General features: G+C 45.2%; 1 pseudogene; it reads left to right on the top strand.

Moving 5' to 3' along the window:
- The first annotated feature begins 51,447 nt into the window (after positions 1–51,447).
- Positions 51,448–51,566, top strand: LOC134947107 (5S ribosomal RNA; annotated as a pseudogene).
- The last annotated feature ends 20,523 nt before the right edge of the window (positions 51,567–72,089 follow it).

The raw sequence follows: 72,089 nt of genomic DNA, 5'->3' as shown, positions 1-72,089 counted from the left end.
TGCCTACAATTTCCCAAAAAATTGTTCGATTGTCAGGCTGACCCCCCAAAAAATCTCACAGTGTGTACCTAGCTTAACACTGCTCCTCAACTCTCTGGGGTGAATTCAAGTGTTGTGCACGCCAGCGGGCACTAGATGGTCAAGTGTTGCTCCATTTTGGCACACATATCTTCACCGCCACCTTTACTGTTATGTTGTTCCGTCATTTTGACGAGCTGGCAACTAGTACAGGTTATAAATGTCCTCAATTCAACCTTGTACAATATAGTAACTTCCATTTTTAATAAGTTTCTTTTTACATTTATTCAGCCGTGTAAAGCATTAATTAGGCGGTGTATGTCAGCCACACTTTTACATTTTTTTTTTGCTGTAAGGACCATTTTTCCTAGTAATTCTTATGTTTTATTCAACTCATTTAGCCGGTATTTTACCATTCATACAACATTAGATATAAAGATTGCTTTCTTAAAACATGTTCCTTTACGGGGTTTAGTGCCCCGCATTAAATCCTAAAGTGTAAAAGGCTAACAGGAACTCCCTGGGGTAAATTTACTAAGATGGGAGTTCTATTTAAGATGGGATGTTGCCCATAGCAACCAATCAGATTCCAGGTATTATCTTCTAGAAGCTGCTAGAAAAATGAGAAGAAGAATCTGATTGGTTGCTATGGGCAACATCCCATCTTAAATAGAACTCACATCTTAGTAAATTTACCCCCCTGTTTTAATGTTATAGTCTGCACAATACATTTTCAATGGTAAAATACCTGGTAAATGAGTTGAATTAAACAAGAAGTACTTGTAAACGAAGGGTATGTACTGTAAAGCCAAAATGTGAAATGTGCGTTTAATGGGCCCTACACACTTAGCGATCACACTGAAAGATATGAATGATCTCGTTCATTAATGAACGAGATATCGTTCATATCCTTCAGTGTGTAGGCACCAACAATGAACGTTCATCGTTGGTGCCGGCTCGTGCCACGCTCGTTCATCTTTGGTGCCGGCTCGTTTATGCATGCAGGCCAATATGGACAATCTCGTCCGTATTAGCGTGCAGGACTATGGGGCCAGGTGACGGGGGGAGTGAAGAAACGTCACTCCCCACATCACCCCCCGCTCCGCCAGGGGACCCATCGGCAGTCCGTGCACCTTGGCGGAAAATGTCCAGTGTGTAGAGCCCTTAAGATAACCTGCTTAAAGCTGAATAAATGTAAAAAGAAACATAATAAAAGGAAGTTGTTATCCATATGTGGTAGATATAATTTGTCAGATATAAAAGCAAAATCAGAATGTATTAATATGCCAAAAGTGATTTGAGCATGGTGTGTTGATATATCACCAATACGGTCTTAAATAGTAATTAAAGCATGGGTGTGGTTCATAGGGTCGACCAGACTAAGGTCGATAGTGTCTAGGTCAACTACTATTGGTCGATATTGACTAAGTCAACATACAAAATACTGTAGGTTGACACATTCATTAGGTCGACATGAACAAGGTCAACATGACAAAAGGTAAACATGATTATTATTTTTGAATCTGCGTTTTCTTCGTAGAGTGACCGGAAACCCCAGTTAGTGCATCCTTGTTTATGCTAATGAAGGACGAGACATGATCGCTCTGACCTTCATTAACATCGCTGCAGAGTGTACAGGCAATCTGGGTTGACGGGATTTTTTTCTGATATCGGAACGAATTCCCGTCGTCCAGTATGTACCCAGTTTCAGGCTGGGTACAGGCTCGAAAGATCTATCGTTCATTTGAACAACAAACACTGTATCGATAAGGTATCTAAATGAAAGGTCAACAAGCAATAGGTTAACATGACAATGCTCGACACCAGGGGCAGATTTATGGGTTGTGTGCCGCTAGGCACAACAGTATTGGCTACCCCTGCCATCCAATTTTATTATTTTTATTGTTTGATTATAAGCCCTCATTTTGGCGATTGGTAGTTTAGTATAATATAACCTAATAATAAAACAAGCCATGAGCTATGACATTTTATTTATATTTTATTTATGTACAGTATACATACAGTAATGACTAAGTAGGACAGTTTACGGGGCAGTCTGCCCATGTCCTACCCATTCACACACAACTCAAGATGGTGTATAGTACATTAGAGTGGAAATATTTTGTGGGCGTTGGATATGTAATGCCAGCATTCAGTATGCCGGCGGTCAGAATACCAGCAGCAGCTTCCTGACGGTGGTAATCCCAACAGAGGAAAGGTTAGTATACTTACCTTTCCCCAATGCCCCCCTAACCCTCCCTACCTGCAGCCTAACCCTACCCCACCCCAGTGGTGCCTAAACCTAACCTCCCCTTCCCGCAGCTTAAACCTATCCCTTCTGCAGCTTAAACTCCCATTTCCACGTTGACAACTTGGTGTCGACCCATTGATCCATAACCATCGGTAACGGGCCCGGGGGGGGTGTACAGCCAAAATGTGTGTGAACAAAATCACTCACATACATATGCAGGCACTGCAGCATAACTGATGCTGATATATCTAAAAGATACAGTGCATCCGGAAAGTATTCACAGCGCTTCACTTTTTCCACATTTTATTATGTTACAGCCTTATTCCATAATGGAATACATTCATTTTCCCCTCAAAATTCTACACACAATACCCCATAAAGACAACGTGAAAAATGTTTGTTTTTTTAGATTTTTGCAAATTTATTAAAAATAAAAAACGAAGAAATCACATGTACATAAGTATTCACAACCTTTGCTCAATACTTTGTTGATGCACCTTTGGCAGCAATTACAGCCTCAAGTCTTTTTGAATATGATGCCACAAGCTTGGCACACCTATCTTTGGGCCGTTTCACCAATTCCTCTTTGCAGCACCTCTCAAGCTCCATCAGGTTGGATGGGAAGCGTCTGTGCACAGTCATTTTCAGATCTCTCCACAGATGTTCAATCGGATGCAAGTCTGGGCTCTGGTTGGGCCACTCACAGAGTTGTCCTGCAGCCACTCCTTTGATATATTTGCTGTGTGCTTAGGGCCGTTGTCCTGCTGAAAGATGAGCTGTTGCCCCAGTCTGAGGTCAAGAGCGCTCTGGAGCAGGTTTTCATCCAGAATGTCTCTGTACATTGCTGCATTCATCTTTCCCTCTATCCTGACTAGTCTCCCAGTTCCTGCTGCTGAAAAACATCCCCACAGCATGATGCTGCCACCACCATGCTTCACTGTAGGGATGGTATTGGCCTGGTGATGAGTGGTACCTGGTTTTGTCCAAACATGACGCCTAGTATTCTCGCCAAAGAGTTAAATCTTTGTCTCATCAGACCAGAGAATTTTGTTTCTCATGGTCTGAGAGTCCTTCAAGTGCAGTTTGGCAAACTCCAGGCGGCCGCGATGTGCTTTTTTTTTTACTAAGGATTGGCTTCCATCTGGCCACTCTACCATACAGGCATGATTGATGGATTGCTGCAGAGATGGTTGTCCTTCTGGAAGCAGTGGCGGAACTGTGGGAGGCAGTGGAGTCGGCTGCCGCCAGGCTCCTGCCCTCAAGGGGGCACCTGTCCTCCATTGCCTCCCACTGCCCAACAATCCATCGCCGCTGCACCGTATCTGGATGGAGGAGCTTTGCTAGTGTTGTGACACGGCTGCAGCAGCTGCCTCCTCGTATCCACAGAGATGAGCTGGCAGCTGGCTGCAGCTAGGGGGAGCTCCAGTGCACAGCTGATCACAGGCACTTCCAAAAGAGCTGGCCGTCTGAAGCTCTCTCTTCCCCCATCCTGCTGCTAGCCGCAGGTAGGTACTGGCACCACCTGCCTCAAGCTGCTGCACTGTGTATGTGTGGTGTGTGTGGTGTATGTGTTCGTGTGGGGGGTGATTACTGGGGGAATCTTGTTAGGGTCTCCTGCCCTGTGCTGCCACGTCGTCATGGCAACCGGGAGACAAGTGCTAGCGGAGTAACCTGAGCGCAGCTGATACTCCGGTTCGGGTCTTTTGCTGTGCAGTGGTTATAGGCTCTGTGCACGGCAGGGGATCCGGTGCTGGTTTTTGTGCTCACAGTCTGTGAGGTCTGAGTGGGGCGTGGACAGCACCTGCTTTATAAGGCCTCTTCTCAGGGTAAGCAGATGCTGCTGAATCTTTGTTGGTTAGTCAGTTCATGAAAGTTAGCCAGTACTGTGTAGCTTTGTATTTGTTTGTTGCTTACTGCAAATAGGCCTGGGGATTTGGTATTACACTCTGCCAATCCAAACCTAGCAGTAAGACTGGAGTCAGTCGTTTAGCTTGCTGGGGTTCTGTTACTACTCTGTGAACTTAGCAAGTTTGTGGCTGTATTCTAAGACTTGCCTGTCTAATCCTGTCTCACTGTGCTAGGTGTCAGGGGTCAGTTTAGTGGCAGTAAGCTGAACCTGTGCACTGCAAGTGAGAATTAGGATTGTGGAGACTCTCCTTGTGTCTATCATTCCATCTCTGACCAAGGAGTTTACTGCCACACCCGTTGGTAACCCTTTAGGGTTTTGCTGTTGCCCTTAGCAACAGCATTTCGGGTTCTCTACGTATTAAAACACAACATCTTGCTTTTCCCATCTGAGCAGTTCTAATACAAGGGAGATACCCAGTTCCTTAGCCTCTGGGCTTCTCTGTTCACTTTGTGTGTATTTTGTTACCCTATCACCTTCTGTGTACGTTATGTCATATTCCCCAGTCTGTCTGTGAGTCCATTTGTTTTGCATAACAGTTCAAACACCAGTACATTCCTGCAGGCACTGGAGTGCATAACAGTTCTGACACCAGTACTTTCCTGCAGGCACTGGTGTGCATAACAAATCTTTAATAAATATTGGCAGCACTGACTGTGTTTATGTGTGTTAATGTTTTTTAAGGGAGGTGTGTGTGTCTGTGTTTTTTAACGAAAGTTGTGTGTTTAAGTGAAAGAGACATGTGTGTAATTGTGTGTGTGTGTGTGTGTGTGTGTAATTAAATGAGGTGTGGTGTGTGTAATTGTGTGTGTAGTTGAAAGAGGCATGTGTGTGTCTAAGTGAAAGAGGCATGTGTGTGTAACTGTGTGTGTAATTGAAAGGTGAGTGTGTGTGTGTGTGTGTGTGTGTGTGTGTGTACTTGAAAGAGGCATGTAAGTGAAAGAGGCGTGTGTGTGTAATTGAATGAGGCGTGGTGTGTGTGTAATTGAAAGAGGCATATGTGTGTGTAATTGTGTGTGCATAATTAAAAAGGTGTGTGTGTGTGTGTGTGTGTGTGATTGTGTGTGTGTGATTGAAAGATGCACGTTTGTGTGTGTAATTGTCAGTGTGTAATTGAAAGGAGGCGTGTGTGTAAGTGAAAGGCATGTGTGTAAGTGAAAGAGGCGTGTGTGTGAGTGAAAGAGGCATGTGTGTATGGGTTCACGTGAGAGGCATGTGAGTGTAAGTAAAAGAGACATGCGTGTGTGTAAGTGAAAGAGGCGTGTGTTTAAGTGAAAGAGGTATGTGTATCTATACTACTATTGTGAAAGTACTATTGTGAGTACGCTGCTACTGTTCACCCCGAGTACCAGATATCTACATATGGCGTATATATATATATATATATGTATATATATATATATATACACACTCTCTCCTTCAATTAATGCCCAGGTGCCTCCTAATAGGTCTGTGGGACCTTGTAGATAAATCAATGAAGAAGTGGCACTCATGGGACTTGATTGATAAAAATAAGACTTAGGACACGGTGGTCTCAGATGAAAGATCTTTCATCTGAGACTGCCGTGTCCTGAGTCTTTTTTTTTTATCAATCAAGTCCTGTGAGTGCCACTTCTTCATTGATATATATATATATATATATATATAAATCACCAAGGCAGCCGGCACTCCCCTTGCTTACATATCATCTGCTCCGGTGCCCTCCCTAGGAAAAACTTCCAATTGCAGATAGGAGAACAGGCGGTACTCTGTTCAAACGATTTTCTTTATTAGAGTGTCATCCAACAATTGTTTCGGGCCTCCGCCCGTCATCAGGGATGTACAACACAGTGAAGACAAACAATTTATACCCTCACAGGACCTTCCCCACATAGATAATGAAATTGACTCACCTCACCTGCGCTCCTGCCCTCCGATCCGAACGCCACGCTGGCCGCCGCTATCACAAACTGTGCAGCTGCTTCCGTGTAGCGGGCGACGTCATCGGAAGACGCCCGCAGGGAGGAACAAGTCAAAACACGGATAGGTTACCTAGGTGACAACAAAACAAACACAGATTCATACACATAAGGCATCATATATGTGATCTAAAAAAGGCATAGACATCTTGATGCAGCCTAAATGCATGTGCATACATAATACGAAAAACATATATAAATATAAAAAAAAAAAATGTACATAAAAGACAAACAATGGGACACTCTAGAAAATAAATCTAATGCTAGCAATGCTGTGCGACTGTTGGGCACAATGGCGGGCCATAGGTTGGTCACTAGAACCCGACTCTAGAGCAGCTCTAATTGCAGACCTGTGGTTGGCCATTCTTTCTTTGAATTGACATTCTGTCTTGCCCACATAGTGAAGACCACATGGGCAAGACAGAACGTACACCACAAACCGTGAGGTACATGTGAGTGGAAAATTAATAGTGCATTTTTTACCTGATCTAGGATGACAAATAAAATCTCCCACCAACATAGAGCGGCAGGAACACATCCCATACACCTAAAGCATCCAGGTTTACGTGACAGGAAATGTGGCACAGATTTTACTTTCATTAATTCCGTCACATCAACTTTGACCAGGAAATCTTTAAAATTTTTACCCCTGGAATATGCTGGCATAATACGGGTGTTATAAAGACCAGGGAGGTCCTTATCGGTATTTACAATGGGCCAGATTTTCTTGATTTCCTTGTTAGTTTTTAAACTCACCTCCGTGTATCTATTGACCCAAGGTATCCTTTGCTGGTCATCACCAACAGAGACTTTGCCCTTAAGCCATAATATTGCCGTATAATATTGCCGTATTATGCCAGCATATTCCAAATGCACATGCATTTAGGCTGCATCAAGATGTCTATGCCTTTTTTAGATCACATATATGATGCCTTATGTGTATGAATATGTGTTTGTTTTGTTGTCACCTAGGTAACCTATCCGTGTTTTGACTTGTTGCTCCCTGCGGGCGCCTTCCGATGACGTCGCCCGCTACACGGAAGCAGCTGCACAGTTTGTGATAGCGGCGGCCAGCGTGGCGTTCGTATCGGAGGGCAGGAGCGCAGGTGAGGTGAGTCAATTTCATTATCTATGTGGGGAAGGTCCTGTGAGGGTATAAATTGTTTGTCTTCACTGTGTTGTACATCCCTGACGACGGACGAAGGCCCGAAACAATTGTTGGATGACACTCTAATAAAGAAAATCGTTTGAACAGAGTACCGCCTGTTCTCCTATCTATCTATCTATCTATCTATCTATCTATCTATATATATATATATATATATATATATATATGTGTAGAAGGGGGGCACCAACATTTTATCATGCCTCCGGGCGACTGGGGCGAACTTACGCCACTGTCTGGAAGGTTCTCCTCTCTCCACGGAGGAATGCTGTAGCTCTGACAGAGTGACCATCGGGTTCTTGGTCACCTCCCTGACTAGGGCCCTTCTTCCCCGATCACTCAGTTTAGACTTTTTTTTTATGTACCCTTCACCAGATTTGTACCTCGAGACAATCCTGTCTCAGAGATATACAGACAATTCCTTTGACTTCATGCTTGGTTTGTGCTCAGACATGCACTGTCAAGTGTGGGACCTTATATACACAGGTGTGTGCCTTTCCAAATCATGTCCAATCAACTGAATTTACCACAGGTAGACTCCAATTAAGCTGTAGGAACATCTCAAGGATGATCAGTGGAAACAGGATGCACCTGAGCTCAATTTTGAGCTTCACGGTAAAGGCTGTGAATACGTATGTACATGTGATTTCTTAGTTTTTTTTTTTTAATAAATTAGCAAAAATCACAAACTTTTTTCACGTTGTCATTATGGGGTATTGTGTGTAGAATTTTGAGGAAAAAAATAATTTATTCCGTTTTGGAATAAGGCTATAGCATAACAAAATGTGGAAAAAGTGAAGCTCTGTGAATGCTGTCCGGATGCACTGTACTTTGGTGCATCTGTGTAAAAAGCCTGCATAGACCACCAACACTGATATAAAAACTGGAAAGGTAAATTTAATGCCCACCCAGCTGTGACGTCTGTCCCAACGGGATGCCGTCAAAATACTGACAAAAGACTAACAGCTGGATCCTGATGTGCAGAATTCCAACAGGGGTTAGGGTTAGGCTGAGGGAGGGGTAGGTTAGGGTTAGGCTGTGGGTGGGTGAGGTCTGTGTTAGGCTGCTGGACAGCTGGAGGGGGGGGGGGTAGGATTAGGTTAAAAGTACTCCCCGTGATGTGTTGAGATTCTTCCTGTTGGGATCCCGACATATCAAGCAGCTGATTGTTATGTGCAGGGCCGTTTCTTGGGGCAGGCGAGCAGTGCAACCGCACTGGGCGCCCGCCGCGGCACTAACTGTGGCTCCCTGCTTCCCCCTCCTATTTCTCCCCGAGTAACCCGCTCGGGGGGGGCGGAGTTTCACGGAATGACGCGGTTGCGTCATTACGTCACGACGCAACCCCGTCACTCCGCGAAACTCCCCCCTCCCACGAGCGGAGTACAGAGGGGGATCCAAGTTAGGAAGAGGGAAAGACCGGCGCGAGGAGCGACTGGTGAGGCGGGCCGAAGAGCGGTAATCGCCTCTGTAAGTATTCTCTCTCAATGTGTAAAATGGGGACACCTGCCGCAATGTGTGAAATGGGGACTCTTGCCTGCCGTAGTGTGAGGATTTAATGTATCAAGGGCATTGCTGTGTGTGGCATAATATGGTGCAGGGGGCATTGCTGTGTGGGGCTTAATATGGTAGAATTTTATTTCCTGTGGTGGTCGTGATCTGTTGGAGCAGGGTCAAAAACTGGATTGTGAGGTAGTCTTTTCAGACGAGGCCATGCCCATTTAAATGAGGCCACACCCATTTAGATGAGGCCACGCCCCCTTGCCGGGTGCACACACAAGTTGTTGTTTTTTTATCTAGGTGTGTGTGTGGGGGGGGGGCACATTTTTTTATGTCATGGGGGCGCATTTTTAAATCTCGCACTGGGAGCCAAATTGTCTAGAAACAGCCCTGGTTATATGTGTATAGTTTACTTAATTGGTCACTGTGCCGGTGGGTCAGTGGGGAAAAAAAGTGTGTACCAAGCCTAAGAAAAGAGTATGAGGGACTGTGACATATAATGACTTATGGTAGACTTTCTTCCATGTCCTGTAATGTAAAAATATTTTAATGTCTTTGTAGATCAATTCATATGTACAGTAATACTTCTGCTAGTTTCATCTCGGCAACCGAGGACTCATAAACGTTTTCAATTTGCTGTTTTATTTTCAAAGATGCCGGGCACTGAGGATTGCTTTTACACAGGAGAATTTGCTGCAACCCCATGGAAACAATGATACCGTGACTTACTTTTGTACTCATATCCATCTGATGGACAAGTCTGTAACACTGTTATTTACCCAGCTGTTCTTTACATGATTCACATTAACCCAATGTATAACTACAAAAGGACAGCTGTTCTTTATGCTGCTATCCAATGTGTTTACCTTTACTAGGTGCTGAAGGGAGTACAACAATAGACTACTACTTAATTATAATGAATTATGGTACAGTGCTGCCTCTTTATATTACTCTCCATAAATTCCCAGTGCTAAATATACTGGTTTGCATCCTTACGGCAGGAGTTACTGGTTATCAGATTAGTGTCCACAGCTTTATAAAATACATTTTCATTCTTTTTACAAATTGTTTTTAATGGGATTTGGAGAATTGTTATTAACCACAATGTTATTATTATTATTATTATTATTATTATTATACTTTTTTTTTTATTGAACAGCATGAAAAATCAACACCCTTCCCTCTCTCTCTCTCTCTCTTGCTCCTCCCCCTTTCTCTCTCTGACACTGTCTCCCTGATTCCCTCTCTCTCTCTCTCCGCCCTCTCATACCTTGCTCTCTTTCTCGCTGACACCCTTTCTCTCTCTCTCGCTCTCTCTCTCTCTCATTCCCTCTTTTTTTCACAAAACCTGTTCTCTCTCTCTCTCTCTCTCTCTCTCTCTCTCTCTCTCTCCCTTCTCTCTCTCTCTCTCCCCCTGACAGTCTCTTTGTCTCTCACTCCATTGTGTGACAACGGCATGGCAAGGGGTGGGAGGGGCTTTCAGGATTGAATTTTTACAAAGTTCTAGTTACGCCCCTGCCAGTAGTCCCTGGATCTGCTGAAACTGACCCTCCCTGCTGCTGTATTTAGTGCTGGAAATGAGCCCACTGTCAGGAGATCATGATATTGCCCTTGAGCTATTGGCGTTTTTAAAATGGTGCATTTGAGCCCCTGGGTCCAGTGGGGCTATTCACAAATTCTTTTGAATGTCCTTAAGTCCTATATCAAACTTCTTAGAAGGTGGAGATCGGAGTAGCTTTTGGGTATTTTTCAGATTTATTTAACCCTCATACCAGAGTACACCCAAACAGATACATACCAATTAGTGTAATAATAGATAAAACTTTTTTTAATCTAAAAACAAAAATCAGATCTTACATCACACATATAACATATTCCTCTTGACCATAATGGGCCTGGTGGTAAAAGAAGAACTCGCTGTCACCCCAGCCGGGGAGAGCTCACAGACAGCTTATTCACGCCACTTGGGTCAAGTTGATGTCATCCAACGCATTTTGTCAATCGTGACTTCCTTAGGCATGTTTCTTAAATGTGCGTGAGGATCTCCTCTAGCAATGAACTTAAAAACCACTAGTTGAGTGAATCATTAATAGATATTCGAACCTCATAACCCTGGGAACCACATTCACAATTTTATAGCTCTTCAATTAGAGATGTGAACAGTGCATGTGATCCCTATGCAGGTCAGGTCACATCCTCCAAGATGCATAGCCAAAGTGCGTATTATCTTCATATTGGTTGATCTGCAGATATATCTCTAGGTGTGTACCCAGACTTAGGGCTATTTTACACTGGCGGTTTTCACTGGGCGGCAAAAAGCTGCCCAGTTTTTGGCTGTGTACTTTTTGTAATGAAGTATTGCAGCAGACAGCAGCTTTCAGACGGCATGGTCACGGCATGGTTGCCGTGTTACAACTGTCAATATCCACTGAGATAGACGGCTGCCATCCCGCTGCTGCTGCTACTGCTGTGGTGGCTGCTGCACATGCCCAGGTCCTTCAACATGGCACAAAGCCATTCTGTGTGAAAGGCTCTGAATCATGGGCAAAAAACAGGTGGCTTTTTGCCACCCAGTGAAAACCGGGCAGTGTAAAATAGCCCTTACACATAGTGTAAGAGCCGGGGGCGGTGCAGGGCCGCTGCCTGACAGCCTAGCAGCCGGCAGCACTGAAAATGTCATGGAACAAAAAACAATAAAAGAAATACTGGGAATACAGTGATGGTAGGGAACCATCTCTATCGATGGCGGGGAACCATCTAATCATATGCCATCGATGGTAAAAGCATTTGGCCATAGACACGTGATGGTTTTGAAACATTGATGGTCGATGACTATCCCTATTCAACAGCACAGCATGTGTTAATGACTGCCTAGAGTAGTATAGGAGGCAGTGCGTGGCCCATCCAGATAACTTGCTATCAGACCATCCACCCGTGGCACCCTCCGCTGACCTCATCCCCTCACATGAAATGGTTCAGATGGAAAGAATACAGAGAAGAGCAAGGACGTTCCTCCAATTATAGTATGGCCCTGGACCGTAGCATTTTACATTCACCTGACCTTGATTTTAGATGTGTCATACTGTGCGATTAGATACACTGTTGTGTGTTCTTGTTGGGTAATGTGATATATGGCAATGTATATTCCCCCATATCCTGTTTTCCCCCTTTATTATTTTCTGTACCCCCCTTCTATATGCATCTTTAAATCTAATAAAAGCTATTGTGCAAACAAACAAACAAAAAAGTTTGGAGAGAGTAAAACTGGAGAGATAATTACCAACAAATCAGCTACTGCCATTTTTCAAACACAGCCTGTAAAATGACAGTTAGGAGCTGATCAGTTGGTAAGTTGGGGGAGATGTACTAAGCAGTGAAAAGAGAGGAGACATGAACCAGTGGAGAAGTTGGCCATGGCAACCAATCAGCTGCTCTGCATAACTTTATAGTATGCAAATTATAAATGTTACTTCAATGCTGATTGGTTGCCTCTTTTTACTGCTTAGTACATCTCCCCCTTTATCTTTTTCCAATCTTTGATAAATCTCCACCTAATTTTTTTCCTTACTGTCAATAACTGTATTACCAGCTGGCAACCCTCCCTTACATACAGTCCTTGCTAACCTCTTGTTACTGTACAGTTGTACTTCTATTATAATGAATATGACAAGGAGGTACATATATTTTGGCTTATATAGCTTTGGCGTGTTGTATAGCACTGAACAAAGCAAGCTGCATAGAGATATTTTTAGAGTATACAAATTTGTGTATACCAATGCATTAGGAAATGGTTTTGAATTTCTTCCTAAAGGCAGGTGAGAGCGGAGCCCATCAGCAGCTTCCAGGACACTCCTACAGGGCTGGACAGATACAGGTGTGAAATGTACATGATATGTTTCGTCTTTCTGCAACCTGTTCTTGCTATTCCACAATTAACCCTCTCCCATGAGACATAGGTATCAAGTATTCCCGAGGACTCCTTGGATTTCTACTGGAAACAAGGTAAGTTAACATAACAAAACTGTATGCACAGAAGTTTTCAATACAGCGTTGATTGTTATTAATGGCATGTTTGCATTACATGATTTGCTGTTATGCTTTGCATGTACAAAACATAGCAAACACCTTTTCTAATCTGCTTTAACTACCCAAATCCTAGATTGTGCACACACACAGCTTGGAAATGATTTGATAGATACAATTTATACCAGTGATTCCCAAACTCAGTCCTCAAGGTGCCCTAACAATCCAGAGTTTAAGGATAGCAATCTTTAAGGGTATCCGGTCTCTAGGTCGACCACACTTAGATCAACACTGTCTATGTTGACCACTGTTGGTCAACAGTGAGTAGGTCGACATGTTCAAGGTCGACATAACAAAAGGTCAACATGAGTTTTAAAAAAATAATAATTTTTTATCATACGATTCATGTGGACTACAATTGGGAACGGTAACCTTGCCCAAAGCATGACGTGCGAAGCGAGTCATGCGAGGGGACACTGTGCACTAATTGGGGATCCTGGTCACTGTACGGAGAAAATGACACCCAAAAAAGTGAAAAAACTCATGTCGACCTAGTACATGTGGACCTAGAGTCCCTTTCGCCCTAGAAACCATGTCGACCAATAGTGGTCGACCTAGACACTGTCGACCTAAGTGTGGTCGACCTTGCATACTACAAACTCCCTTAAGCATAGGTGACTTAATTAGTACCTCAGTCAGTTTGATTATACCATCTGTTCACAAGCATGGACATTCATGTTTATACCTTTATTCATGATCTTACATTGGTGGTTCAGGTCTCACAGTTTAAAGACCGAAACACAAGTCTGGTTTCAGGTTTTATGGATTACCCAGATTATTATAGTTTTTGTCTTCATAATTGCAATACAATTAAAATTGATTATATTCATCTGATTGTATCTGTCAGCAATTTGTCTCCAAATGTTGAGAGCAAAATTGCACATATCCAATGAGAGTGTCATGAACCAAAACAACCTGATTACAGTTGAAATTAATCACATTAATTACTAATGTTCCATTTCATAACCTTCCACACATGCCTAATTAAGGGCCTTAAACCAGCATCAATTTCTAAAGCTGGGCATACACTATGCAATTATCTGGCAGATTATCTGCCAGATCTCACTTGTTGGAATTAAAATTTGGTAATGGGTGTCAGCAAATGGCAATCGACCATTTGCTCCAAAACAGTAAAAAACGGACAAAACCTGTTGTTCATGCAAATTGGTTAAAGCCGTGAATTTTTCAGTGTTTGGGAGCAAATGGTTGTCATTTGCTCTCATTCATCGCCAGATTTGTATTCCAACCAGCCAGATCTGGCAGGTAATCTGCCAGATAATTGTATAATGTATGCCCAGACTATCTACAGGTAGTTGGAAGTAATTGAATTCAATCAGATTCAATCCAATTTTTATTGTTTAGTATGGAACGTTACAATGTTGGCCCATTTGGAAAGGTTGCCCAACTGAAATATTACTTTGTCTTGGGAGTCTAATGCTAACACAGTAATCTGCCCTCTTTCAGGAGGAGATGTATCAAACCTTGGAGAGATAAATTAAAACCCAATCAGCATATAATTAATTTTTCAGGCTGTTTGAAAAATGTCAGGAGCTGCTTTATTGATACTTTATCTCTCTCAATTTTATTTCTCTCTGGCTATCCAAATCTGTTAAGCCATTGTTAGTATTTCCATCATGGATAGTATATGGTGGTTATCAGTTGCGCCGATTAGGTGTGGGGGGCTACTCTTTCCCCAGACCTGGGCCTGTTGGAGGGGCCCGAGGGGGTTCCTGACCCCACTGAACCCTGCCCCCCTTCTTAATTGTACAGCGACACCTGGGCTGGAGAGAGAGAGAACTGGCTGCTGCTCACTGTGTGCTGCTCTAGGGAGAGGCAGCTGCAAAAGCAGTGTCCTCTCTCTTCCTGTTTGGTTGCACCAAGCTTCCTGCTCAGCCACTGTCTCTGCCACCCATCAGTCTGAGAAGTTCAGATTATTTATAATAAATATTTAGAATGCCAGCGTTAATATATGCTGCGGATGCAAGGAGCATCTTATTACCATATTCCATAAAAGTGCGCTGTACGTCGCAAACACTACATCCCTTAAGAGAAAACAAGCAATCGCACACAGTGGCTGAGGTCCAATGCTCAGAGATGTATATATTTGATATTAAAAGGATATGCATACAACATAACACATGTACAATATATATATATATGGTTCTAATATATATAAATATAGTTACAGAGTTACAACTACACAGGAAACAGTTGTAGTTACAAATGAATCCATTACAGCCAGCATACTTCACCCTATTTGCTCAATGCACAGTCCGCTCCATCTTTGAATCTGCCCCAACAGCAATGAAAAACAAAACAGCAAAACAGAACTTCTTGGGTGAGTGGAAATACCTATATACTGCGTATTGGGGGAAGTACATGTCTGGGACTGAGTCTTCTGTTATTGGTCCAGGGGAGGGAAATCTCTCATTCATGATGTGTTATTGGTCAGTTCATATGCAAGCAACGTCCAGCCTTGAAGAGGTGTTAGCCACTAGTTTTTCAGGAAGTTCTTTGTCCACTTCAGAATTGTGGCTTCATATTCCTACATTTAGTCATAACTCCCCTGCACTGCACATGGTTTTGCCCAACTGCTAAAAAATTTCCTGCTGCGATCAACTTGGAATTACCCCCAATATCCGCATTATCGGCCTCCCAGTGTCTGCTAAATATGCAGATCTGATGCCGCTGGTTTCTGAGTGGCTTCCACAGGAATTGGGATGTGTTTCGGATGGTTCTACGTTGTTGGTGGAGAGGGTACATCGAGTGGGCCCTGACAGGCAAATCTCTAGAGATCGCCCTCACCCAGTAATTTTGAGGATCCTAAATTATGCCGATAAAGTGCGTCTGATGGAGGCTTATCGTAAATGTATGGATCTTTGCTACCAAGGTGCAAAGCTGCTACTGTTCCAGGACTTTTCCTATTTGGTGGCTATTAGACGACGTGAATTCGCCCTAGCCTGTAAAAAATTGTTTGAATTAGGATGCCGTTTTTCACTTCAGTACCCTGCAAAACTTTGTGTCTTTCATAAAGGCAAACCCCATTTTCTTGAATCGCCACAAGCGGCCAAGAATTTTGTGGACTCACTCTCATTGGGATCCTCGACATTCAGATCGGATAAGGACTGACGCTATGTAGGGATATTTGCATTATTGTCTTTCTCCCTCTTTTTCATTCAGGTCCTTGAAGTTATTATGTATCTTCATTGCCGCTACTTCATGCTTTTTACTGTCTGTCACTATGTGGCCGACTGAGAGCTCTTGTTCTACAGTTTGTGGGTCTAATTACTTATTGTAAGCACTGCTACTGTTTAGGAGCACACACAATGTTTTATATGTCCATTCCACCGCTGTTCTACTGACATTGTTATGTTATTTTATGTTCTACTTGTATTCCCCCTGTCCCTTCTCCCCTGGTCCTACTGTTCATGTTATCAATTTTGGCAGTCTTATAGATTGCCCTCTTGGGTTCGGAAAAGTTATAAGATATTTTGTAACTTGATTACCTGTTTTTTTTTTGTTTTTCATGAGTGGCTTTTATATGCAGGTATGGCACAACACTCTAGGTATTTACTTGTTTGCTCCCACCCGCTCACTGGGATGGGCTGGACTCATCTGTTTCCTAATATTTTGATGACTCTCTGGCCTAGAGTGGGCGTAGGATAATATGGCCCATACGTCTGATAGCTCTACTAGGAATCAATCTTCTTTCAAATGTATTTCCTGGAATGTAGAGGGACTCAATTCCCCTATCAAGAGACGCAAGGTATTAACATATTGGAAGCGTCTCAAGCCTGACATTGTGTTTCTACAAGAGATCCACTGGGATGTGAAAGACCAGAATGTACTCAGGGGACCGTGGGTGGGTGAATTTAAAACTGCTTCATTTACTGCCAAGCATAGAGGGGTACTGATCTTATTTAGAAAACACTTGCACTACACACTTAAAGACACGTGGTCTGATCCAGAAGGCCATTTTCTTTTTTATTAAACTTTCTCTTTTGGGTTCCCTGTATACACTGGCTCCCACAGTCCCTAGGTCTTATTGCTCTTTCTGATCATTCGCCAGTTTGGGTTACTCTTTCTGTTAAAGACCCTTTGACAACTTCTTATAACTGGAGATTTCCTGCCTACCTAGCTAAATCTACAGATTTCCGCAATCACCTAGTAGTTGCGTTTTGCAATTATGAACAGGATAATGCGGGCCACCTTGACGATATTCATTTGTTTTGGGCAGCGGCAAAACCGGTGATTAGAGGTCAGATAATGGAATATGTGGCCAGAAAATGGAAACGGCTCTCAAAAGTGATTGAAGAGTATAGTAAATTGCTGACAATGGCGTATGATGCGATGTTGAGGTCGGACTCTGCTGCCTCTCGTCAACATTACCTAACTGCTAAACATTCTTATGATGCTTTATATACCGAACAAGCCCAATTTGCCCATGATATTTAACGTAGCAAATATTACTATGGGTGCAATAAATCGGGGAGACTGCTTGCTAACTTGGTTCGTTCCCACACCACTTCTTACAAATCAACCCCCTCAATGGACCCTCGGTTACAGATTCATCTATTATTTCTGATCAATTTAGAGATTATCAGTCACTATATGAGTCTCCGCCTGATTGTCTATCTGGGGGCACCCAATTCATTTCTAGGACGGATTTACCTACCATGACGGATGACGAGAGGGATTTTTTGCGCTAATCGGATAATAGTAAATATGAAATAGTACTTCCCTCACAAAACCTCTGTCGTAGGATATACCATGTATTTCGGACAAATTGGATCCATATGTGGGGAAAAAAATTCAAATATAGTGTAGTATGTTCAAAACAACACAATTTTAATACAATAAACTAACAATTGCCAATAAAACCAATGTACATATATTGCTGCAAACAAATGGTGGTAGATGGAAAATTACCAGAGGATGGTAAAATGGAGGCTTTAAATAATGCCTTTAAACTCTGGTTTGCTGGTAAGTATTTCTGCAAAAACAAATATCTTGAAATGAAGTGAAGGTGGAGGTTTACCAGATTTATATGAAGTGAGTGCCTTGAAGATGTTGCCCAGGGTAACCAACACAACTGACATGCAGTGAATTAAGGCTGGTGCACATTTTGCCTCTAAAGACTCAGAAAAACGTATTTCTCTATGGACGCTGACAGTAAGCATCTTACTCCTTGCATATTCGGATGCCCAGATCTCTGCCAAGGAAGGACTTTGTAGCAAAGTTAACATAAAGATACAGAAGTGACTGCGTCCAACTCCATAGTATTAACTAAAAACAAAAAAAAGTTCCTGTCATGCAGCCTTGAGGAAGGGAGAGATCCCGAAACGCGTCGGACCTGTATGACAGGATAACCACTGCTGAAGGAAGATTTACCAGATGGACGGATTGTTGTGAACTTTGGAGAAAGGTTCCGGAGCCGGTATCTCCCCTGGGCAACATCTTAAAGGCACTCACTTCATATAGATCTGGTAAACCTCCACCTTCACTTCATTTCAAGATATTTGTTTTTGCAGAAATACTTACCAGCAAACCAGAGTTTAAAGGCACTATTTAAAGCCTCCATTTTACCATCCTCTGGTAATTTTCCATCTACCACCATTTGTTTGCAGCAATATATGTACATTGGTTTTATTGGCAATTGTTAGTTTATTGTATTAAAATTTTGTTGTTTTGAACATACTACACTATATTTGAGTTTTTTTCCCCACATATGGATCCAATTTGTCTGAAATACATGGTATATCCTACGACAGAGGTTTTGTGAGGGAAGTACTATTTCATATTTACTATTATCCGATTAGCGCACAACTTCTGGTCTAATTTTATTTGTTTACGCTCTTATTGTGGTATTGGGGATACCTTTTTGACCAGTTGGTCTGCAGCTCACTTCAGTTGGTGCCACGATTCTTCTCTATCATACACTCCGAGAGGGATTTTTCGACTGCCCAGTGACTAACACAGAACTTTCCTTTTTGATCAAATCGCTGGTCAAAGGTAAATCCCCAGCCCCAGATGGTTTTGGCGCTGTGTATTAGCAAGTCCTGCTAGACAACTTACTGCCCCATTTGATTACCTTATTTAATTCTCTGCTTTCTGGTGAACAGCCCCCTTCACAATTCACTGAAGCCATAGTTTTCCTGAAACCTGGCAAGGATCCTACTCAGGTCCAATCTTACAGGCCCATTTCTTTGTTAAATCAAGACTTGAAATTCTTTACTAAATTATTGGCACAACGAATGCAGAGTTTTCTCCCTCGACTATTGCACCCTGCTCAAAATGGTTTTGTAAAAGGCAGGACTTCGGTCCATAACGTACGTATGCTAATAGCGGTGATGCATCACTATTGCCAACTCGGTAACACGGATGCCATCATTGCTAGTTGCAACGCTGATAAGGCTTTTGATAGAGTTTCCTGGTCCCATATTTCACGTCTACTACAAGCCCAACAGTTTGGCCTGAAATTTACTGGTATATTTAATATGTTATATTCCTGTCCAGTAGCCCTCTTGACTATTAATGGGTTAAATTCTGCACCTTTTACACTGTCCCGGGGTACCCGTCAAGGTTGCCCCCTCTCCCCACTATTATTCAACCTGGCACTTGATCCCTAGATTCGCATATTTTTTAAAGATACAATGTTGCAGGGTATTATTTTAGGCGACATGGAGGTGAAAGTATCGGCCTTCGCTGATTATTTACTTCTATATCCTAGTAACCCGAAACAGGCACTCCCTTCCCTGCAAAGTATTTTGGCTGATTTCCACCATGTGTCTGGCTTTCTTATTAATTTTCATAAATCGGAAGCCTTGGCGCTACATGCTGCAGCTAAACTGGGATGGGGTTCCTCTTTTCCTTTTCTATGGGCTCAGGATCACTTGTCATATTTAGGTCTGAAATTTCCTAGTGAAGTCACCAAAATATATACTGCCAATTACTCTCACTTCATACCCCAAATGTTGAAAGATTTTGAAAGGTGAAAACACCTACCGCTATCATATATCACTTTTGAAATTACAACAGCCATTGTTGTTGGGAGGCATTAATCTTCCTAACATACAAGATTATGCGATAGCATCTAATTTGCGGTATGCTCTGGACTGGGTGGGCGAAGCCTCAAACTTTGTTAATCTAGATATTGAACGGGGCTTTCTTACTGATAGTTCCCTGCCTTCCATTTTACACACTCCGTCACCTACTTTACCTGTTGAGGTTAAGATTAATCCACTACTATATAACCCTTGCGTAGCCTGGCGTATTTCCCGTTAATGCATGGGTTTGTCCTATACTTGCACTATTTTTTCACCATTTCTATATAATCGTGATTTCCAAAAAGGTAACCCACACATGATATTTAGGACTTGGCATCTCCATGGTCTTTGTTTGACATATTTCCTCGATGATGGTCTTTCCTCCACCCACACCCTGGCAAGGCTTAAGGAACTACACTGCTCAAAAAAAATAAAGGGAACAGTTAAACAACACATCCTAGATCTGAATGAATGAAATATTCTTATTAAATACTTTGTTCTTTACATAGTTGAATGTGCTGACGACAAAATCACACAAAAATTATCAATGGAAATCAGATTTATTAACCCATGGAGGTCTGGATTTGGAGTCACTCAAAATTAAAGTGGAAAAACACACTACAGGCTGATCCAACTTTGATGTAATGTACTTAAAACAAGTCAAAATGAGGCTCAGTAGTGTGTGTGGCCTCCACGTGCCTGTATGACCTCCCTACAACGCCTGGGCATGCTCCTGATGAGGTGGCGGATGGTCTCGTGTGGGACCTCCTCCCAGACCTGGACTAAAGCATCCGCCAACTCCTGGACAGTCTGTGGTGCAACGTGGCGTTGGTGGATGGAGCGAGACATGATGTCCCAGATGTGCTCAATTGGATTCAGGTCTGGGGAACAGGTGGGCCAGTCCATAGCATCAATGCCTTCATCTTGCATGAACTGCTGACACACTACAGCCACATGAGGTCTAGCATTGTCTTGCATTAGGAGGAACCCAGGGCCAACCGAACCAGCATATGGTCTCACAAGGGGTCTGAGGATCTCATCTCGGTACCTAATGGCAGTCAGGCTACCTCTGGCGAGCACATGGAGGGCTGTGCGGCCCCCCAAAGAATTACCACCCCACACCATTACTGACCCACTGCCCAACCGGTCATGCTGGAGGATGTTGCAGGCAGCAGAACATTCTCCTTGGCATCTTCAGACTCTGTCACGTCTGTCACATGTGCTCAGTGAGAACCTGCTTTCATCTGTGAAGAGCACAGGGCGCCAGTGGCGAATTTGCCAATCTTGGTGTTCTCTGGCAAATGCTAAACGTCCTGCACAGTGTTGGGCTGTAAGCACTGCCCCCACCAGTGGACGTCGGGACCTCATACCACCCTCATAGAGTCTGTTTCTGATCGTTTGAGTAGACACATGCACATTTGTGGCTTGCTGGAGGTCATTTTGCAGGGCTCTGGCAGTGCTCCTCCTGTTCCTCCTTGCACAAAGGCAGAGGTAGCGGTCCTGCTGCTGGGTTGTTGCCCTCCTACGGCCTCCTCCACATCTCCTGAGGTACTGGCCTGTCTCCTGGTAGCGCCTCCATGCTCTGGACACTACGCTAACAGACACAGCAAACCTTCTTGCCACAGCTCGCATTGATGTGCCATCCTGGATGAGCTGCACTACCTGAGCCACTTGTGTGGATTGTAGACGCCGTCTCATGCTACCACTAGAGTGAAAACACCGCCAGCTTTCAAAAGTGACCAAAACATCAGCCAGAAAGCATAGGAGCTGAGAAGTGGTCTGTGGTCACCACCTGCAGAACAACTCCTTTATTGGGGGTGTCTTGCTAATTGCCTATAATTTCCACCTGTTGTCTATTCCATTTGCACAACAGCATGTGAAATTGTCAATCAGTGTTGCTTCCTAAGTGTTCCCTTTATTTTTTTGAGCAGTGTATTTCCTAATGTACAGATCTCCATATTTGCCTATTTCCAGGCCTGTAGTTTTGTGATGAAACTGTTGACTCACCTGAAACATTCAAACCATTCTACTGAATTTGATGTTTTAGTTAAGACCCGCATAGGTACCCCCTTCCCTACTTCTTTATTATATGAACAGGTTAGAAAAAAACATTGACCTTACCACCCTGTCCACGGGCATGGCCAAATGCAGGGACTCCTCCCCGATATTCCCTTGCAAACTATAGTCAAGGCTTCGGCTACCTTGAACAAACAGCTACTCTCCTCTTCATTTGCTGAAATGCAATATAAGATTCTGCATCGGGCATACTACACCCCAAAGCTTAAGTTTGTTACAGGAGTGGCAGATAACTCTAATTATTTCAAGTGCCACTGCCCTGAGGCTGATATTCTTCACTGTTTATGGTCTTGTTCAATTGTTCATTTTTTATGGACAAATGTTTAATCCTATGTGAATGATACTCTTAATATCCCTTTTACTGTCACGATGCCATGGGCATTGTGGAACTATTATACCCATCCCCCTATTACTCACCTCTCTAAAGGGACCAAGCTACGGCTTGCCAAAATAGCAGCGGTTGCTAAAAAAAAACTATTTTATCCCAATGGATCCAATCTTCTCCTGTCTCCCTTTTGCTCATGCTACCTAGACTGGCACATTTACAGGATGGAATGGATAGACTGTTCTCTAGATTTAGAATCTAGATCATAGAATTCTTTGACATCTGGCTGCCTTATGTGCTTACTCAATCTATTGAGGATAAAGAATTTCTTCGTGGTATAGTTTGTCTTACCTCCCGGTACAACATGGCTACTCTAGAGAGAGGCTCTCCTCCTTTTTAGATAATGGGATCCAACCCCAAAATTATGAAGCCCTTTAAGTGGCTAACCCCTCCTCCTCATATACAATTATTGTCTGTTAAATGTCAGTATTATTAATATGATGTTACCTCTCTATGATTCCTCATATTATTTTTGTTTCCCTTTTCTCCTGTGGAGCTTTATGACTTGCCACTGTTAGTCTGCCTACCTGTATGTGACACTGTGTTACTTTTCCTTGTATTTTTCAATAAACATATTTGGGGGAAAAAACGAACTATTGTCCGGCTTTTTGCTGTCCGGTCAAAACCGGCGTGCGTGAAACAGGCCTTACAATCCCTTTAAACCGGGATACTCATGAATTATACAGATTCTGTGGCTGGCTGGCTGACTTCAAGCCTGAATTTCACCTGGTTTTAATCAGCCACAGAACTTGTGTAATTCATGTGTGTCCCGGATAGTATGGTAAGCCTATATATTGTGAGTGACAGGCCGGATTCCAAAAACAGTGATAGTGTATTGCAAGATCTTTAATTAATTAATTAATTAATTAATTTAATTTTCTTCTGTGCTATAACCTAAGCCTTTGTTTAGGTATTGTGAGGCTCATTTATCAACGAGTGATAAAACTCATTGTGAATGATAAAACTTGTTGCGTATGATAAATGGTACCCCAGCCAATCAGCTCTCAACTGTAATTTTTCAAACACATGACAGGAGGTGGCTGGAGCACCATTTATCATATCCAATGAGTTTTATGTTTAATAGACCCCTCATGAAGGGAAAAAAAGTTCTACAAATGAACAACTACAATTTTTTTGTTACAGAAATTTTTCTTAGCCTGATATGTGTTTTCATGGTAGGGTCACCAATATAGTATTAGCATAACCCAATGGATCCAAACTGTGTGTCATGGCACCCTGGTGTGCTTCAGGGCACTTGCAGGGATAGGGCACTTGGACCAGGGCGGGTTGGTGGTCCAGGACCAATTCAAATTATTTATGGTCAATGTGACAGGCAAAACCAGTGCTGGTGGCTGTCAATCATAAACTACAGTGCATCCAGAAAGTATTCACAGTGCTTCACTTTTTCCACATTTTGTTATATTACAGCCTTATCTCAATATTTAATAAGTTAATTTCTTCCCTCAAAATTCTATATACAATACCCCAGGGCAACGTGAAAAAAGTTTTTATTTTTATTTTTGCAAAGTTATTACAATAAAAAAATTAAGAAATCACATGTACATAAGTATTCACAGCCTTTGCTCAATACTTTGTTGATGCACCTTTGGCAGCAATTACAGCCTCAAGTGTTTTTGAATATGAAGCCACAAGCTTGGCACATCTATCTTTGGGCAGTTTCGCCAATTCCTCTTTGCAGCACCTCTCAAGCTCCATCAGGTTGGATAGGAAGTGTTGGTGCACAGCCATTTTCAGATCTCTCCAGAGATGTTCAATCGGATTCAAGTTTGGGCTCTGGCTGGGCCACTCAAGGACATTCACAAAGTTGTCCTGAAGCCACTCCATTGATATCTTGGCTTTGTGCTTAGGGTCGTTGTCCTGCTGAAAGATGAGTCGTTGGCCCAGGTGAGGTCAAGAGCACTCTGGTGCAGGTTTTCATCCAGGATGTCTCTGTACATTGCTGCATTGATCTTTCCCTCTATCCTGACTAGTCTCCCAGTTTCTGCAGCTGAAAAACATCCACACAGCATGATGCTGCCACCACCATGCTTCACTGTAGTGATGGTATTGGCCTGGTGATGAGCGGTGCTGGGTTTCCTCCAAACATACCTCTGGCGTTCACGCCAAAGAGTTAAATCTTTCTCTCATCTGACTAGACAATTTTGTTTCTCATGGTCTGAGAGTCCTTCAGGTGCATTTTGGCAAACTCCAGGTGTGCTGACATGTCCTTTTTTTACTAAGGAGTGGCTTCCATCTGGCCACTCTGCAATACAGGCCTGATTGGTGGATTGCTGCAGACATGATTGTCCTTCTGGAAGGTTTTCCACAGAGGAATGCTGTAGCTCTGAAAGAATGACTATTAGGTTCTTCGTCACCTACCTGACTATGGCCCTTCTCCCCCAATCACTCAGTTTAGACAGCCGGCCAGCAATAGGAAGAGTCCTGGTGGTTCCGAACTTCTTCCTTTTATGGATTATGGAGGCCACTGTGCTCATTGGGACCTTCAAAGCAGCAGATATTTTTTTGTACCCTTCCCCAGATTTGTGCCTCGAGACAATCCTGTCTCAGAGGTCTACAGACAATTCCTTTTACTTCATGCTTGGTTTGTGCTCAGACATGCACTGTCAAGTGTGGGACTTTATAGACAGGTGTGTGCCTTTCCAAATCATGTCCAATCAACTGAATTTACCACGGGTGGACTCCAATTAAGCTGTAGGAACATCTCAAGGATGATCAGTGGAAACAGGATGCACCGGAGCTCAATTTTGAGCTTCATGGCAAAGGCTGTGAATACTTATGTACATGTGATTTCTTAGTTTTTTATTTTTAATAAATTTGCAGAAATCTCAAAAAAATCTTTTTGCACGTTGTCATTATGGGGTATTGTGTGTAGACTTTTGAGGGAAAAATACATTTATTCCATTTTGGAATAAGGCTGTAACATAACAAATTGTGGAAAAAGTGAAGCGCTGTGAATGCTTTCCCGATGCACTGTATGTGGACAAACAGAACTGAATCCTGTCCCTCACCATATAAATTACCCTAAGGATGACATATAAACACAAGTTACTTAATGTGAAATTTTCTGAATTTCACAGTAAAAAAACATTTGGACTAGGAGCGCTGTGTAAATAATTCAGATACTCTAGGGGGCCGTGATTCAAAAAAGTTTAGGAACCATTGGCATAACAATGACCCACTGGAGCTGATGCATTGCAATGAGGCCCGGCGCAGTGAAGGTGCCCACAGTTGCTGCCATATTAATGAGTCACACTGACTCATTTACATGCTGCCATAATCAGCTGCGTGTCCCGCCACCAGTGCCAAACTCGGTAACGTTGTGCTGCTAAGCTGCTGCTGTCCATGTCAGCAGCACAGTGCAGCAGTAACTTCAGGCTTGCAGCTCGCCTGGAGAGGGAGGAGGGGCTGCACTCCTCTTTTCTCTTAGCTACTCCCCTTTCCTACATTTCCCCTCCTACCTCTCTGTTTCTGGGAGGGAGGGAAGGAGGAGCGTGGCAGTTACAGCCATTTCTCTCTGCAGCAGCAGCCCCCCCTGGAAGCCATATGACTACGCTGCCAGCATAGGCGTGTGATCAGCAGCACTGTACAGTCACCAGCTGGAGAGACCTGGCTGCGTTGGCCCTCCCTTCTCCGACGCCTGGATGTAAGTGAGCTGCCACCTGTCCCCCTCCTCCCTGTAGGCATTGGACCCCCATGTTTGTGGCACCAGAGCTGTGTGCCCCTGCTATCGGAGGCTGTGTGCACATGCTCGGGGGGCTGTGTGCCTTTGTTGTGTGTGCCCCTGCTGTGGGAGTCTGTGTGCCCATGCAGTGTGTGTTGCACCATCCCCAGCTGGTGGCTGGCATGTTGTGGTCACTTCCATTCAGTCTGCTTTCATGTACCTTCATTCAGTACCTTCTGTGCCCCAGTGCCTGCAGCAGGGTGAGATTAGTGGGTGCATTCATGTGTGGTCACCCTCTCCCTATCACCCTCTGCCACTCATCTCCCACAGTCTCTCCCCCTCGCCCTGTCACTAACTGCCTCTCCCTATCACAGTCTGCCTCTCCCCCATCACTTTCTACCTCGCCCTTGTCACTCTCTGTCTCTACCCATAACCCTCTCCACAGCACTCCCTGTCATCCACTGCTTCTCCCTGTCACCCACTCCGCGTCAACCACTGCCACTCCTCATCCCACACAGCTTCTCTCCATCACTCTACCTCTGCCTGTCACCAACTGCCCCTTCCTGTCACCCTCTCCTTGTACCCCACAGCCTCTCTCCGTCACTCTCTACCTCGCCCTGTCATCCTCTACCCATTACACTTAGCTCTCCCCATCACCTTTTGCCATTACCAGTCCCAAATGCTGTCTTCCTGTCATTCACTTTGCGACAAATTCCTCAGTGTGACCGCCTTCGCAGTTCAATTCCTGCATTTGCACACTGTAGCTCCAACGCATACACAGTAAAACCGATTTGCGTTCCTAAGCTGCTTTGTGACCACATCTGAATTAGGCTTTCTGGAGGTAAATTCTCACCCCCAGCTTCACAAAGGCTGTAAACAAGGAGAAGGCTACTCTCTGACAGTGCTGGGCTTACTGATTAGCTCAGCAGTGTCTATAAGCATGGAAGAGGATTGTCAGAGATGGATCATATCAGTGTGAATCTTTACGGAGAGGGAGAGACAGAGATCACCACTGACTAGTCCCTCTTTTCAAGCTGGGCAATGGGCCATAGGCAATTTAAAACACAGCAGAGAGAAATTAATAAATGAAGATACACACTATAGTAGGGGAGTAGTAAGAATATAATCTTTTGTCTTATTGGCCACTTACTGAAAAATACAGCAAAAAAACAAACAAACTATATTAACAATCAGTATATACTAATTCAACTAAGTAAAATTCAGGCTAATAAAGGGAAAGTATGCTTTAATAATGGAGTGTGTATAGTTCTATTCATAGACTTAACATGTCTGCATTTTTCCTCTCTACTGTAGTATGTCCCTGGTTATAAGCCCCATCTTATCAGAACGCCACTCTGCAGAAGAGAGCTCAGCGGGCTTGAGATACATACCTCGAAGAAGTCCTACAGAGCCAGCTGTTATGGAGAAGAGTAAATGGTCTTACTACCACAGACCCCTCACTCTACTGGTGTTTGGGGGGATTGTGTTTCTTGTGGGAATACTTTACACCATCTTTTATTTTACCAAGTATGTGGATGTGCCTTATGCTTTGGGACCAGTCTTCCTTTCCATTGGACTGATATTTTTGGTAACTGGCCTTGTGTGGTTACCTATTGTCACTGAGTCCATCAGACGTAAAGGTCTGCTTAGAAGAATGACTGCAGATGGGATCTCAAAGGCTTGATGTGGATCCTGGTAAAGGTCCTCATCACAGATGTCACTAGGTGGCCCAGCTGCCTATGCTTCTTTCCATGTACAGAACATGGGTTTTGCTTTGAGGGCAAGCCATTATTATAGTTTAATAAATGAATAATATTTGATCTCTAAATACAGTCATATTTAATGGTTGTCAGATCTATATTTCTATAATAATCTGATGTGATTCACTCATAATAATGTACATATAATGACACTGAATTGTTATTGCTGAGTGATTGCCTAACGAGGATATCAAACTAAAGCTTTAATTGAAACAAATCATCAGTGGCCGCTGGATGGAGAAAAGCGAGACACATTTAAACATGTGTGATCCCATTTATAATGCAACTTCTACTTTACAAAGCCTTTCATACTTTGTAACATCATTAGAATAAACTCTACCTCAGTGCACTGTATACCTACATCTGTAATAAATCCAAATTAAATCAGTGTGGTCAAAGCCTACAACAATCACAAAGCAATGTCCCAATAATAGATTGAGTAGATGACTACCAGGACAAATGAAATGCAAAGATAACTGGCAAAGCTGGATCCATGTGCCCAAAGCAGAGGTTCTCAAACATGGTCCTCAAAGCACCCCAACGGCCCAGGTTTTAAGTGGGTGTGGTATAATAGATAGACAGTGTCTAGTTAAACAGTCAATATATAGACACCATATGTTAGACAGACATTAGGTCGACATGGTCAAAATATCAACAGGGTCAAAAGGTCAACAGGGTTAAAGGTCGACATGAAAATGGTCGACATATAAAAGGTAGACACAATGTTTTTTGCATTTTTATGGTTTGTGTGGATAGTTTTGTCATCTGGGATACCCAATTGTAGAAAGGCCTTCACTCACCATGCTTCGGGCTCGCCACAAGGTTTATAACCAACTCTATGCCGACATGGAAGGAGAAGGTAAGAAATAGTCCAAAAACATGTTAAATAAAAAAAAAAACACATTTGTCTATCTTTTTATGTCAACCATTTTCATGTCGACCTTTTGACCCTGTCTACCGTTTTCATGTCGACCTTTTGACCCTGTCGACCTAATGTCTGTCTAACATACTGTATGGTGTCTATCTGTTGACTGTCTAACTAGACACTGTCTATCAACCGGATACCGTTTTAAGTATATCCATAGCTCAGCACAGAGGGTTAAATCAAATTGACTGAGGTGCTAATCAAGTCCCCTGTGGTGAAGCAGGCAAATGCTTAAAATCATTGGTGTGCCTTGAGAACCACGTCTGAAAACTTCTGGCCTAAATGAATCATAAGTCCCTGTATGTAGGGTCTTACAAGCATCACTATATTTAAAGAACTGCATCTAAATATATATAAAACCCCAATGGGTTTACAAGCTCACTCCTAGCAATCACCTGTTCCCATAACTTTTATTGGTCAGAACTCCCTCCGCAGCCTATTTGTGATAGTTAAAATGAGTGGAAGTTGGGGGAATGGCCTTAATGCTGCCAAGAGTAGCCGTACATCAGTGGGTCTCCTGCCTGTACACCACTTTGCACCACATTACCGGCCCCATTTGCCCGGCATAATCCCCTCCATCCTCATCGCTTACCTCCATAACCCACCCTGAGGACCTGCCTGACTGGCATTTCAGCACCGCTCTGCAGCCTGAGGCCTCCGTCAGGACATGGCCTTCCAGTCCTCCTGCAGCCGGGGCCTTGAGTCTGGAAGGCGCTCGCTGCGGACTACCGGAGTGGGAGCCGCGAATGGGACTCCTGATGCCCGCACGGCCCCCCGCTGCACTCTATATCGATACCGCTGGCCTCTGCAGCTCCCGCCACCCCTGATGCTACCCAGACCAGGGGCTTACCTGCCCTGGAGAGCACGGGGTACCCGTCCATTCCTGCGGCCTGTGAGACAGCGGCCATTGTGGATGTCCCCCTCTGACTCTGGTTTCTGAGCTGCTCCCTGGCCTTGGAGGAGTCCTGGTCACTGGCTGTACCATGGCCGGGCCTCCCCTTCCCTGTGTGCTCCCTGCATTGCCCCAGGAGAGGGGTGAGTAAACTCAGAAGCTGCAAAATATTATATTTCTGCAGCTGTATTCCACAGGGAACAACATCGGGTGTAGAGTTGGATCTTGATCTGAGGCACCAACAGGCTAAAGCTATCCCAGGATGCACTGCCCCGCCTCCTCTATAGCTCCACCTCCAGGCACTGGAGCTCAGTTTGTAAGTTGATGCCTGCAGTGCAGGTCAACTAACAGGGGGGCTGCGCTAGGCAGCCCTGAAAAGAGCTTTTTTAGATTTCAAGGGCCGCAGCACTTTCTATGTCATCCTGACATACTGTGCTGCGGCTCCATCACCTTCCTCAGCAGCGCTGCATACTCCCGCGGCCTGGTTCCCGGGTACTTGCAGCGGAGACGCACCGGTTTTTAGGCACACTGCCGCTCTCCTGGATCGCGTGGCTGCACCTCTGGGAGGAGGTAATAGGGTCCCCCAGGTGCTACCCAGAGGTAATAGGGTCCCCCAGGTTGGACCAGCCGGGAAATCGCGGTCCGGTCGCGGTCTAAGGAGACAGACCACAATGCTGGCGTGGACACTGTGGCCATGCAGGGACCCCACTATATCCACCAGAGCAAGGGAGCACAGGTCAGATACCTATATATCCATTTTAATAAGGCTCCATAGTACCAGGTGGTGAGGACCAGCATAGGGGGATAAGGTGCTTGACATGTAGCCCCTCCTCCAGCTCCGGGTGCCATCTACTGCTGGTGTTCCCGCTCTGGAGCTGCCTTACACTCTCCCTCACTCCCTGACTGAGACGCTGAGCGCCATTTTCTAAAATAGATGTGACTGGTCTCTGGGACTGTAGGGCAAGGTCTCCTTTGTAAACCCGCCTGTACATCAGCGCCGTGGTCTTACAAACACTTAAGTATACTACATATCACTATTAAGACAGCGTTAGTTAAGAACAAGTGTACCTGTGCCAGATATATACATCTGGTCTCAGACCGCGCATTGTTTTATATATATATATATATACATACATACATACACACACACACACACACACACATATACACTGCTCAAAAAAATAAAGGGTACACTTAAACAACACAATGTAACTCCAAGTCAATCACACTTCTGTGAAATCAAACTGTCCACTTAGGAAGCAACACTGATTGACAATCAATTTCACATGCTGTTGTGCAAATGGAATAGACGACAGGTGGAAATTATAGGCAATTAGCAGGACACCCCCAATAAAGGAGTTGTTCTGCAGGTGGTGACCACAGACCACTTCTCAGCTCCTATGCTTTCTGGCTGATGTTTTGGTCACGTTGAAAGCTGGCGGTGCTTTCACTCTAGCGGTAGCATGAGACGGAGTCTACAACCCACACAAGTGGCTCAGGTAGTGCAGCTCATCCAGGATGGCACATCAATGCGAGCTGTGACAAGAAGGTTTGCTGTGTCTGTCAGCGTAGTGTCCAGAGCATGGAGGCGCTACCAGGAGACAGGCCAGTACATCTTTGAAAAAGTCACGGGTCACGTGACGAAACGAGTCAGGACTCCACCCCCACGTTTTTCCACTGAACATCATTCCAGGTCGTATTAGGACGCAGTTCCCCTGCCTGAATTCCATCAGCGGCAGTGACGGGCGACCACCCATTGGCACTTAATCGATCTGTGGGATCTGTGCGGCGGCAATCACCGGCTTCATCATCCTCCATACTGCTGACTGCCGGCGGACGGTGCACGTCCAGGCAGTCCGAGAGGAATAATCACAGCGCAGCCTGATCTCTGTGGACAGCGACTCATCCAGCAGCTTTACGCCTGCCACCCGCCCCTGTCTGCACGGCATATACCGGATGCTTAATAGCAGGTCAATTGAGCAAAATCCAGCGGTTAGTGGATACATCTATACACATTACGTACCCTCCAGTTGCACAATTCACTGGGCAAAAATTTGGACTCACCCGGGGACACTCGGGTTTACCAGCCCCTTTGGAGAGGTAATTCTTTCTTTCTACACCGTCAATTTATGCCACTAATCTTTATTGAAGCTCAATCCTAAAACGTCCAGCTACTGTTTCATATCCTGGAACTATATCCACAATTTAGTAACAGTGTTTCTAAAGGATTGTAACATATTGTTACACTGTGAACTTTTAATCATCCAGTTCAGTGGAAGTTTAATGCTACAAATAATAATGGTTATAGCTTAGATAATTTATATATTTCCATATATTTCTAAACATATGTATGTGGTAATTTAGAAAGTTACGATCAATAATTATCTATATTAGAGGGTATTTTTATCAGAATATTGTGAATAATAAATATATATACTTTTTATTAATTCAATTGGTTTTTTGGTTGTTTTTGAACCTGTGAAAACATGGTGTGTGGATTTCATGAGCGCCTCTATTAATTCTTTGCATTTGGCTAAATCCCTTAGGAGTATCGCATATCTCCTTATAGTGGCGAACGTGTTTCCACACTATCAGTTCCAGGCTCATCCTATTGAGACTGATTAGTTTACTGACAAACACAGGCGCAGCAAAAGAGGTTTTTTTTTTCTGTTTTCATCAGGAGATGTGGAGGAGGCCAACAACCCAGCAGCAGGACCGCTACCTCCGCCTTTGTGCAAGGAGGAACAGGAGGAGCACTGCCAGAGCCCTGCAAAATGACCTCCAGCAAGCCACAAATGTGCATGTGTCTACTCAAACGATCAGAAACAGACTCCATGAGGGTGGTATGAGGGCCCGACGTCCACAGGTGGGGGTTGTGCTTACAGCCCAACACTGTGCAGGACGTTTGGCATTTGCCAGAGAACATCAAGATTGGCAAATTCGCCACTGGCGCCCCCGTGCTCTTCACAGATGAAAGCAGGTTCTCACTGAGCACATGTGACAGACATGACAGAGTCTGGAGACGCCAAGGAGAACGTTCTGCTGCCTGCAACATCCTCCAGCATGACCGATTTGGCAGTGGGTCAGTAATGGTGTGGGGTGGCATTTCTTTGGGGGGCCGCACAGCCCTCCATGTACTCGCCAGAGGTAGCCTGACTGCCATTAGGTACCGAGATGAGATCCTCAGACCCCTTGTGAGACCATATGCTGGTGTGGTTGGCCCTGGGTTCCTCCTAATGCAAGATAATGCTAGACCTCATGTGGCTGGAGTGTGTCAGCAGTTCCTGCAAGACGAAGGAATTGATGCTATGGACTGGCCCACCCATTCCCCAGACCTGAATCCAATTGAGCACATCTGGGACATCATGTCTTGCTCCATCCACCAACGCCACGTTGCACCACAGACTGTCCAGGAGTTGGCGGATGCTTTAGTCCAGGTCTGGGAGGAGATACCTCAGGAGACCATCCGCCACCTCATCAGGAGCATGCCCAGGCGTTGTAGGGAGGTCATACAGGCACGTGGAGGCCACTCACACTACTGAGCCTCATTTTGACTTGTTTTAAGGACATTACATCAAAGTTGGATCAGCCTGTAGTGTGTTTTTCCACTTTAATTTTGAGTGTGACTCCAAATCCAGACCTCCATGGGTTAATAAATTTGATTTCCATTGATAATTTTTGCGTGATTTTGTTGTCAGCACATTCAACTATGTAAAGAACAAAGTATTTAATAAGAATATTTCATTCATTCAGATCTAGGATGTGTTATTTTAGTGTTCCCTTTATTTTTTTGAGCAGTATATATACACTGCTCAAAAAAAAAAAAAAAAGCTATATATTTATATTTATAATCTACATAGCAAATGTGACTGTGTGTGCCTGTATCTGCTATGTAATTCACTGTGGTGTATTCCAGATATATCTATCACTGTATACTGTACCCTAGGGGACTAGGTGTGTCTGGGTCAATATATAGTGCGTCTACTGGGTACTCAGTCACATAATACCGGATTTATTCACAGGTGTTGTGTACTGGGTACAGTCACATGCGAACGGATTTATTTGCAGGTATTGTACTCTGTCTGGCTTCATTGTACTAAGCCACTCTCGGTTGCATTTGTGTATAATGTTTAATATGTAGAGCACTGACTCTGGGGACGCACCTGCAACCCTGCAGAGCAGGCGCAACAGATTTACCTGAGGGGGAAGTTTTGTTTGATGGTCTGTGTACTATGGCCCTCATTCCGAGTTGTTCGCTCGCAAGGCGATTTTAGCAGAGTTACACACGCTAAGCCGCCGCCTACTGGGAGTGAATCTTAGCTTCTTAAAATTGCGAACGATGTATTCGCAATATTGCGATTACAAACTACTTAGCAGTTTCTGAGTAGCTTCAACCTTACTCGGCATCTGCGATCAGTTCAGTGCTTGTCGTTCCTGGTTTGACGTCACAAACACACCCAGCTTTCGCCCAGACACTCCTCCGTTTCTCCAGCCACTCCCGCGTTTTTTCCGGAAACGGTAGCGTTTTTATCCACACGCCCATAAAACGCAGTGTTTCCGCCCAGTAACACCCATTTCCTGTCAATCACACTACGATCGCCGGAGCGAAGAAAAAGCCGTGAGTAAAATTACTATCTTCATAGCAAAATTACTTGGCGCAGTCGCAGTGCGAACACTGCGCATGCGTACTAAGCAGAAAAACGCTGCGATGCGAAGAAAAATACTGAGCGAACGACTCGGAATGAGGGCCTATGTCTCATACATCTCCCAGTCAGGCCGCAGCTCCTGTAATCAATCAGAAGCCAACCTGGGCTGTGTTCTCAAACCTACTGGGTTCTCTAACTGAATTCTTTATGCCCCCTATGGGACCAACTGTTACATTACAGTCACTGAAGTCCCCATGGTTACTCCGCTTTAGGCGGGAAAATGTTACCGCACAGGTTGTAGCATATGACTCATCCCTTGCACAAGCAAAATCCTATTCTGGGTCATCTAATCGGGCTGCTTCCTTCTCCCTATCCAATATCATCTCAGATATTTCATCTGAAGAGAGGGGGAACATGCTGTCCTGTCAGTATCTATGTTAGGTGTTTCTGACAAGGATTTTCCATTAATAAATGATATCACTGCCCTTGTGGTTACTGGGAAGCAAATCCTACAAATCATAAGAGGATTCCCTTACTGTGGTTAAGCAAACTGATATGTTCACACTTCAGAGGGTAAATAAAATTCTGTTACCACATTCTGACCATTTAGTGTACATCAGACAAATTCACAGTCTACAATGGACATTAGCTCGATATCCTCCCCCTGCAGAGTTATATAACAAATAGATAATTAACTGCTAGTGAACTAATGTGTCACCCATCGGATGTCGTCCACTCTGCCTGTCACCACTGTCCGCTGACTGTAGGAACCAACAGATAAGCATGTGGAGTGATGCCTGAAGTCTATTACTCCCTTACAGGTGTTGTAGATAGATCACGACTGCATCCTTTTGGGGCTACAAAATATATTGATGATTGGTTCAGGCATTAGAGAATGTGCTGCCCGAGGATATATTTGTTAATGCCAGACATTCCCTGTCTCACAATGCTTCCGCCACCTGTTCTTTACACCAGGAGGCGTCCCCTGCGGCGGGTGTGTCGGCTGCCAAGGCGTCGAATATGTCTGTCCTGGCTCGCCGTATTCTGTGGTTGAGGTCATGGAAGGTGGAACTGGACTCCAAAAGTCCTTGGAGGTATTCCTCTTTACTGGAGACATCCTCTTTGGGGAAGACCAAATTAAAAATTGGATCTGGCTCGACGGCTACTAGGTCTGCTTTTCTCGCAAATGCTAATCCTTCTGCACAGAGGGCAGCACATTACCTGCTTTCGGCCTCATGGGATAGCGGAGGTCATATCACGTGCTCCCAAAAACCACTAAACCCACGGCCTAATAATCCTGGGCAGTCCATCAGCCTGCTTCTAAACATGACAAGCCTGCAGCATAACAGGACAGGCCTCCCCATGGGGGTCCCCAGGGTAGGAGGCAGACTTCTGCAATTCACCCATGTCTGGTTAATGACCACTTCAGACGCATGGGTACGACAAGTTGTCTCTCACGGGTACGCAGTCTCTTTCAAAAGGCGTCCCCATCACCAGTTTTGCACAACGTTTACCCCTTCGGATCCATTAAAGGCGCAAGCTCTAACATTGGTTGTGAGTTCCCTCCTGGATACAGGAGTGGTGGTGCCGGTACCTCTATCCCAAAGAGGCAGAGGATACTATTTGACCCCGTTTCTAGTACCGAAACCCAATGGGCCTTTCCGGCTTATACTCAACCTCAAATCACTGAAAAGTTGTGAGAGTATCCCCAAGTTCCATCTGGAAACAAAGCGCTCAATTGTACTGGCCTTGGAACCAGGTGATTATATGGTAACCCTGATCTGGTGGCTACAGGACCAACAGTTGAGCAGGGGCAGTCCCTTCTGGATACCCAACTGGGTCCTACTGACTACGGACGCCAGTCTGCGGGGTTGGGGTGCGGTACTAGAGCAACACTCTCTTCAGGGTCGATGGACCAAGGAGGAATCTCTCCTCATGATAAACATTCTGGAATTGTTTGCAGTGTTCAATGCGTTGACACTGGCCCTGCCTCTGGTACAGAACAGGCCTGTTCAAGTACAATCAGACACCATCACGGTGGTGTACATAAATCATCAAGGCGGCACTCAAAGCCGCATGGCAATGATGGAAGTGTCAAAAATCCACCAATGGGCGGAAAGCCATCTACCAGCCTTGTCGGCAGTGTTCATTCAGTCCTCAACTGGGAAGCGGTCTTCCTCAGTCGTCAAGACATACACGCCAGAGAGTGGAGTCTTTATCCAGAGGTCTTTCAACTCCTAGTGGACAAGTGGGGCCTACCAGATGTAGACCTGATGGCATCTCGGCACAATCACAAGAATCCGGTCTTTGGAGCCAGGACAAGGGATCCTCAAGCAGCGTTTGTGGACGCACTGGCAATTCCATGGAACTTTTGGCTGCCATACATGTTCCCTCCAATGTCACTCCTGCCCAGGGTAATACAGAAGTTCAAGCAAGAAGGAGAAGTACTACTTCTAGTCGCTCCAGGGTGGTCCTGACGGCATTGGTTCTCAGACCTGCAGGGTCTCTCGATAAAGCGTCCTCTTCTACTTCCTCAATGCCCAGACCTCCTCGTTCAGGGCCCTTGTATCTACCCGGCCCTGGCCAGACTGGCTTTGACAGTGTGACACTTGAAGCATCTCTCGTGAAAGCAAAAGGGTTCTCTGAGGCCATCATTCAAACTATGTTGAAAGCCTGTAAACCAGCTTCGTCTCGGATTTATTACAGGGTCTGGAATTCTTACTTCACCTAGTGTGAGGCTAGGAATTATGATTCATATATTTCCAAAACTTCCATACTTTTGGCTTTTCTACAACAGGGCCTAGACTTGGGCCTTCGTCTGGCCTCCCTCAAGGTCCATATATCTGCCTTGTCGGTGTGGTTTCAGAGAAAATTTGCATCTCTTCCTGACATTCACACTTTCACTCAGGATGTTCTACGGATTCAACCTCCCTAGGTCCCTCCTATGGCTCTGTGGGATCTGTCTGTTCCGAATACCCTACAAGTGTCTCCATGTAAACCTCTTGAGTCTGTGGACCTTAAATGCCGTACGCTTAAAGTCCTGTTTCTGTTAGCTATTGCCTCTGCTAGGAGGGTGTCAGACTTAGGCGCTCTGTCCTGTCATCCACCCTTTCTAATTTTTAACCGTGACCGGGCAGTTCTGCGAACTCGCCCCATTTATTTATATTTTCACCTTAACCAGAAGATTGTAGTTCCAGCCTTCATCTCTTCTGGTGTGTCCTTCAAAGATCTTTGGATGTGGTACGGGCTCTCCATATTTATGTGGAAAGGACTGCCTCTATCAGTAGGCCAGATTCTTTTTGTACTTTTTGGTTTTCACAAACGTGGCTGGCCTGCGAATAAGCAAACCTTGGCCAGATGGATTAGAATGGTGATTGCACAACCCTATGCGCAGGCTGGGCTCCCAGCTCCTGCTGCTATCAAAGCTTATTCCACTCGGCCTGTTGGACCTTCTTAGGCGGCCTGCCATGGCGCGTTCGCTGAACAATTGTGCAAGGCGGCTACATGGTCTTCAGTAAACACGTTCATCAGGTTCTATGCCTTTGATACTTCCACCTCCCAGGATGCTTCCTTTGGACGCAGGGTTCTTGTTCCCGCTACAGTGCTTCCCCTCCCATGAGGAACTGCTTTAGGACATCCCCAATGTTATTCCCTGTGGAATACCAGTGTACCCCGCTGCAGAAAAGGATATTTATGGTAGACTTACCATTGTTAAATCTCTTTCTGCGAGGTACACTGGATTCCACAGGGTGCCCACCCTGACGCACTTGGCTTCTTTGATTTTGTATTGCATTAGCCGCTAGTCCCTTCTCGTGAGAATGTGGTTCTATGCGACTAACATCTACCGTCTCTCTTACCTGCTATTGCATTGGACTGGTTAACAAAATTGAGCTCCAGTGCCTGGAGGCGGGGCTATAGAGGAGGTGGTGCAGTGCATCCTGGGAACAGTCAAAGCTTTAGCCTGTTGGTGCCTCGGATCAAGAACCAACTCTACACCCGATGTTATTCCCTGTGGAAGCCAGTGTACCTCACATAAAGAGATTTAACAATGGTAAGTCCTACCATAAATCTCTCTCTCTCTCTCTATATATATTTTTTTATATTGGAGAAGCTGTGTTCTCCTATCCACTGCAGACTCTGTCTTTGATTATTTGGCTCCCTCTTGTGGTGGAAGGTTCCATTACACCAGGATTTGTATTTACAATTTCAATTACCTGCTTGCTCCAGCCTATTTCTCCGTACCATACAGGGTTCTCAGAGAGTCGAAGATTTTTGTCCTGCATTGATACCTAATTTGCCCGGTGCTCTTTATTGACTCTCCCCTAACCCTCCTACCTCACCCCTGTTGGCCCTCAGCCGTGCTACTGGAGCAGCCCCTCTACCTACTCCTTTGTCATTTACTCTCACCTTCTACGTCTTCACACGATGCCTAAAGGAGGTAAAAAGTCCTTGGGATCTGACCTCACACCCTTCCTTACTAAAAAAAAAAAAAAAAAAGGCACCCCTGCCAAGCCTAGACCTGATATTCCTGACCATTCTCACGAACACTCCGACTCAGAATTCGACGATCTTGCACCCATCACGCGACAAGACTTTCACTCCCTTCTCAAAGAAGTCAGAGATGTTAAGACCTCTGTCCAAGCCCTCCACTCGCTGAAGACCGATACTGCAGAGATTGGTTCCAGAACTGATCAACTTGAGAGGCGACAACAATCCGTCGAGACTGACTTCCATCAGATGCGCCAAGATATCTCCCAACTACAGGAAGATCATGAGGGTCAGGATAATATGGCAAGAAGAAACAACTTGAGGATCCGGGGTGTCCCAGAAGATGTAGAAACCACCCACCTTGAACTATACCTCAAGCATCTCTTTACCCAGCTCTCCCCTAACACCTCTGAAGACCACCTTCTTCTGGACCGTGCTCATCGTGCACTTCGTCCTCGCTTGGAGGATTCTTCCCAACCCAGAGACGTTATCCTCAGAATGCATTACGTTACTGCAAAGGAGGCCATTATGAAGGAGGTTCGTCAGCTGGGTTCTGTTACCTGCGAGAATGCCCCCTTACAGATCTTTCAAGACCTATCCCCGATCACCTTGGCAAAAACACAGAGACTTTAAACACATCACTTCTATGCTTTTTCAGCACAATGTCAAATACCGCTGGGGTTTCCCCTTCTGCATCCTAGTCTGGCATCTAGGGAAATTGCTTACGGCTAGAACCTCACCTGAAGCCCAATCCCTCCTGTCCAAACTAGGCATTTGCACTGAGGAAGGAGACACTTCTGCCACATCCCCAATCTCACAAAAGCAGAGGATGATGCCTCCACCTCCCCGTTCAGAATGGTCTACGGTCCCGGCAACAGCGGCCTTCTCCGCTCCGCCCCTGGTGACCTGGCTTGTCACCAGGCCCCCCATTTTGTTCCCTGTTATCTTCAGTTATGACAGCCTGTAATGGTCATACTCACCTTTCGGGGAGCTGTTTGTGTTTAGATTGCTCATGTTCTAGCCATACAAACTTTGTTTCTTTCAAATAATTATGTTTCCAGCATTTATTATAACATGATACCCTGCTTTTTCACTCCCTCCCTACTTTTCTTCTGTTCTTGCTCCACCTGCTCTGTAGTCTTGCCTCCTCTTCTAGCTTTTTCCCTCAGGTTCCCCAAGAGGGGATTGTTTGTCACCTTCCACTATTCACACTGAGATGCATCGTTCGGATGCCTTGCCGTGCCCCCTCAGGGCTTTTAGCTGACCTAGATTGCCCTTTGGACATGTAGTATCCCTTCTCCCTGTCATCGCCAATGCTCCTGGCCTCTCCTGCTGGATGACCAACTGACCCCCCCCCCCCCCCCTTCCCTTCCGATCTCCTCCTTTCTCTTCTTTCCATCCTTTTCACCACAATATCTCTTGCCTTCTGTCTCTTCTATGTACCTCTCCATTCCATCTCTGCAGTCCAACATCTTTTCTATTTTGGCTAAGACTGTATAAACTGAGGTCTATCTCAGCTCTCAAATCTAGCGCGGATTTGAAAATTACCAGCAGATATACTTATCATCCCTGTTGCCAAGTCATGACCAGCTTTAATCTTAAAACTGAATTAAGTACTAAACGCAGAACGGAAGACTTAGAAAGCATCTTTCCCATAGGGAACGATACTAAGGATCCAGACCCCAATTGGGAAGATGAAATCTTGAAGTTGAAATATATCTTACAACGACAGACACGTACAAATTGGGATCTAACAAGTTTGGAGAACAATCAGAAACAAAAAATCATACCCAGAGGACTTAGGCCTAAACTATTCCCATCGTTTGAATTATTTACTGTCAACCTGACTTAAAGGCAGGTAAGCAATGTAACAAGGCAATAAGGAAGGCTAGTCAGATGCTTGGCTGCATTGGGAGAGGAATCAGCAGCAGAAAGAAAGAAGTAATAATGCCACTGTATAGGTCATTGGTACGGCCTCATCTAGAATACTGTATTCAGTTCTGGAGGCCATATCTTCAAAAGGATATTAATACATTAGAAACTGTACAAAGGAGGGCAACTAAAATGGTGCATGGCCTACATCACAAAACATACCCTGAAAGACTAAGAAATCTCAATATGTATAGTTTGGAGCAGAGAAGGAAAAGGGGGGACATGATAGAAACTTTCAAATATATCAAGGGTTTTAACAAAGTCCAGGAGGGAAACATTCTCCAAATGAAGAGAAGCAATAGGACACGAGGACATGCACTGAGACTGGAGGGGGGGAGGTTCAGGGGAAATTTGCGGAAAAATTATTTCACAGAAAGGGTAGTGGACAAGTGGAATAGCCTCCCATCAGAGGTGGTAGAGGCTAAGACAGTAGAGCAATTTAAACATGCATGGGATAGACATAAGGATATCCTTACAAAGAAATAAGGATCAAATAAGGTTAGAGATAAAAATAATATTTAAAAAAAAAAAGGGGCAGACTAGATGGGCCAAGTGGTTCTTATCTGCCGACAAATTCTATGTTTCTATGTTTCTATGTAACCTGCGACAGGAGTGGGAGACCACTCTGCTCAAATGTTCTCATGAACTAATTAGTATCCTCATAAAGCATAACAACCTAGTCTTGGACGAGTGTTCCAACGAAATTGACAAAATTGCCAAGAATCTGGAACAATGGGAACAAAATCCCAAATTCCAAAGCAGATTTGAGAAAATCAAGAAGGACCTTCAAGTATATGAACAGACTATTATTGACAGAAAGAAGAACAAGTTTACTAGGGACAAGAGGGATTTTTCCAATAATAAGATCTTTCAATGGAACAGACCAATCAGAAAGGAACGCCCCATGGGACAGTTCAATACCCCTTCTTCCTCCAAGGTAGACCTATCCAGCGCAGATTAAATTGATAGCCACACCTCTGACTATAGAAGCGCCTCAACATCCAGAACAAACACTAACTCAGTAACCGTTTTTTTAGAACAAACCAGGGGAGCACGAGGCTACCAAGCAAAAGAAAAACGAGACGTAGTAAGAAGAAGAGGAAGAGCAAAATGGGGCTCACCATCTCCAAACCGGTATCCCAATCGCAGGAACCAGAATTAAACCAGTCTCACAGTAAATTGCAAATAATAAATTTATCCATTCATATCCTCACAGCACAGCAAAGGTCAGTTTTGGAAAAAGGCTTAACTTTCTCACCAACAAAAAGATTCAATAGATTCCAGTGGCAAACTAATTTACAACTTTTTGCACGAAAATTACTATTGGCGAAATTCTTCACAGAGAGAACAGGAACAGCGGATTTTCCTTACGACTTGGAAAATCTGTCATCACAAGAAAGGCAAGCTCTGGCAACATTGGAAGAACTCGATGACCCCAACGAAACAATTCCCTCTACACAACAAACAAGACCTTTGCTGAAGAAAAAAATCAACTTTCTTCCCCAAAGACACCATATGCCCAGAGGTAATAGTATTCACGAACTTGGTCTCTCGGGATCTGGACAGACTATACCAGAACAAGAAACACTATCACTCTGCAGGTAATCTCACGCTGAATGAACGAAAAGCGCTCCAGGAGATTAAAACCTGGACAGATACAGTTCTAAAACCTTCAGATAAAGGAGGGAACGTTGTGATATGGCCAACAGATCTATATCTCAAACAAGCCAAGAAACAACTGGATGATCAATCATGCTATCAGAAGAGTATGTTTGATCAAACAGAAAGATACACTAAACTTTATATGAACATGATCAATAGGGCATATCACGATGGTACCATAACCAAATCAGAACAAGAGTATCTGACGGTGGACAACCCTCGAGTACCAACATTTTACCTTCTACCAAAGGTACACAAAGATCTCCAAGACCCCCCTGGTCGGCCTAGAGTTTCAGGAAATGGCGGCCTACTAGAGAAAGCCTGTATTTTCTTGGACACGCATTTAAGAGACTAGGTTTTGGAACTACCATCATACACCAGGGATACGACTGATGTCCTCAGAAAGATCAGTGACATACAAACACATCTCCTCGTCAGCCTCGATGTTTAGGCATTATATACAAGTATACAACATAATCTTGGAATCCAGGCAGTGGAATACTTTCTGAGAATGCGGGGAATGGATGATTTTCACCGATTCCTAGTACAACTCCTCCATTTTGTGCTTAATAAAAACTACTTTACCTTCAACAACCTCTTCTACACCCAGGTAAGGGGGACAGCGATGGGGGCAGCCTGTGCCCCCACTTACGCTAACCTCTTCCTGGGTTGGTGGGAGAGGGAGTTCGTATTCTCTGACCTCTGTGACTCATATACTAAACACATCATACTTTGGACACGTTACATTGATGACATCCTAATCATATGGGATAGCACACACACCCAACTTCTGGAATTCATACAGCAACTTAACAACAATACCCTCAACCTTTCATTTACCTGTGATTACCATAAGGATAGCATCTCCTTTTTGGACCTTCAAAACTACAGGGATACTAACAACATGATTTCCACAGAAATCTACAAGAAAAGCACAGCTACCAACACTCTGCTGCATCAAACCAGTTCGCATTTCCCTCCTACAAAACCGAATATTCCGAAAGGTGAATTCTTATGCCTCAGGAGAAACTGCTCCAGTGACGAAGTCTTCGAGATGAGAAGAACTGACACTTAGATTAAAGGACAGAGGATACAGCATGAGATCTATCAAAAAAGCAAGAAATGATTTAACCAAGACAACAAGAGAAACTTTAATATTCAATACAACAACAAAAAAACATAAGGAAGAATCCCAGACCATAAGATTCGTGGGAGACTTCTGTAAGGAATGGAGGGAGATTAAGTCAATCTTGCAAAGACACTGGCACATCATACTCTCGGACGAAGATCTGGCTAAAAAACTGAATACAAAAATTGATCTTAGTTGGCGGCGATCACCCAATCTAAAGGACCTTTTAGTCAGCAGTCATTACACACAACAATCATCACGAGAGCCACTAATAAAAGGAAGTCACCCTTGTGGTAACTGTAAGATTTGCCAGCATGTGGTAAATAAACAAGAATTAGTGGATAAATATGGAGATAAAATAAAAATAACTAACTTTTTGTTAGGATCTCCTGCTCTGTGCTGCCACGTCGCCATGGAAACCGGGAGGCAAGTGTTAGCGAAGTAACCTGAGCGCAGCTGATACTCCGGTCTGGATTTTTACTGTGTAGTGGTTACAGGCTCTGTGCACGGCAGGGAATCAGTTCTTTTGTTTCAAGGAGAGCTGTAAGCTATATTTCAGGCTTAGGCCCCAGTCTTCTGGGTCGGAGATTCAGCAGGTGGGCATGGTGATTTCCTTGCTACAAGGAGACCCACAGGTCTGGGCATATGGGTTACAGCCTGACTGTCCGTCGCTTAAAAGTGTTGATGCTTTTTTTACGGCACTGGGCATTTTGTATGATGACCCTGACAAGATGGCTTCAGCCGAGGCTCAGATTACGGTTCTTAAGCAAGGGCGACGGCCATCTGAGGTTTATAGTACGGAGTTTCGGAGGTTGGCTCATGATACCCAGTGGAATGACCCAGCCCTGAGAAACCAGTACCGAAGGGGCCTTTCTGAACAGATAAAGGACCAACTGGTACAATATCCCTCGCCTGATAGCTTAGATCAGCTCATGCAGTTATCCATCCGGGTGGATAGACGGCTGAGAGAGCGTAGGCTTGAAAGGGAGACCGCAGTTTCCTTTTTTCCCAAGGGAACCTCAGACTCTGAGGAATATTCCGAGGAGCCTATGCAGATTGGGGCTACCCGCCTCTCCTCGCGTGAGAAGACGTGGAGGAGACAGCAGGGTTTGTGTTTGTACTGTGGGAATAAAGGTCATGTTGTAGTATCATGCCCAGAAAAACTGGAAAACTTCAGGGCCTGAGGGTGATGGGAAATATCCTGTCAGGCCAGAAGTCAGAATTTCCCAAAAATACTTTTCTCATTCCGGTGACTTTGGAGATCCTCGGTCAAACTGTCAAGACTGAGGTCTTTGTTGACAGTGGGGCCAATGGGGTTTTCATGGACCGTCAATTCGCCCTGGAACACTCTGTTCCCTCAGTACCTTTGGCATCAGAGATTGAGATCTGTGGGTTAAACGGGGAACCATTGTCCCAGGGTAAAATTACCTCCTGCACCAGCCAAATTCCTTTGTTTATTGGAGCCACACACTCTGAAAAATTGTCTTTTTATGTGACTGTCTGTTCTTTTGCCCCATTGGTTTTGGGGTTACCCTGGTTAAGGGCCCATAACCCTCAATTTGACTGGGTCTCTGGGGAGATTCTTAGTTGGGGTAGTGATTGTTTCAGGAGTTGCTTGAGCCTTCCAGTCAGGCTCTCGCAGCTAAGTTTGCCAGGATGTTATGCAGATTTTGCGGATGTGTTCTCCAAAAAAGTTGCGGAGGTACTACCTCCCCATCGCCCCTATGACTGTGCCATTGATTTGTTGCCGGATGCTAAGCTTCCCAAGAGCAGGTTGTACTCCCTGTCACGTCCTGAGACTCAGGCTATGGCAGAGTACATTCAGGAGAACTTGGGGATTTATCAGACCCTCACAGTCCCCAGTTGGGTCAGGGTTCTTCTTCGTGGGTAAAAAGGACGGTTCGTTGCGACCCTGCATCGACTTCAGGGAATTGAACCGTATCACGATTAAAAACTCGTACCCACTGCCTCTCATTTCGGTTTTGTTTGACCAGCTTCGTACTGCCACCATTTTTTCTAAGATTGACCTACGCGGTGCTTACAATCTAATCCGAATAAGAGAGGGGGATGAATGGAAGACTGCCTTTAATACCCACTCAGGGCATTATGAATATTTGGTGATGCCTTTTGGGCTCTCTAATTCCCCGGCAGTCTTCCAGGAATTCATGAACGATGTGCTCAGGGAATATTTGGATAGATTCTTAGTTGTTTATCTAGATGACATCCTAATCTTCTCTCATTCCCTGGAGGAACATCGGAAGCATGTACGCTTAGTCCTCCAGAAACTCAGAGACCACCAGCTTGGGGCGAAGCTGGAGAAGTGAGAGTTTGAAGTCCAGCAAATCGCATTTCTAGGGTATATTATCTCCTCAGAAGGTTTCCAAATGGAGGGTTCTAAGGTACAGGCAGTCCTGGATTGGGTGCAGCCCACTAGTTTGAAGGCGCTTCAGCGTTTTCTGGGCTTTGCGAATTTTTATAGACGGTTTATCGCTGGATTTTCGTCTATAGTGGCCCCCTTGGTGGCACTCACTAAGAAAGGGGCGGATGTTGCTCACTGGTCTTGTGAGGCCAAAGCGGCCTTTGCCCGTCTCAAAAGGGCATTTGTCTCGGCCAAGGTGCTGCGACACCCAGATCCAGAGCGTCCTTTTGTGGTAGAAGTGGATGCCTCTGAGATAGGTATTGGGGCAGTACTCTCTCAGATGGGGGTGTCTGATAATCGCCTTCATCCCTGTGCTTACTTTTCCCGTAAATTTTCGTCTGCCGAGATGAATTATGATGTGGGTAACCGGGAATTGTTGGCTATAAAGGATGCACTCGGGGAGTGGAGACACTGGCTTGAGGGGGCTAAGTTTGTGGTCTCAATTCTTACCGACCATAAGAATCTGGCATATTTAGAGTCAGCGAAGCGGCTCAATGCCAGGCAGGCACGATGGGCTTTGTTTTTTGCTCGCTTTAATTTTTTGATAACATATGGCCCTGGGTCAAAAAACATCAAGGCTGATGCGCTCTCGCTGAGTTTTGCTCCAGTTCAAGAGACCACCGAGGAGCCATTGCCCATTGTGTCCCCATCATGTATTAAAGTGGGCATTACCCAGGACCTCTTGTCATTAGTCCTTAGAGCACAGGAGCAGGCTCCTCCAGACCTTCCGGTAGGTCTCTTGTTTGTGCCTCCTAGGTTAAGACAGCGAGTGTTCCTGGAATTCCATGCCAAGAGGTCGGCAGGGCATCCGGGTATTGCCAGAACTCGGGAGTTGCTGTCTAGGGCGGTGTGGTGGCCCTCGGTGGCTAGGGATGTGGATCAGTGGGTTCGGGCATGTGACGTTTGTGCCCGAAATAAAACTCCTAGAGGGGTTCCTGTCGGCCCATTACATCCACTCTCTATTCCGTCTAAGCCATGGACCCACATTTCCATGGATTTTGTGGTGGACTTGCCCAAATCCTCGGGGATGACAGCCATTTGGGTTGTCGTTGACAGGTTTTCGAAGATGGCGCATTTAGTTCCACTGGTTGGGGTGCCATCGGCCAGACGCCTGTCTGAGTTATTTATGCAGCATGTTGTGCGCCTCCACGGGTTGCCACTTGATGTGGTATCTGACCGTGGATCCCAGTTTGTGGCCAAATTCTGGAGGGCAATTTGTTCCGATCTCCAGATTTCTGTGAGCTTGTCGTCAGGCTACCATCCACAGTCTAATGGGCAGACTGAGAGGGTGAACCAGTCCTTGGAGCAGTTCCTCAGGTGCTATGTCTCCAAGTGTCATACTGACTGGGTTGCTCATCTGTCCATGGCGGAGTTTGCCTATAACAACGCGGCTCACTCTGCTACAGGGATCTCTCCCTTCCTTTGTGTGTATCATCCTAAGGCCAATTCGTTTGACCCCCTGGATTCCACGCCTGGTGGTTCCTCTGTTGTTTCGGTTCTTAGGGGTATTTGGAGGAAAGTGAAGAAAGCCCTTGTGTCTGTGTCATTAGTGACCAAAAAGGTTTTTGATAAGCGGAGAAGACCCTGCAGCTTCAAATTAGGAGACTTCGTCTGGTTGTCCACCAAGAATTTGAAGTTGAGACAGCCATCTCATAAGTTAGGCCCCCGGTTCATCGGCCCTTATAAGATCACCAGGGTTATCAATCCGGTGGCATTTCAGTTAGATCTGCCCCGTTCATTGGGTATCAATAAAACATTTCATTGTTCCCTTTTAAAACTGGCGGTTAGTAATCCTTCTTCCAGTGGAAGACCTTCTCCTCTTCTGATACGGGGTCAGAGGGAGTTTGTGGTTGAAAGAGTTCTTGACTCCAAGATGGTTCGGGGTCGGCTGTCATTTTTGGTGCACTGGAAGGGGTATGGCCCGAAGGAGCGGTCGTGGGTGCGCAGTTGTGATCTTCATGCCCCCAGACTGATACGCTCTTTCTTCTCGCAGTTCCCCGATAAACCCGGTGGTAGGGGTTCTTTTACCCCTCGTCAGAGGGGGGGGTACTGTTAGGATCTCCTGCTCTGTGCTGCCACGTCGCCATGGCAACCGGGAGGCAAGTGTTAGCGAAGTAACCTGAGCGCAGCTGATACTCCGGTTCGGGTTTTTACTGTGTAGTGGTTACAGGCTCTGTGCACGGCAGGGAATCCGGCGCTGGTTTTGTGCTCACAGTCTGTGAGGTCTGAGTGGGGCGTGGACAGCACCTGCTATATAAACCATCCTCTCAGGCTAGGCAAATGCTGCTGAATCTTTGTTTGTTAGTCAGTTCCAGAGAGTTAGCTAGTACTGTGTGACTTTGTATTTACTTGTTGCTTACTGCGAATAGGCCTTGGTATTCGGTACTTCATTCTGCCAATCCGGACCTAGCAGTAAGACTGGAGTCAATTGTTTGACCTGCTGGGGTTCTTTTGCTATTCTGTGAACCCAGCAGGTTTGCAGCTGTACTCTCAGACCTGCTTGCTTAATCCTCCCTCACTGTGCAGGGCGTCCAGGTGTCAGTTTAGTGGCAGTAAGCTGAACCTGTGCCCTGCAAGTGGGGGTTAGGATTGTGGATACTCTCCTTGTGTCTATATTTCTATCTCTGACCAAGGAGTTTATTCCCACACCCGTTGGTAACCCTTTGGGGTTTTTTCTGTTGCTCTTAGCAACATCATTTCAGGTGCTCCACATGTTAAATCACTACACCTCGCTTCATTGTCCGCTCTATTCCATCTGAGCATTCCTGACACTAGGGAGACACCCAATTCCTGAGCCTTTGGGCTTCTCCGTTCACTTTGTGTTTATTAGTTATTCCATCACCTCCTGTGTATGTTATGTTATACTGTCTGTGAGTTCGTTTGCTTCGCTTCCCTCTCTGTTCATACACCGGTATACTCCTGTTAGCACTGGTGTGCGTAACACTTTTTCAACTGCAGAAGCAAGAACGGTGTCTATTGCATTTCCTGCCCATGTGATCTGAGATATGTTGGGATGACAACTCGCATGTTAAAAATTAGAACTCTTGAATACATGAGCAAAATCAGGAATGCTGACAAGCACCAACAAAGAATGCAACAATTGACAACCATCTCCAGACACTTTCTAACTCATCATTCAGGCTCAGTACAAGACCTTAAAGTACACGGCCTAGAGCAAATCAAACCAGGAATCCGAGGTGGAGATATTACACGAATGCTCCTTAAGAAGGAGAGTGAATGGACCTTTAAGTTAGATACCTTGGCTCCAAAGGGTCTAAATGAATACCTTAATTTTAGTGTCTTTTTGTAAAAATAACTTCACCAATAACCTTATTTGCTTAACATAATTTAATTAAACTGACATATGTCCTCCGTTTTTTTCCATTCCCCTCCCCCCCAACATAAGTGCACATATACTGTTCTTCTCACCCTTCTAACACTCTAGTTAGTAATTTTTCAATTTTTTCACCTCATTCACTTATTTCACTTAATACCAACTTCCCTATTCACCATGTCATCATCACAGTATCCCAATTACCTTCACACCTACCCCAGTACCCTTCAGTTTTACACATTTCATATACACAATGGCACCACTCCCATTTTAGATCTACACAACTTTTCATACATCCATCAGTTCATTTGGTCCACTTTACAGTCCCAATCACTTGTCCCGAACATCTTCACTACTTACTCCCTTCTTACCCTTTTCACACTTTGCCCCACCATTCTCCCATTAATCAATGTCCCAATCTTTACTCCCCTCAACATTTATCCCCAATTCCCCCCCCCCCTCCGTCCCACTCTGTGCATTCCCATTTTCCTTTCACCTTTTCCCTTCCCCCCTCTCCCCCTCTTGTACATAGTGGCTCACATTCACTACTATTTCTTCCTATATTTTCCTTTTCCTATCCATCACCCTCCCCTTCCACACATTACGCTCTCTATCAGTATGCTTACCAAGCCATTTTTAACCAATCACCTAGCCCCATTCTTCAGGTCAGATTCAATCTCTTTATGAACTCGATATTCTAACACAATTTCACCTGTTCATTTACATCCTTCCCTGTCCCGCTTTCCTCACCTCATATCAAAAACAACCCCCCCCCCCATTTTTTCCTCTCACCCCTCATTCCCAAGTCCTAATTTTCCCCACCTGGTCCCCGACTTGCATTCTCAACAATACACACATCTCACGCTCACAATTCTTTAAGCATATTAATATTCATTGATTGGTTTCATACCATTTCAATTAGGTTTTCATTTTATTTCATACTTTTTTCACCTTTATTTATGCATATTATATGTACCACGATCATTGACTTTTTACGTTTTCCATACAAATAGACATAACAATCTCTCTTTTTCATTTATTACCACATCCTTTCAATTTACGTTATATTTGTCTCTTTTTATCTATTTCCTTTTCTTTATTATTTATTATTATTTATATTTATTCATATTATTTTTCCATATTTTGTCAGCTTTTTACTGTCTTTACTTCCTGCTCTCCAAACGTGAAAAATGAAAAAATATTAATTGTTGATTCACAATACATCATCAACGATTCTATTATTCCTTTTACTAATTAGATCCAGCTCCGTTACATTGATCTCCCAATTCACAGAGGTCAATATGGGAGTGTCTTAGACACCCCTGTTATCACTGATAGGCTGCGCACTCTCATAAAGATAGGCATTGGGGAACTCAGAGAGCAGGCGATCATGTGACCAAGCTCTCGGAGCGAAACGCGCGTCACTTCCGGTTCCGGTGCCCGAACTTCTGGTCGTACAGCCCGCGGCCGCCTCACTCCTCGGCTCTTGTCCTGTCCCCTGGCTCACGGATATCCTCGTCAGGTTGGGTAAGACACCCACCGGCCTTAGGCCGGAAAACGGGTTCCCACCCAGCTGTAGCTCTTCCCTTTTTCAGCCATAGGACTCACCACGTACTTCCCAGCTAGCAGGGGACATGGTGGAAGCTTTAGATTTTGATACATTCATACTATTTATGGCTCTGCATCTCTAATACCATTATTGATATATGATTCCAATGCAAGGGTGGATAAAGAGGAATCTGTATACAAGGGACTGATGCACTTATGAAGCAATTAATCTCAGAATTTACAATATTGGGTAATACACTGAACATTATCATTTGATATTGACACACTGCTTTACTTCCAAATATTTGTGGTTATTGCTAGGCTTTTCTCATTACCTCATTTCAAATTGTTTAAAATATCTCCTGTGGTACCTATTGCCTGCTATAATTCTGTTATAAATGTATGGGTAGCAGAGAGATCTTTAGCATCAATTCAATACTGCTGCTTATGTAGATTTGGTACATCCATCTATGAGGGAAATACGCAACCTTCAGTAAATGTAATGGTAAATGATATCTTGCGGCTACCATTACTCTCTTTTTTTTTACATAGACTGTTATTGGCTAGATTTGCCAGCAATAATCTTGTGATTTATATCTTGGGTCCCAACACAATCGGAAAACGGTGCGCCTAGGAGACAGATTTACCTACGGTCAGACCGCACTGAGTATGCCCAAACTCGTCTGATCTTGGAAGCCAAGCACTGCAGGGCCTGGTCAGTACCTGGATGGGGAACCACCAGGGAATACTAGGTACCGTAGGTATTTTATTCTCCAAAGCATAACATAATTTTGGAACCCACGGCAGGAACTTGACTTCAGGTTCCGGCACTCATTGACTACATTAGACCCGAGGCAGTGACCTCATTCTACTAAAATCTCTATTATAGAGAATACTAGTATATTATTTCATTGAATGAGGGATCACTTATTTTCGCTCACTTACACCATTATTTCGCCTATAATATAGTACATCAGTACTTGTGGACATTAATGTTCCTTAATTGTGGATGCTTGCTCTCGCCTCTCTTTTTTAAGTATATAATAAAAGTTATATCTTAATAATTTCATCATTTCAATTTTTCAAGTGTGCCCTGGAAAAGGCATATAGTTGCTTTTTGTCCTTCTTCTTCTTCAAAGGACTATACCCGTTGTTTCATAGTTGTTATAACTATTTTCCGGGTGCACCACCAACCACTTGCTGCACTAATTATTATAGTAGGCTTTTATGTTGGTTTAATAATATTTCCAATCCACTGAATCACAATTGTCATATCCTGTGCAGATTTATATCTTTTGGCTAAGATCTTTTCTATTTTGCCTGTCTCTCAGGTAGTTGCCCATGGGTCTGCGAGTTCTTTCTTTTAATGTAAAAGGGCTCAATAGCCCCCCCAAAATTAGGAAAACTCTTTGCCTCTCAAACTCCAAAAGGATGACCTGGTTTTTCTCCAGGAGACATTTCTTACACAACTCCCATACTGAACTACGTTGTAAGCTATACCCTGACTCCTTTCATGCGTGCGACCGTACTGCTAAAAAACGAGGTGTTGCAATCATGATTGCTCTTCACCTCACCTTTGAACTTATGACAAAAAGGGACGCTTCCTTATATTGGTGGGGAAACTTAATAAGCTATGTACGCTAGTTAACATATATGCCCCAACTCAACACCAAGATTTATTTTTTACCAAGTTAGATACCCTACCCTCCTAACTCGATTTTGACAGGGAGAACTCAGTCTCGCAGGAGATTTTAACTCTGTTCTAAACCCCACATTGGACCGTTCTGCCTCTGTACCCTCAGCCCCTTCATCGGACTACCTATATTCTAGGGCTCTCCTCCGTCTCATGAAGTCCCATTTCCTCTACGACTCCTGGAGGATGAAGGATCCATCTGCGCGTGATTACACATTCTATTCCCCACCCCACAATTCATACTCCCGCATCGATATGATCCTGCTCAGTTATGAATGTGCCCTGAATCTTCAATCTGCCCTTATTCACCCACTTATTTGGTCCGATCAAGCTCCTATCTCTTGTGATATCTCAAGTTTACTCACTCGTCCTCATCCTATGACTTGGTGCCTTAACGATTCTTTGCTCCACAACCTTGAGATCCTGTCCCATCTTCACGACCAGCTTTCCAACTATTTTGCTCTGACTATCCCGATATTTCTAGATCCACTCTTTGGTTAGCACACAAGGCAGTCCTCCGGGGGCATTTGATCAGCATGACTTTCAAGAATAAAAAGCAATCCCTTACCCAGTTTAATGCACTTTCCATCAAACGTCACGACTTAGAATCACAGCATAAATCGTCTTCTGACCAGACTATTTTATCTGAACTCCGCACAGTTAAGGCGGAACTTCATCTCCTTCTCTCTAGACAAGTGGATAAATGTCTTACATGGCTTCGCCAATCTTTCTATGAGTAGGGGGGATAAGGCAAACACGATCCTAGCAACACGACTTCAATCTACTAGGGTCCAAAACAATATTATATCGAGTAGAGACCCCCCCACAACCGATTGACTCATGACCCCATTGCCATTAGAGCCGCCTTTCAAGCCTGCTATACTGACCTGTATAACCTCTCATCTCCCTCTCTCCCTTCATCCTCTCCTACCCACTCTGACCCGATTTCTTGCTTCCATTCCGAAGCTAATCTCCCCAAATTATCTCAAGACGCTTAGGACCATCTTAACAGTGAGATCTCTGTGGAAGAAATCGCTCAGACTATAAAGACTCAAAAAACTGGCAAATCACCTGGACCAGATGGGTTTACAGCCCTGTATTATAAAAAGTTCTCTGACCTCCTCATCCCTCACCTCCAGTCCCTTTTTAATTAGGTAATACATGGCACCCTTTTCCTTCTGAGATGTTGGAAGCCAGAATTGTTGTAAATCCTAAGGAAGGTATAGATCCGCTTAACTGTGCTAGCTACCATCTTATTTCCCTCCTGAACCTAGACTTAAAGATTTTTGTAAAACTCTGGCAAACCGCTTGAAGCCGTATCTCCCATCCCTGATCTATTCTGACCAAGTGGGGTTTATTCCTGGTAGCCAGGCGAGAGACAGCAGACGCGCTGTCGATCTTATTCATATCTCAAACTCCAGGAGATCCCCTACTATTATGCTTTCTTTAGATGCTGAAAAAGCTTTTGATAGAATCTCCTGGAGTTTCCTGAAATCTGCTCTCACAGCCTACGGCTTTGTCTGGTGACTCCCTCACTGGTCTCCTGGCACTATACCCCTTCCGCTACAGTATTGATAAATGGCGTGCCGTCTGCCCCAGTCCATCTCTCTAATGGCACACAGCAGGGATGCGCCCCTATCTCCACTGACATTTACCCTTATAACTGAACCGCCTGCTTCCCAAATTAGATCCCTTCACGATATACATGGCATCAAAGTGGGCCATACCAACCCCCAAAATCTTTTTGCGGATGATATTCTCCTTTCCCAAACCGATTTTCGGTCCTCCGATCATATGGTGTTGTTTCAGGCTATAAAATTAACTATTCCAAGTCGGAAGCCATGCTGCTCCATGTCCCCCTCCCCCTTCCCCCAGGAAGCTGAAACCCTTAAAACACATTTGTACTTCAAATGGCAACCCAAAAAGCTTAAATATCTGGGAATTTACCCGACTTCCCACTATGACTCTCTCTTCCGTGAAAATTTCCCACTTCTGTTCTCCAAGATACAATCTGATCTGTCATCTTGGAACAGTTATCAATTCATGGCTGGGTAGGATCATCGCCATCAAGATGAATATAATCCCCAAATGACTTTCTCTTCCAGACTCTCCCTGTAGCTGTTCCTGCTTCCTTCCTTCGCAATATTCAAAAAGCCCTTATCCGTTTTATTTGGAACCACAGACCCCACGTATTGCTGCCAACACCTTGAAAAGACCGGTCTCTGCTGGTGGTAGGGGTCTTCCTGAAATTAAACTCTATGATCTGGCCTCTCATTTCCCCCGAATTGTAGCCTCCTGTGCTCCCTCTGGCTCCGTTTCTTGGCTTGAGATTGAATCAGCTTACATTAACCTCCCAGATCTGACCCCATTATGGGGTCTATCCTCCACATCCCTACCCCTTACTTCCAAATTACTTCCCACCATTAAATTTCATCTTAGATCTTGGGACTGTTATCCCATAAAGATGAAACTTACCTCCCTTCCCTCACCCTTGACCCCTATTCGGCAGAACCCTTTGTTTCCTCCTGGATCCTCGGTTACAAGATTCCGTACTTGGACTCAACTTGGGTTTAAATTCCCAACTGAACTGATGGGGACACTAAGCTGTGAGGACGTGCAGCTCCAGCGCTCCTGCACAGAGGGCTTATTATTAAGGCTTTCAGCTGCTTCCCCGGCACCCACTGCCACCCTGAAGACTCTCCACATACAAGGTTAGCTCGCTGGGCGACCCTGAGCATCTAGGCGGCTCCCTGAGCCCTCTGGTTACCGCGGCCTTCACCCCGGTCCGGAGCCTTGAGTTTGGCGATGGCTCGGCCGTGAGATCCGGGAACGGAACGCAGCCGGGCCACCGATGCAGCCCACGGACCCCTGCCTCCTCAATACAACTTTGCTGGACAGCCCCAGAACCTCCTGGCTTTCCCAGAATGCGGAGAATCCCCTCTGCCTGTCCTGGACAGGCAGGTACCAGCTGCAGTCCTCAGTGTGAATATCTGGCGGAGGCCATTTCATCAGCCCCACTACCCGACTGCCTCTCCCCTCACTGTGCCAGTGCATGCCATTATAAGCTGGTGGCAGTTTATTAACCCCCCTGCCCTCCCTACCTGGGTTATTGCTGCACCCTATTGAACGTTGCTGATGCCCTCCGGCCTAACAGTGCAACTTGGGGCCTCCATCTATTTTCCCTTTGCTACATCATTCTCCACTGCCATTGAGCGCCATCTTCTGACTATTACCTCCTGTTACAATTGATACCATTAATTAGGGGAATGCTCTATTAAACCTCAATGGGTGCTGCCCTGGGGGCCTCATGTTTGTTCTTTCTATACGTAATATAATGGATCTCGACTCAGGGGGTAATTGCAAGTTGATCGCAGCAGGATTTTTTGATAGCAATTGGGCAAAATCATGTGCACTGCAGGGGAGGCAGATATAACATGTGCAGAAAGAGTTAGATTTGGGTGGGTTATTTTATTTCTGTGCAGGGTAAGTACTGGCTGCTTTATTATTACACTGCAATTTAGATTGCAGATTGAACACACCCCACCCAAATCTAATTCTCTCTGCACATGTTATATCTGCCTCCCCTGCAGTGCACATGGTTTTGCCCAATTGCTAACAAAAATCCTGCTGCGATCAACTTGGAATTACCCCCTCAGTTCACTATTGCTCAGCTCTGTTTCGTAGTTATTCTGTATCTCTGGGACTGTCACACGCCATGCCTAGGTCCAAAACATCCGCACCCCCTGAGACCTTACTACTTTTATATCTAAAATGAAGCCTAGTTCTTCCAATACAGCACCTACCTCCCAATCTGTCGCTATCTCGGAATCTGAGGAAGAATCGCCTGTACTAGACTCCTCCATGAAAGATTGCATCTCCTCCATCCTTAATGAGATGAAGTCATTGAAACAAGCTTTCCACTCGGAGATCCACAAAGCTATTTCTGGTCTCAAGGACGAGATCTCCGATCTTGGTGCTCGCACTAATGACGTCGAACAGAAAATTGATGAAGTAATCAATTTCCAGCAAGAGATGGAACATTCTGTCTATGTTATGCAGGAAGATATCTATCTCCTCCAAGACCAACAGGAGGATACAGATAATCGCGCAAGACGTAATAATCTGCGTATTAAAAATATCGCAGAGTCGGTGGAACCTGCCCATCTGGAAGACTTTCTTGTCCGTTTTTTTCCAGCATCTTCTGCCAGACACTCCACCAGAGCATTTCATTCTAGATAGAGCTCACCGCTCCCTGTGACAGAAACCTCAGCCGTCATCCCCTCCGAGGGATGTGGTTCTACGGTGACACTATTTCAAGACCAAAGACAAAGTTCTGTCTGCTGCTCGCAACAAAGACTCGTGCCTATTTGAAAGGCATAAGTTGCTGGTGTTTCAGGTCTTCTCCCCTATTACTCTCAAAAGACGTTTTGACTTGAAGGAATAATAGGATTTGGGTACTTACCAGGTAAATCCTTTTCTTTGAATCCATAGGGGGCACTGGAGTACTCTTGGGATATGGACGGTTTCCGTAGGAAACAGGGCACTGAATATTTAAATTTAGAACACTCCACCCCTCCATATCCCCGAATACCTCAGTGTTTTTTACTGAGCCGAACAGGAACTATAGAGAGGTTGACAATGGAGTATTACATATAACATAACGGACAACAACGAAGTTGACACATAACGTTACTGACAACTAAACAGTTGACACCATAACCAGCACGTGATCATTTGAACCAGTCGGTGAGAGTGTGTTACCATAAGATCCTCTGAACTTACCACAAACCAGGTAAAACTGCTCTGGGTGGGCGTCCAGTGCCCCCTATGGATTCAAAGAAAAGGAGTAACCTGTTAAGTACCAAAATCCTATTTTCTTTTTCATCCGCTAGGGGTCACTGGAGTACTCTGGGGACGTACCAAAGCTTCCCCCATGGGCGGGAGAGCTGTTTGGCACCTGTAACACTAGGCGGCCAAAGCTAGATGCTGACGCCGCAAACGTATCAAACTTGTAAAAAGCGCACAAACGTGTGCACTGAAGACCATGCAGCCGCACGGAAAAGCTGCGTCGTAGAAGCTCCACGACCAGCTGCCCATGAAGTTCCCACAGAATGTGTGGAATGAGCTGTTACTGATGTAGGCGGCTGTAACCTAGCATGAAGGTAAGCCTGACGTATAGTCAGTTTTATCCATCTGGATAAGGTCTGCTTAGACGCTGGCCAACCCATCTTGGCCGCATCATAGAGAACAAACAACGTATCCGTCTTACGAACTGTAGACGTTCGGGATACATAAACGCGTAATGCGCGTACCACATCCAGAGTTCCAGAATGTGCTGTCAACACAGGAACTACTATTGGTTGATTGATGTGAAAAGATGACACTACCTTTGGTAAGAAAACGGGATTCGTCCGAAGTTCCGCTCTGTCATCATGAAACACCAAATATGGTGGCTTGCATGACAAGGCACCCAAATTTGAAACACGCCTTGCCGAAGCTAAGGCTAGAAGAAAAATTGTTTTCCAAGTGAGAAACTTTATATCCACTTGTTGTAAGGGTTCAAAATATGAAGACTGTAAGAAATCTAAAACCAGATTCAAGTCCCATGGCGCTGTAGGTGGAATGAATGGAGGCTGTACTCTGAGGACACCTTGCAGAAAAATGTGTACCGACGGCAATAGAGCCAATCGTCTTTGAAAATAAATTGACAACGCAGATACCTGCACCTTTAGTGTAGATAAACGCAATCCTCCATCTAACCCAGTCTGTAGAAATAACAAAAGACGGGATAACTTGAAAGATGATGTCGGAAACTTCCGAGCTTCACACCAACGTATATAGGCACGCCAAATTCTGTAATAATGAGCTGCCGTAACCGGCTTCCTAGCTCGTAACATGGTTGGTATAACCGATTCTGGAATGCCCTCTCTTCTTAAGAGGGCGGTCTCAACAGCCACCCCGTCAAACGCAGCCGCGCTAAATCGGGGTAAAGGAACGGACCCTGTTGTAACAGGTCTGGACGTAGTGGGAGCTGCCAAGGATCGTCTGCGAGTAGTCCGCGGAGATCCGAGAACCAAGCTCTCCGAGGCCAATGAGGCGCCACTAGTATGACTGTGACAGACTCTCTTTTGATCCGTTTTAGCACCAGAGGGAGCAGCGGAAACGGTGGAAACAGATACACGAGGCTGTACGGCCACGCGACAGTGAGAGCATCGACCGCCACTGCCTTTGGATCTCTCGTTCTGGACACATACTGGAGCGTTTGGTGATTGTGTCGAGACGCCATCAGATCCACCTGAGGATAACCCCACCGCTGAACCAACATGTGAAACACTTCTGGATTTAATGCCCATTCTCCTGGATGAAAACCCCGACGGCTGAGATAATCCGCCTCCCAGTTGTCCACTCCCGGAATGAACACTGCTGACAATATCACCTGGTGGTATTCCGCCCAATTTAGGATTCGAGCTACTTCCCGCATTGCCATGCGGCTTCTCGTTCCTCCTTGTTTGTTGATGTATGCGACTGCCGTCGCATTGTCTGACTGCACCTGGACAGTGTGAGACCGAAGCATGTGCACTGCTTGTCGTAGCGCATTGTAAATTGCGCGGAGTTCCAGGACATTTATAGACAGTAATCTTTCGTGATCCGCCCAGAGACCCTGGAGCTGACAATTTTGAACTACAGCTCCCCAACCTCTGAGACTGGCGTCCGTCGTTAGAATTATCCAATTCCAACCGCCGAACAGTTTCCCTGCGGTTAAATTGTGTTCCTTGAGCCACCAGAGCAGAGACACCCTTGCCCTTGGCGTCAACCTCACCCTGTGGTGAATCTGCAGATGTGAGCCCGACCACTGTGTGATCACATCCAGTTGAAATGGACGCGAGTGAAATCTTCTGAACTGAAGCGCTTCGAAAGCCACCACCATTGTGCCTAAGAGGCGAATGCACAAATGTACCGAGCACTAATTGTACCAGATGGCGAATAATCTGTACTTTCTGTTGTGGTAGGTAAATTCTTTGATTGACCGTATCGAAAATCATACCTAGGAATTGAAGGCGTTGAGACGGAATTAGATGTGATTTCTTGAAGTTGACAATCCAACCGTGGTAAACCAGTACATTGTACGTTAGCAGCGCATGTTGGAGAAGTATCTGTTGAGACAGGGCTTTGATGAGCAGATCGTCCAAATACGGAACTATTGTCACTCCCAGGGATCTGAGATGAGCTATCATCACAGACATCACTTTGGTGAATACCCGAGGCGCTGACGATAGGCCAAACGGTAGAGCCTGAAACTGGTAATGGTTCTGGCGTATTGCAAACCACAAGAACCGCTGATGAGGCTGCCAAATCGGAATGTGTAAGTACGCATCCTTGAGATCTAGCGCAATCATGAACTCCTTTGGCTCTAAACTTGCAATCACTGAGCGCAGAGATTCCATCTTGAATCTGTAGTAAGTTACGTACCGATTGAGACCCTTTAAGTTCAATATTGGTCTGACTGAACCATCCGGCTTTGGTACCACAAACAGACTGGAATAATAACCCTGACCCTGTTGGTGTACAGGGACCGGAATCAAAACTGCTGAATCCAGTAGGGACTGAATGGCAATTTGCAGAACCGCCCTCTTGTCGTCCGACAGAGGCAAGCCTGTCTTGAAAAACCGCAGTGGCGGAAGACAGTCGAACTCTATTTTGTAACCTTGTAACACTAAATTGCGGATCCACCCATCCGCGGATGTCTGGAACCACGCCAAATGGAACGTCTGAAGGCGTGCTCCCACAATCGGAGAACCGAGATGGGCTGGTAGCCCGTCATGCCACTGGCTTGTCGGTAGCCTTAGCGTCCTGACGACTTGTGTTGGTTTGTTGGAAACCACGTCCACGACCACGTCTACCAGGCGTGGCTGTTCCTCTGCCACGTCCGCGAAAGGACTGCGGTCTAAAGGATTTGAACGAAGGTCCAGAGTACCTCCTTCTTGGTACCGGTGGAGGCAATGGTAAGAAAACCGACTTTCCACCCGTAGCCTCAGAAATCCATGTATCCAATTCAGGACCAAACAACTTCTTGCCATCGTAAGGTAACGCCTCTATACCTCGTTTGATCTCTGCCTCCGCTTGCCAAGAACGCAGCCAGAGTGCTCGTCGTGCTGTAACTAGCGACGATGAAATACGAGAAGTGAGCTGACAGACGTCAGTAGAAGCTGTACAGAGATACTCCGCAGTCTCACACATTTGATCAGCAAGAAGTATAAGGTGTTCGTCATGTAAGGCAGACTTAAGTTCTGTTATCCATACTATGAGCGCCTTAGTGACCCAGATACCAACCAAGCCAGGTCTCAGCAGCACTCCTGCTGCTACATACATGGACTTTAGCATAGTTTCTATTTTGCGATCTGAAGGGTCTTTAAGCGTAGTAGCCGCTGGCACTGGTATGGTTAATTTCTTTGTAAGCTTCGACACTGACTAATCAACTATTGGTGGATTCTCCCATGTACATGTCACCGAGTCTGGAAACGAATAACTAGACTTAAATCTGCGAGGTATAGAAAACCGTTTATCTGGAGTCTGTCGAGTTTCTACTAACATCTTATTAAGAGACTCCGGCACAGGAAAACTTATTGGAGTTCTCTGTCGTTTAGTAAATATGACCTGATCATTTGTCAGAGGCTCCTCAGTTTCTGTAAACTTCAGAGACTGACGCACCGCTCTGATGAGATTATCAATACCTGAGCTGTTAAAATCCTCACTATCTGACTCCACTTCACCCTCCTCACCCTCATCTTGTGCCGTGAGGTCTGGCATGGAATCGTCAGAATGCAACATAGCAGAAACTGGTAAATCATAAGACATATGAAATTTATCCCGTCTACCTAAAATGGATTTGGACATTTCGCAAGGCTGAGACCCCTCTGGTAGTTCTGGCGGTCTCACTCTAGACTCAGATCTTGCCGTTTCCCGCTCCTGTCGAGCGGCGGTCAATTCTGATCGCAACCCAGCCAGTACATTGGCTAGCATTTCCCATGGAGGGTCAGAGGAGGAAATTGGCTGTAAAACCGGAGCAGAATTTTTATTCGGAACCGAATCCACAAAACATACTTTACATGTGGTAGATCCATCCGGTAACACACTGCCACAGATTTTGCAATTATGCTTTTTAGTTTTTGCTGGTGCCTTACTCATTATGGCGACAGACAATACAATACACAAAAAACAGACACTTGCACGACTCAGTAAAATAGTACGAAGGTGTCTCTATATATATATCTGACCAAGTGCAGTACACGTGGCCAGTACTATGAAATGTGATCCCAAATTCCCACTAACACCCCTGCGCCTCCGGTGGAGTAGAGATGTAGTACTGGAACGTTCTGGAATCACAGCAGGAAGACACAGGAAGCATGGTTAAAATGGCCCCCATGCTTAAACTTATAATCACAGTACAGGTTACTAGCTGTTAACTGATACATATAACTCTGTATAAACAGCCTGTGTAAAATCCCTGCAGCCCTGATGCTGCTGCTTGTTCCCCCTTGTGCCGCTGATCTTATGAAGAATACTGTAATGCCCCCCACCCCCCTGTCTGCTCCGTTGCGGATGCAGTGCGGGGCAGGCAGCGAACTGTGGGGCCGCCAGCGGGAGCCGGGTAGCGGGACTGAGCAGCGGTGGTGCTCGGAGAAGCGGCGGCCGGAGCAGCGGCGGCGGGCGGCCGTCAGTAGAGGGATCCCAGCGCCTGAAACCAATGTCCCCACACAGCGGGGAGGATCTGTGTGGCTGTGAGGGAGCTCATTCAGTGAGGACCGACACGCCATAGCTGCTATTAGCAGCTTGCACTATCCCTGACCCTGCCTTTTGGAAGGGGGAAAGGGATGTGTAGGAAAAAAGAAAAGTCATTAAAACAAAAAATATTCAAAAAAATCGTGGACCCAGCCACAATGACCTGTTGCTACTTCGAGCACAGAAAAAATACTGAGGTACTCAGGGATATGGAGGGGTGGAGTGTTCTAAATTTAAATATTCAGTGCCCTGTTTCCTACGGAAGCCGTCCATATCCCAAGAGTACTCCAGTGACCCCTAGTGGATGAAAAAGAAATACCCAAATCCTCAGGGAGAACCAGATCCATTATAGGTGGGGTTATCCCTTCGCCCTGAAAGTACAACTTGATGGGAAAAGGCTGCTGGCGCGATCCAAGTTTCACCAGTTTCTCTTGAAACGCAATCTACCTCCCACGGCACCTGACGCTCCCTCCCCCCCACAAGCTGCACCAATTCTTCAACGCCCCTTAGGCTCTCCTCTACCACAGAGAGCGCCTAGACACCTTTGGTCGACAGTCCCGGCTAAAACCTCGTCCAGACGTAACCCTCCATGAACTTCTCTACGCGGATAGTTTGCTGGGTTATTGTATTACGTTATTTAATGTGGTGATTTGTTTTAGAGGTTCCACATTTCCCTTTGCTGAGCTTTTCTGATTAAGCTTGTTTATATTGCTAACATAGTTCTGATTTGGTTTATTGTCAAATGTTAACGTGATCCCCCAGGGTCACCCTGTTCATTCTCCTGTGTGTTCATTGGCGTTCGACGCCACACCTTCCGTTAAACCATTATGGCCGGTTTTGAGCATGAGGGGGATTCTCTCCTCTTCGATACCCCATATGGGTGCTCAAACATGTGGACCCGTTCGGTGAGTACAATGGGTCTTTGGCCTGGTTTGCTGTTACTTTTTTTCCTTTTGCATTGTAATCTCTTTTTCCTCTCTCTTTCTTTTTCCTACTACCCATTTCTTTCTCACCTTTGCTTCTTCTCTCTCCTTGTGTTTTCAAGAGGGCCCACAATGTGCCTTCAGAGGTAATCTAGATTTGCTCTTATATGTATTGATAGGTCGGTTAACATAATAACCTACAACAACCTACAATGTGAAGGGTCTAAACAGCCCCCAAAAGAGGACTAAATTATTCCTTTCCCTGAAACAAATTAGGGGAGATCTGGTATTCCTACAGGAGACACATTTTAGAGGCACTTCACATCCCAAATTACATTCTAGACGTCTTCCAGTGATTATACAAGCATGCAACCATACTCAGAAAAAACGTGGTGTCGCTATGATTCCTGCCCACTTACAGTTGGAATCGGAAAAAGTCATCATCGTGGGCAAACTTAATAATGTTCCCATTACTTTGATCAATGTCTATGCCCCTAATGTTAATCAGGCCTCCTCCTTTGCCTCTCTGGATTCTAAGATTGCCCAATATAGGAAAGGTGATATTTTGATGGCACGGGATTTTAATACCATACTTCACCAGTCTAGATTGCTACCACTCCCTACCTCCTTCTCAGTCCCACGCTAGTAACCGTAACTCTAGAGCTCTATTGTCATTACTTAAAAATCACCTGTTACTCAACTCTTGGATAGTTCTCGATCCCTTAGTTAAAGATTATAAAAAAAGTTCCCCGGTCCATAATCTTTACACGAGAATTGATATGATTGGGAGGGATTTAGCCTCTAGGATTCAAAAGAGCCTCATACACCCAATAACATGGTCTGACCATGCTTCTGTTTCTTTGATTCTTTCCGGTATGTCCCACACTCTCCCCCCACTTCTTGGTCCCTCAATGATGCTCTTCTCCATCGTGATGATGTCCTACCACAAATCACACAGGTACTAATTATTTTAGCTTGAATCAGACCCCTGGTATGTCTGATATGACCGTGTGGGAGGCACATAAAGCGGCCCTGAGGGGTCATATTACTATCTCACAAGATGGAACATTGTCTTAGACACCTCAATCAAAATTTATTATGAAAAAGGGAATAAGGCAGATAAAATCCTCACTAGGAAACTGAGAGCTCAGATTTCCTCCAAAAATATCTCATCAATTCGGACAAAACAAGGGGTATTGACTCATGATCCCGACAGTATTCTTAGAGAATTCGAGGAATTTTATGAAACATTATATAATGCTGATGCTCGCTCCTCACCCTCTACGAGATTCTCTGAAGGGATAGAATCCTTTTTGGATAAATGCAATTTACCGACATTGTGTGGGTCAGTGGTATCTTGTTGGGCTCGGAGATCACTATTGAAGAACTAGATAATGCCCTTAAGATTCAGAAACCGGGCAAGGCCCCTGGACCAGATGGTATGCCTATTATGTATTTTAAGAAACTCAAGTGTGTCCTACTGCCTCACCTTTGCAGACTTTTTAATGGGTTTCTTAAGGGCAAACCTTTGTCTCCCCGCACGCTAGAGGTTCGAATTGTCTTAATCCATAAACCTCGGAAAGATCCCAACTCGTGTTCTAGCTATCGTCCGATTTCCTTGTTAAACAATGATATTAAACTTTTCACCAAAATTCTAGCCTTAAGATTAAACTCTGTTCTCCCACAATTAATACATGCTGACCAGGTGGGCTTCATCCCAGGCCGACAAGCTAGAGACAATAACCGAAGAGCTATTAACCTAGTTCATTCGATTAACAAATCTAAATTGTCTTCTATCCTTCTCTCGCTTGATGCAGAGAAGGCTTTTGACAAAATTTTATGGGCTTTTATGTTTGCTACCCTGCGTAGGTTCGGCCTGGGAGGAAGTCTACGTCAGGGCTTTCAGGCGCTCTACTTTAACACTTCGGCTAGAGTTCACGTAAACTGTAAAGACTCTCACTTATTCCAGATTAGCAATGGTACTCAACAGGGATGCCCCCTGTCTCCATTAATCTTTGCTATGACAATTGAGCCCCTGGCATGTATGGTTAGGACTAACCCTGATATAAAAGGCATATCAGTTGACGATGTGGAGTTTAAATTATCATTGTTTACGGATGATGTCTTGCTAACTCTCTCCTCTCCTCATACATCTATTCCTAACTTGTTTCAAACCCTGTCATCATACTCTTTTTTTATTCAGGTTACCGTATTAACTACGCCAAATCGGAAGCTCTCCCCCTACATCTTAATGAGGATACCAGATCTCTCCTGGCCGCTAACTTTAATTTCTCCTGGCTCTCTAAGAAAATTAAATACTTGGGCATCTTTATCACGAATTCCTATGGTTCCATGTACTCCAAGAATTTTCCAGCTCTTTTCAATTGCATTGAGTCCGATTTACGAGCATGGGACAAGCAAATAACAGCATGGTTTGGACATATAGTCTCAGTAAAAAGAAACATCTTGCCCAGGCTTTTATATTGGATTTAAACAATTCCAGTACGCATCCCCGCGGAGGCTTTGTGCCGAATGCAGAAACTTTTATTGAAATTCATATGGTCCTATAAACCCCCAAGAATCAAGACCTCCACTTTAATAAGGGACACAGTTGCTGGGGGCAGAGGTCTACCGGATATCCGAAAATACTATCATGCAACCCACCTGAGCCAGGCACTCACCTGGTTTTCCCAAGCTCCTCACTTACCCTGGATACATATCGAACTCCTGTTGGCTAAGACCTCCACTTTGGTATCCCTCTTAACCTAGTCAGGAGGCGCAAACATGCGCTCCTACTACAAAATTCACCTGTTCCCTTTGGTTTTCCTGCGTTCGGCACTATAGGCTCTCCACATTCCCGTCTCTCATCACCTCTATCTGGGATAACCCGGACGTCCCTCCTGGTTCCTCCTTACGCTCACACTCGTGGTTTTATCTGAAGCCATGGCCTGGATTAGTCTTCGACTTTATTGAAGGCAATTTCTGGCGTTCTTTAGACTCCTTAAATGACAAGTATGGTATTCCCCACCCTGTGCTGTATGAGTATTTACAACTCCGCTCTTTTTTAAACTCCCTACCAAAATCTAAGGTCATTCGCCAACTTACCCCTTTTGTGCGACAGGGTATTATCTCTATACTTTATGGTCTATTACGCTCTCTAACATCAGCTGACACCCTTCCCCATGAAAGTAAATGGGAACAGGACTTGGGCCCTCCACCTGCGGAAAACTCTTGGGAAATCATAAGACAAAATGTCGCTCAGTCCTCTACTTCATCTCTAGTTAAAGAAAATTCTTATAATGTATACACCAGGTGGTATCTCGTACCAGCGACACTGATTATTATTTTCCCTAGATCTTCCCCTTTATGTTGGAGAGTATGTGGTCAAATTGGAGATATTAAACACATTTGGTTGTCCTGCCCCAAAATCCGCCTTTCTGGGATCAAATTGAAAATCTTATTCGTTCCATCCTTTGTTCACAAGTGGCATTGGGACCTTGGATGGTTTTACTGGGCCTTCCTTTGTCTGAATTAGGTAGTTTTGCTAATAAGCTTGTACTTCAAATTCTCCACGGCGCCAGATGTGTGATAACCAAATGTTGGAAAAAGTCCATTGTTCCCCCTATTAGAATAGTATTGTCCAAAATATGGTCTATCTCCACGATGGAGAAAATTACCACTTCCTTAAGTGATAGGTCAGATAAATATGTAAGGATTTGGGAACCATGGTTCTCCTATACTAAAACCTCTATTTCTAGGGTATGATATATCGCTTTGGCGTTGTGTTACTTATAAATGGCTGTACGGCTTTTTATTCTGTTTATGTATGATGACCGTGTTCTCTACCCTTATTATATGGGTTCGTTTCTGAAACTTTTCATGGTGGTCTCCCCTCCCCCCCCCATCTCTTTCTACTTTTCTCTCTCTTTTCTTCTCCTTCCATTTCTCTTTCCTATCTTCTTTTTATACAGAAAATTATTGTCGAAATTTGTGTAGTAGAGGTACCTCTTTTTCTTTTGTATCCCACGGGATATTATGTACGATATTCTGGAATGCTTTGTATCATCATTTTTGTCTGTATTGGTTTACTCAACATATTTCCAATAAAACCATTGCTTTAATGAAAAAACGAGTTTTATGGTAAGAACTTACCTTTGTTAAAACTCTTTCTGCGAGGTACACTGGGCTCCACAAGGATAGACATAGGGGGTGTAGAGTAGGATCTTGATCCGAAGCACCAACAGGCTCAAAAGCTTTGACCTTCCCAAGATGCATAGCGCCGCCTCTGATATCACCCCACCTCCGTGCACAGGAGCTCAGTTTTGTTAACCAGCCCAATGCAGTAGCAAGTAAAAGACGACAACTACCAGTTGCCACAACCACCACACTCTCCCGACAGAAGAAGTGTCAGCAGCTAATGCCATATTAACCCAAAGAAGCTAAGTGCGTCAGGGTGGGCGCCTTGTGGAGCCCAGTGTACCTCGCAGAGTTTTAACAAAGGTAAGTTCTTACCATAAAACTCATTTTCTGCTGCGGGGTACACTGGGCTCCACAAGGATAGACATAGGGGATGTCCTAAAGCAGTTCCTTATGGGAGGGGACGCACTGTAGCAGGCACAAGAACCCTGCGTCCAAAGGAAGCATCCTGGGAAGCGGCAGTATCGAAGGCATAGAACCTTATGAACGTGTTCACAGAGGACCACGTAGCCGCCTTGCACAATTGTTCAAGGGTCGTACCACGTTGAGCCGCCCAAGAAGGTCCAACAGACCGAGAAGAATGGGCCTTAATGTAATCAGGAGCAGAGAGACCAGCCTTCACATAAGCATGTGCAATCACCATTCTAATCCATCTGGCCAGAGTTTGCTTGTGAGCAGGCCAGCCCAGTTTGTGAAATCCAAATAGCACAAAGAGAGAATCAGATTTCCTAACAGAAGCAGTTCTCTTCACATAGATACGGAGAGCCCGTACCACATCCAAAGACTGCTCTTTGGGAGACAGATCAGGAGAAACAAGTGCCGGAAGTACAATCTCCTGATTAAGGTGGAACGAAGAAACCACCTTAGGTAGATAGCTGGGACGAGTCCTAAAAACCGCCCGGTCATGTTGAAATATCAGATATGGGGAACTAGAGGACAAGACACCCAAATCCGACACTCTTCTAGCTGAAGCAATAGCCAGCAGAAACACCACCTTAAGGGAAAGCCACTTAAGATCAGCTGAACCAAGAGGTTCAAACGGAGACTCTTGTAACGCCTCCAAAACCACCGACAAGTCCCAAGGAGCCACAGGCGGGACATAGGAAGTTTGGATACGCAACACGCCCTGAGTAAAGGTATGCACATCAGGTAAGGTCGCAATTTTACTTTGAAACCACACCGACAAGGCAGATATTTGAACCTTGAGGGAGGCCAGACGCAGGCCTAAATCCAGGCCCTGCTGAAGAAAGGCCAACAACCTGGCTGTACTAAACTTGGAAGCGTCATAATAGTTAGATGCGCACCAAACAAAGTAAGAATGCCAGACCCTATAGTAAATCCGAGCAGAAGCCGGTTTCTGGGCCCACAACAGTGAATGACCGCCTCAGAAAACCCTTTAGCCCTTAAGACGGAAGCTTCAAGAGCCACGCCGTCAAAGACAGCCGGCTGGTCCTGGTAGACACAGGGGCCCTGAACGAGGAGGTCTTGGCATTGTGGAAGTAGAATTGGATGCCCTGACGATAGGCCTTGCAGGTCTGAGAACCAGTGGCGTCTGAGCCACGCTGGAGCTATGAGAAGCAGAATTCCTTTTTCTTGCTTGAACTTCCGAATTACCCTGGGCAGGAGTGACACCGGAGGTAACATGTACGGCAGCCGAAACCTACACGGTACCGCCAGCGCATCCACGAATGCTACTTGAGGATCCCTTGTCCTTGCTCCGAAGACCGGAACCTTGTGATTGTGTCGAGACGCCATCAGATCTACGTCTGGAAGGCCCCACCTTTCCACTAGGAGTTGAAACACTTCTGGATAGAGGCCCCACTCGACGGCATGCACGTCCTGACGACTGAGAAAGTCCGCTTCCCAATTCAGGACCCCCGAAATGAATATTGCCGATATGGCCGGTAGATGGTGTTCTGCCCACTGTAGAATCCGTGAGACTTCCTTCATTGCTAGGCGGCTTCGAGTGCCGCCTTGATGATTTATGTAAGCCACTGTGGTGGCGTTGTCCGACTGTACTTGAACAGGACGGTTCTGAATTAAATGCTGGTCTAGGTTCAAGGCATTGAAGACCGCCCGCAACTCCAGAATATTGATTGAGAGGAGGGACTCCTCCTTGGTCCACCGCCCCTGAAGGGAGCGTTGCTCCAGCACCGCACCCCAACCTCTTAGACTTGCATCTGTCGTCAACAGGACCCAGTCGGATATCCAGAACGGATGGCCACTGCACAGTTGTTGGTCCCGGAGCCACCAGAGCAGCATCAGACGGACCTCCGGAGTCAATAAGATCATTTGAGACCTGATCCTGTGAGGCAGGCCGTCCCATTTGGCTAGAATCAGCCTCTGGAGAGGGCTAGAGTAAAATTGAGCGTACTCCACAATGTCGAATGCTGACACCATGAGGCCCAGCCCCTGCATCGCCGAATGTATCGACACTTGCGGACGAGATAGGAAGCAACGAATCCTGTCCTGAAGTTTCAGGACTTTCTCCTGAGACAGGAACAACCGCTGGTTGCGAGTGTCCAATAGTGCTCCCAGATGCACCATGCTCTGAGCAGGGATCAGGGATGACTTCTTCCACTTGATGATCCACCCGTGGGCTTGCAGAAACCAGACCGTCACATATAGATGACGCAGGAGAAGTTCTGGGGAATTTGCTAGGATTAACAAGTCGTCCAAATACGGCAGTATCCTGACCCCTTGACGGCGGAGTACCACCGTCATCACCGCCATGACTTTTGTAAAGACTCGCGGAGCCGTTGTTAAACCAAACGGTACCGCCCAAAAACTGGTAATGGCAGTTGCCAATCGCAAATCTCAGGTATTGCTGATGAGACACTGCTATAGGAATATGCAGGTAAGCATCCTGTATATCCAGGGAGACCATGAAGTCCACAGGTTCCAAGGCCAGAACTATAGAGCGAAGGGTTTCCATCCGGAACTTGGAAACCTTCATAAACCTGTTCAATGCCTTGAGGTTGAGAATCGGCCGGGAGGACCCATTCGGTTTCGGGACCAGAAACAGCGGAGAATAGTACCCCCGGCCTCTCTGCGCAAGAGAGACCTGTACTACGACTCCTGTATCCAGGAGGGTCTGTACCATCGAATGTAGAGTGTTTACCCTTGTCTTGTCCAACGGGACATCTGTCTGGCAAAATCGATGAGGGGGTCGGTTTTTGAAGGCTATGGCGTAACCTCGAGTGACGACTTCCCGTACCCAGGCATCTGAAGTGGTCTTCAACTATTCCCGGGTATACCCTAGAAGCCGGCCCCCCACCCTGGGATCCCCCAGAGGGAGGCCCGCCCCGTCATGCGGCAGGCTTATCTGTTTTGGAAGCTGGCTGACGGGCCGCCCAGGCTCTTTTGGGCTTAGGCTTACCAGGTTTGGAAGTGCGGGCCTGCTTGTTGTATGCCTGACCTTTTGCTTTACCTGAAGGACGAAAGGAAGTACCTTTAGCCTTCGACACAGAAGGAGCAGTACTTGGCAGACAGGCAGTTTTGGCAGTAGCCAAGTCAGCCACAATCTTATTTAAATCCTCCACAAACAGAATATCTCCCTTAAAAGGGAGTACCTCCAGGGTTTTTCTAGAGTCCAGATCCACAGACCAGGATCTCAGCCACAATATCCGGCGAGCCAGGACTGACGTAGTAGAGGCCTTGGCTGCCAGGATACCGGCATCAGAAGCCGCCTTTTTAATATAACGAGAAGCTGTGACAAAATATGACAAGCATTGTCTAGCATGGTCAGAGGAGATTTCAGCATCTAACTCCAAGGCCCATGCTTCAATGGCCTCTGCAGCCCAAGTAGCTGCAATAGTGGGCCTTTGTGCAGCACCCGTGAGGGTGTGAATCGCTTTCAGACAACCCCCCCCCCCCCACGTTTATCCGTAGGCTCCTTTAGAGACGTGACGGTAGTGACAGGTAGAGCTGAGGAAACCACCATCCTAGCCACATGCGAGTCCACTGGAGGCATTTCCCAATTCCTAGACAGCTCCGGCGCGAGGGGATAGCAAGCCAGCATCTTCTTTTGAGGCACAAACTTCGCACCCGGGTTTTCCCAGGGTTCCTGACGTATATCCACTAGGTGGTCAGAGTGAGGTAAAACTTGTTTAATCACCTTCTGACGCTTGAACCTATCTGGTTTCTAGGAGGAACGGATGGCTCGGGATCATCCGTAATCTGTAAAATTAACTTAATAGCCTCCAAAAGATCAGGAACATCCACATGTGAACCACCCTCCCCATCTGAGTCAGAACCTGTGGGGTCAGTGTAAGTGCCGTCTTCAACCGACGAGGTGTCAGTGACAGCAGTGGATTGTGAGGAGACAAGTGCTCGCTTAGAGGACCTCTTGGACTTAGGCGAGCGACAGTCAGCATTTTTAGTAGTCAGGGACTGGTTCAACTTCTTTATTTGAGCAGATAAATCATCCGCCCACGGCGGGTTAGCTGCAGGGACCACAAACGGTTGCACCGGCATTGGGGGTCCCATAGGGGGTGTTAGTTTATGAACTAGCGTATGCAGAAGCGTGGAAAAAGCGGCCCACGGCGGGTCATTGTATGCCCCCGTCCCCCTGGGGGTCAAAGAGCCCCCAGAACCAGAGCCATAAGCTGCTATATTCTCATAGGTATCTGCGGATTCAGCAACACCGGCAGTGTGTTCAGCCCCAGAACCGTTACCCTCAGAAGCAGACATGA

This window comes from Pseudophryne corroboree, chromosome 7 (assembly GCF_028390025.1).
Source record: "Pseudophryne corroboree isolate aPseCor3 chromosome 7, aPseCor3.hap2, whole genome shotgun sequence".
NCBI lineage: Eukaryota > Metazoa > Chordata > Amphibia > Anura > Myobatrachidae > Pseudophryne > Pseudophryne corroboree.
The sequence above is the reverse complement of the archived record's forward strand: the minus strand, read 5'-3'. Positions and strand labels throughout refer to the sequence as shown.